Source organism: Hyperoodon ampullatus (genome assembly GCF_949752795.1).
Source record: "Hyperoodon ampullatus genome assembly, chromosome: 3".
NCBI lineage: Eukaryota > Metazoa > Chordata > Mammalia > Artiodactyla > Ziphiidae > Hyperoodon > Hyperoodon ampullatus.
Window position 1 is genome coordinate 62,158,123 of NC_136916.1, and position 72,089 is coordinate 62,230,211.

The window sequence follows — 72,089 nt, forward strand, 5'->3', positions numbered from 1 at the left end:
TCAAAATGGATTAAAGACCTAAATGTAAGACTGGATACTATAAAACTCCTAGAGGAAAACATAAGCAGAACACTCTTCGACATAAATTGCAGCAATATCTTTTTGGATCTGTCTCCTACAGTAATGGAAATAAAAACAAAAATAAACAAATGGGACCTAATTAAACTTAAAAGCTTCCGCACAGCAAAGGATGGGAGAAAGTATTTGCAAATGATGCAACTGATAAGGGGTTAATTTCCAAAATATACAAACATCTCATAACAGCTCAATATCAAAAAAAAAAAACCCCAAACAAACCAATCAGAAAATGGGCAGAAGATCTAAAAAGACATTTTTCCAAACAAGACATACAGATGGCCAAAAGGCATGTGAAAAGATGCTCAACATCGCTAATTAGAGAAATTCAAATCAAATCTACAATGAGGTATCACCTCACAACAGTCAGAATGGCCAACATCAAAAAGTCTACAAATAACAAATGCTGGAGAGGGTGTGCAGAAAAAGGAACCCTCCTACACTGTTGGTGGGAATGTAAATTGGTACAGCCACTATGGAGAACAGTATGGAGGTTCCTTAAAAAACTAAAAGTAGAGCTACCATATGATCCTGCAATTCCACTCCTGGGCATATATCCAGAGAAAACCATAATTTGAAAAGGTACATGCACCTCAGTGTTCACTGCAGCATGATTTACAATAGCCAAGATATGGAAGCAACCTAAATGTCCATCGACAGATGAATGGATAATGAAGATGTGGTACATATACACAATGGAATATTACTCAGCCATTAAAAAGAATGAAATAATGCCATTTGCAGCAACATGGATGGACCTAGAGATTATCATACTAAGTGAAGCAAGCTAGACAAAGACAAATACATGATACTGCTTATATGGGGAATCTAAAAAAATGATACAAATGAACTTATTTACAAAACAGAAAGACTCACAGACATAGAAAACAAACTTATGGCTACCAAAGGGGAAGGGGGGAGATAAATTAGGAGTTTGGGATTAAAATATACACACTACTAAATATAAAATAGATAATCAACAAGGACTTACTGTATAGCACAGGGAACTCTACTCAGTATTCTGTAATAACCTATGATGGAAGAGAATGTATCACTCTGCTGAAATGAACACAACATTGTAAATCAACTATATTTCAATAAGAATTTTTTAAAAAATCAGTGAGGAAACAAAAAAATAAAACTAAAGAGCTTTATACAAAAGGACTAAATACTGTTATGATTCTATTTCTATGAAGTTCCAGAACAGGCAAAGCTAATTTATGGTGAAAAAGATTATAGTGGGTGCTTCAGGGGGCTGGGGTTGAGGGTGAGGCTGAGGATAACTTGGAAGTAGCCTGAGGGACCTATCTTGAGATGATGGAAACATTCTGTATCTGGATAGGCACTTGGGTTAGATAGGTATATACATTTCTCAAAACTTACCAAATGGACTTAAAATTTGTAGTTTTACTGTTTGAAAATCTTTACCTAAAAAAAGACCAAAAAATAAAATGTTAAATTATCACTGTGGTAGCTTTTCAATGATTTTCAGTAGTCCTAAAGAGACCCAGAAAATTGCCTGTTCAGTTTAGTAACAGTAACTGACAATTATTAAACTTTTATATACATGCCACATACTAATACTTTGCTCTGCATTCCTCTTTAATTAGGAACCCTACGAAGGTAAGGACCATTACTAGCCCCGTTTTACAGATGAGGAAAAATGAGGCTCAGGAAAGGTACCTTGTCCAATGACATACAATACTCACCACCTCAAACCCTGCACAGAATTTGGATTTCTTCTGCTGATGAATAATTACCTCTGCCCCACTCAAACTTGGCAGAGTAAGAGAATAAAATGCAAACTGAATCTGCGCAATAAATATTACTGATTTTTGGCTGAATTCTTATCTCCTGACAGTGTTTTGTGTGCTGCAGCTTTTCCCTGGGTGTTAAATCAATTTCAAGGGAATGCAAGAGTGAGTGTTAGAACATTTTTAGGAAGGATCATTTTTCACCGGGCACCCTTTCCAGTCCAGGGGATTTTCAAGCTTTTCTTCTTCATATAAAATCATACATGGAAATCTCCGTAAAATATAGTTCAAAGCAAAGGGGCCTGAAGCTCCACCTCTTGTTTCTCCTGCCTTTCCAACTCACTTCTGGCTCCACCTGTCTGTCCTGGGTGATACAGCCCAGTTAATCTTACTTCCAAAGCTTAGCCTACTTCTCAACAAGGTGGGATGTTCACAGAGGGATGCATGTATATTCATATCTACACACACACATTCAGGAATAAAGTTTTACAAAACATTACTTAAAATAATTATCCCCATAATGTATGATGCATTTTGATACTTTCTATAAACACTAAGTTGATTTAGTAATGATTAATCATTCAAAACCCACCTTTTGAAAAACACTGCTCTGAGGTACATGCTGCCGTCTCCTGAACGCCTTCCTCGACATCACCAGTGAAAACTGGAGAAATGTTGAGAATATGCTAAGGACAGGGGCTGCCTGTAAGAAAAAGGTCACATGGAGAACACTGCTGCTTAGGTTTAGAACGTAAGTGATGAGTTATTCTAACTCTTCTTGGGAAAATAGAAATCTCTTCTCACTTAAGCTTTTCTAAAAATAGACTAGAGAGTGGTTTAATTATTTTTGAGCTTCAAGGCAGACTGATGAGGTAGCAGCCAGATTTTCTTAATAAGCTACTTGCTTTGAATTTCAAGCTGCGTAATTCTCTAGGCTCGTCTTTGAAGGAGTAATCAAGCCTTTCCTTCTCATGCAAGGCAGGGGGGAAGGTCATAAATGGAGAACTTGAGGTAGCTTTGAGATTCCAGAAGCTGCTGCTGTGAGCCCAGCGTGAATGATTACCTGTGACCTAAGCTGGCCTGCCACCAGCTGGCACGTGTCTATACTGCTCTTTGAACATACTGAGAAGGCTCACCACACTCTTTCCAACTGCTGGGTCATACTGGCTCAAGTACTTGATACTAGTATCTTCTGTCACTTTATTTTTTTAATTTTAATTTTTTTGGCTGCACCACACAGCATGTGGGATCTTAGTTCCCAGACCAGGGATCAAACCCCGTGCCCCTGCATTGGAAGCATGGAGTCTTAACCACTGGACTGCCAGGGAAGTCCCTCTTCTGTCACTTTAAACCAGAAGACAGACCTACAGCTCAGACTCAGTGTGAGGGGCTGCCTAACCTAGTGATGGAGAAGACAAGATAATCAAACACCTCAAGAGCAGAGGAACATGTAAGTCACAAGTCAAGATCAAAATGATTTATGGCTCCAGAGTCGTCGTAGAAATGAAATCAATCACAGACTTCGGATTCCTGAAATGTAAATTGTTTTTAATATTTAAAAGCACGCTGAAGTCTCCTTGATTTATAAAAAATAAATACATAACGTGACAAATTTATTCATGATCCTGGGACTCTTATGAGGTCAAACTCTTTAATGGATGTGATGTGTCAATGTAAAACACACATGATCTGTTATACACCTAGAAGCATATTCCAGTTGTAAGATGCCTTCAAGGATCAGAAAGAACACAGATCAGTCTTCTACTGCAGAAAGCACGTCCAGAGCTGGGCGATGAGGTTGGGCCCAGGCACAGGAGCCTCTGACCAGCCAGCCTACAGTTAAGGAGCCAGGGCAGGAAGGCGCAGCCCTTCAGCTCACAGCCCCACCCTGCAAGCCAGCCAGGCTCCTCAACTGCAGAGTGACTGGCTCCCTCAAGGGAACCACGAGGCTCCCAGCCTCTGCTGTGTCTCTGAAGCACAGGAGGGCCTATTTTGTCCTTACTTGTGGCTCTGTCCTAAGTTTGAGAGCAGAAGACTGAGAAGGTGTGCTCATTAAATTTTTTCATTAGAACACTGAATGGAAATCATGATCCTGCCATGGGCGCTGAGCTGAGAGAACGCGAGAACTCACACTGCACTTTACCAGAGACAGGGGAACGGGTGAGGGAGCACGCACTCCCGAGGTGGGCAAGGAGGAGTGCTTTCTCCAAACCGACATGCTCTCGAGGGTAAAGAAGTCAGGCCTAAAATACTTGAAGAGGGGATCTGGGAATCAAGTTTTCACCCCTGTAATACACAACATAAAAAAAACAAACAACAAAAAACAAGAAGAAAAATCCAGTCTCGTTAGTAAATAGCTGAATTTTGATTAAAACCTGAAATGTTTCTGTGTAATCGTCAACTGGCTGGAATGTATCTGGTACAGTTTAATCTGCTGTTGTTTCTTTGGCTGTCTTTCAACTAGATCTAGAAACGGTTTTGACACTCTCAATCTTGTTTCCCAAACCACTTAATTCCTGTCATTCTTAGGTTGGCTAGTTTTCCTCCTTCAGAAAAATGACCCACAACAATCTTCCTACTAGTGAGGGTGTACTTCTGAATAGAAGAGTCCTTCGGCTGAAATGGCATCTCCGAGGCCCACAGTTCGAACAGGATCTTTACACACTAACACTGGTGTGAAGTGGAAGGACACTCCCTCCCTGTGCCATTCGACCACTGGCTCGTTTGGGTTTAACATGACCCTGGAGCCAGCCGCCGAACGGGAGGTCATGAACTCGCGGGGCGCCTTCAGAGACACTCGGCGGGTGTCTATGGTTTCTGTTGCGCAGGCCTGGGTCCCGGCCACGCGAGCTCCTGCAGCCACGGCCGCCAGCTGGTTGGCCCAGTGTCCATCCACAGTTGCCAGGATGTGGTAGGCCAGCGTGTGGAAGTGGATCCTGGTGAGGTCTGAGGCTCTGCTTTCACTCTTCCCATGTTCCTTCAAGATCCAAAAGAGGATGTCGCTGACCACGCCCACATCAGGAACACCGGTCCAGGAAGAGAGGGAAGAGTGAGGTCCAGATGCCGACTGGCTGAGAAACAACAGCTCCTGTTCATTCAGCCCAAGGGAAGTCACGCCAGAAAAGACCTGCTAACAAAAACAGAATGCGGGTCTTTTTCTGATGGACATCTAGCTCCTAAGTATCCTAGGACACAGCCGACGACTAATGTCAGGGAAGGCAGGTAGGGCCAGCATCCTTCTTCTTTACAAGACTCCCTGCTCCTGAAGTCTGCGGGGGGAAGTGACAGATCAAGGTCCCTGTTTTGGCTATTACACCTCTTATCTCCATGCTCATCATCACTTGCGGTCAACTGGAAAGTTGCAGTAACTCTGTATTAGAGCCAGTCTTCTGTTTATATGCTGGAAGACAAAGGCAGAGGGGTACGCTCTGTATTGCTTTCCACGGTGCCCAGTTTTTGCCTCTGCACACACAGCAGAGGCTCTCACCACCGACGAGGCCTGACTGTCAGTTCCCGAATGTCAGCAGGTGTCACACCAGTACAGTGGAGAAGCCCACAGGCAGGGTTGTAAGGGTTCCTCGCACACAACACCAAGAAGCAAGGAGAGTGGCTTCACGTCTGATCTAAGCTTTCTAGGCAGGTGTGGGTTAGGAAGACTGAATTTAGTAATAACACTGTGTGTGAAAGGGCACCAAACAAGAGCCATTGTTTTCTATCTTGAGGGGTACCACTATGTCCACCTTGCTATCCTTCTTACTTAGCACTTCCTTCCTTAGAGCTAGGGACCTGAATAAGGTGAATGTTTGTGCAAGAGAGATGAGCCCTGTGGGTACGCAGGGGTGTGTGCACGTGCATATATTTTTTTAAAAATCAAGGGCCTGGGAATTCCCTGGCGGTCCAGTGTTTAGGACCCCGCACTTTCACTGCTGAGGGTGTGGGTTCAATCCCTGGTTGGGGAACTAAGATCCCGCTAGCTGCGCGGTGTGGCAAAAAAAAAAAAAAAAAAAAAAAATCAAGGGCCTGTCCCTTTGCTAATGTAACACCACTTCCGTTTACTGCATGTTCTGTGTTAGACATTGAGCTACTGGCTCTATTTCATTCACTTCTTACTGTAACGCTCTGAGGGAAGGAGGGATTGCCTCCATCTTACAGATAAGGGGACTGAGGCTTAGAAAGGTTAAGTAGAAAGTTACACAGAAAATGAAATAAAAATGGCTTTTTAAAGAAGTGAAAAAATAACCTCAAAAAGAGAAATATGAGAATAAAAATTATACCGAATGGGACTTCCCTGGCAGTCCAGTGGTTAAGACTCCGCGTTTCCACTGCAGGGGGTGCGGGTTCGATCCCTGGTCAGGGAACTAAGACCCCACATGCCGCAAGTTGCAGCCAAAAAGTAAAAAAGAAAAAAAAAAATGATACTGAAAAACACCAGGAGTGAACCCTAATGTAAACGATGGACTTTGCGTGATGATGACATGTGAATGTAGGCTCACTGACTGTTGCAAACGCCCCACTCTGGGGCAGGGGATGTTGATGGGGGAGGCTCTGGGTGTGGAGGGCAGGGGCTACATGGGGCTCTACATTCTGCTCACCTGTGCTGTGAGCCTAAAACTGCCCTAAAAGTAGTCTATTAAAAAAAGATTATTCTGAAATACCACTTTTTACCTGTCAGATTGGTAAGAAAGCATGTTTTTAATCACATTCCAGTGGCAAGGATATGAGGAAACAAGCACTTGTAGAGAATTCTAGTGGAAGTAAACTGGTATAGTGCTCATGGATGAGAATTCTGCAATATCAAACTTACAAATGCTTTTTGTGCCCCAATCCAGCAATTCTACTTCTGAGAACTTATCATACACATGTACCTACTCATGGGCAAAATAAACTCACATACAAAGTTACTTGCTGAAGCGCTGTATGGGACAGCAAAGGGCAGACCGCCAAATGCCCAGCTTTGGTTGGAGTTAAAGACACTGGATGCACCACACGCTTCTTCTAACCAAGTGATGACAAAGAGGAGATCTCCAAAACGCATCCAGTGAAAAAAAGCAAAGTGTACAACAGTGTATACAGTATGCTATGCTATCTTTGGAGGTAAAAAGGGATGAAAAAATAAGGCTATATTCCCATATTTGCTTATATACGTACACAATAACTCTGGAGGGAGCAGGTGAAACTAGTAAAGAGGTTACTAACAGTGGATACAGGGGGCAGGAGGAAGCGAGACTTCTTTGTATATCTTTTAATATTTTTTGAGTTTTGAACCACATGAAATATACTACCCATTAAAGAGGTTAAATGACAAGAAATGAAAGGTTAACTAACCTAAGTTCACAAAGCTAGCGAGTGGCAAAGCTGGCATTCCAACCCTGGTTTCCAAAGCCTGTGCTCTTAAGCATCACACTCTTGGATTTATCCGGTCATTGCTACTGTCGAAAGGCTGAACACCTCAGGGCCTGATGGTGAGGGAGTGAAGCGCCCCCCAAAACTTTCTTTCTCTGAACTTCTTGAAGTTCAACTGAAAGCACCCAAGTTGGGCTTTCAGTTTTCTCCGTTGAGTTTTGCTGCAAAAGGCATTCACTTCCAACTTCCCCATTCCAGAAAGAGAAACACGCCCCAAGAGCCCATCAGTAACACCGCCATATTCCTAATCTAGTAGGAGATCCTGTTCCAGCACAGTCCTGGCTCTTGGACTTGGATCTCATGGACCCAGGTCTGAGTGAGACAACACCCACACCTCAGTGACCGCCCCCCACCACCGTGCTGCCCGTGGGTTACCTGATGCACAATGCTGCTCATGAGCTCCCTGTTGGTCATGCTGGCCAGCTCCAGGTGAACTGGAATACCCGTGGGGATGTCAGAAATGGAGGTCATGACCTGCAGAGGCAAGAGGAGAGCACTGCCATCAGAAACAGAAGGAAGTCAGGCAAGAGGGAAGGAACAGGTCCCGAGAGGCAGTGCATCCTCATGAAAGCTCCCGGCCACGTGGGCGGCCACAGACACTGTGGACAAGGGAGGCATTTCCCAACAGGGAAAACCAGGCTCTGCAGAGAGGCACTGGGGTTAAGGACTCAGAGCGCACAAGGAACCGCCCCTGCACGTTCACGCAGCCAACCTCTTCCTGGGGACCGAAACCGAGCAGTCAGCTTCAACTGCTGTGTGAGTCTGCAGCACAGCTGATGTGAATGAGATGATACAGAAAACACAAAGAACACAAACTACAAACACTGCAGTCTGCAGCCACGTTCAGTTTAGCACAGGAAGCAGAGGCTCAGGCAAGACGATGTTCTGATCTGTCCTACTCAAGATGCTGCCCGTGCCTGAGAGAACCCCATGAGGAGCCTCGCTGGAGTGGGAGGCAGGCTTCTTGGCTGCCACGACATGTCCCGGGAGGCCAGGACCCAGGGCAAGGCAGCGCAAGCTGCAGAGGCTGGGAGAGGCAGGGATCTGAAGGAAAACACTAGCTGCGATCTGTGAAATTCCGTAACAGTGCTATTACCTCCAAGAGTCTCTTCCTCTGGAACTCCTTGCTTTGTCCCTCCATCATGTGCAATCCAGAGAGGACCACCAGGTCTGGCTGAAACTCCTCCAGGCTAGACACAAACACCTCCAGCATATTCATGGCCCCGTTGGAGAGGTCGTGGGAGAAGATGAATCGGTTGGCATGGGGAGCTTTTAACTGGCCCCACTCCTCCCCTAGAAAAGCCCAGTCAACACAATGGGAAGAAAAGGAAGAGGCTTTAAGTCTCCTAGCTGTGCGGGGGCTGGCGGGGGCCTCACTGGAGCCTTGGCTCTGGGCAGGCTGGCCTCTGGCTGAGTGGACCCCGGCTGCCATGGCCTAAGGGAAGCATGGTGCTGCAGCCAGGAAGATGGTGGTCAGAAAGAAACAAACCCAAAACCCCAACCCCAGCCCCACAAAAACACAGAAACACAGCACGGGTGCTGTGTGCCTTTGTCAAGGAGCTGGCAAGTAGCTCCCCTCGAGTCCCAGGGAAGCTTTTCTGTCCAAACACAGGACGCCCGTGTCCCTCCCAGTCGCAGAGCACAACTTCCAAACACCGGTGCACAGTGGGCACCATGCGGGTCCCCAAACGTAGGACATGCTGCCTTTCCCAAAGCACCTTCCACCTCACAGTAACACCCCAGCACCTTTCATTTAGCTGGGACCTAAGGAGGCTGGAATGACTATACCTCCTCCTCCCTGCCGCCCACTGGTGGTTCCTGGGCACTTGATCTGGAAGCTAAGAGCATCTGGCTGCTCTAGCCTCCCGTGAGCGAGCTGCTTTGGAATAATGAATAATGAATAAAAGACTAAGTTCAAGTGTTACTACCTCCTGAAAGGGATGCCAACTGCTCCAGCCTGAGGTGTACTCTCACTGCTTTGAGGACCCAGAGATTCTCCTTTACATGGTTTGGTGATTCATCACTTTGCTTTGAGTCCTCTCTTATACTATGTTAACTAGTATTCAAACTTGTATCATTACTTTACTTTTCGCAGGTTTGTGCCCCATCCCCCCTCAACACTGTATGTCTCTGATTCCCACAGCCCAGTCACAGTCCCCTGCACAGAGTGCCCACTCAGCGTTCACTAATCTGATTCAAGCAGAGGGAGGCCAGACCCTCCCCAGTGGGGTCTTGGGTGGGGGCAGGAGCTGGGAGTCTGTGTGCAGCTACAGAAGTGCCTCTCGGCACGGGCCAGGAGGCCGCATCGCCAGCGGAACCTAGATTTTAATGTGCAGGTGGCAGGGCCCCACCCCTGGAGACCCGGATGTGCAGTCAGGTGGGGAACTACCAACTGAGAGCCCCCAGCTGCCAAGCACTTGAGGGGAGTGCGCCGGTGCCTGAGTCCTAGGGGAGCGGGGCAGTGGGGGGTGGAGAGGCCTCTCCAAGTTCACTCGGTGCCATACCATGCGCATCCCACATTCCTCTCCTTGAAGTCTTGAAAATCTCAAAACTCAGCCTGAGGCAGTGCCTTGGAGGCCATGTCCCCCGAGCACCAGGAGGAGCAGTCACCCCCAGCCTGGCACGCTGCCCGAGACTGGGGGACAAGGATTTATGACCTAGGGTTACACAGCTCTCCCTCCACGCAAAGGACCGGTCCCATTTACAAAATCAAAGTCCATATGCTGAAGCCTAGTCTTTCATTGGTTTTATCATTTACTGGCTATTCCTTCAGAAAGGTTTTCCCCACGGCAGCCACTCCAGCAGAGGGTCTCCTCGCTGCCGGCTGATGTGGCCCCCGGGTCAGCGCCCTGCTTCCTGCTTCCTCTGCCAACAGCAGCCCCGCCTCCCTGCAGAGTGTGCATGGGGGTAGGGGCGGGGCTTACTCTAGAGCAGGTGTCAAGGCGGGGAAAACCCATCCTTCCTTTGCTCTGCGTTCACCTTTACCGAATCCATTCCTCTGAAAAACATTTCATATGTGGGTCATTTGTATAACAGGAAAGAAAACATCACCTATTTCTTAAAACCTGATGCAATGGTTACACTTGTTAAAACACCACGTTCCTTTCTTAACTCCTGGCCCATGCCTTATTATTTGTCCAAAGAAAATACCCAGTGGTGATCCACACAGCTGACAGCAGCATTCCAACTCTGCTTCATCTCTGAAGACCCAACACAGGGACGGCCTTCCCTAGGAAGCTTTTCTGAACTCTGCCACCTCCAAGCAGACTGGATTACAGTACCTCCTTCCCTGGGCTACCACTGGGCCTTATTATAGGACTTGGCACATAACTGTGCAATCATTTATTCAAGACTCCACCTCCTGTAGGGAATGTGGACTGAGGGTAGGGCCTGTGTCTTCTTCTATCATCATATTTCTACTGCTTCACATCGCACCCAGCATATAGCCACGTGACTGAATCAGCAAAAGAACACACGAGGAAGAGAACAAAACGATGACTCCAATGTCCATGACACAAAAGATGCGGGTATGAATTCTAAACGAATACTTCCCCAACTAACAAGACGCTGTACAATGGGAAAAACACACAACATGAGTGTTCTCCACGAGGAGAGACCTGGAACTGCCACTCAGAGTGAAACTGCGAAGAAGCACTATCTAACTTAACCTAGGAGAGAAGAGCCACATGGCATTCAAAACAAATTAATTTCCTCAGGGAAAAAGCGAGAGAGGCAAAAATAAACAGGCTTCCGCAAGGCAAAGACAAGGAGGGATGTGGAGAGCTGTTCGCTGGCAGTTTCCACAGGACGCAGGACTGACTGATGGAGTGGCCCGAAAAGCAAAATGACTGAAACGCAGACAGGGTGCGCCTGTAATAATATTCAACGCCCCTCTTTTCTCACTAAGCTTTGAATTTATTCCCTTAAGTGATCCCTTCTCTCAATTTATGATCTTGCCCTTCAGTCAGTAAGTCAGCAAAACCTATGCAGTGACTCACTGGATCCCCAGCCCAAAGCCTGAAAATAAGCTTCTCTGGAAAGGTCTGGTAGGAGAGAAGGAAAAAAAAGTTGACAAATCCCCTCTGGGAATTTATTCATTTAGAGAGAAGCAGGGGATGGATTTCTGTTAAGAGAGCTGACCTGAGGGCTGCTAGACTAGGTTTCCTCCAGGGGCCGATGAAAATGTAACTTTACATAAAGTTGAGTGGAAGGCCACCGCTTTGTACTAAGAAATAAGGCATAGAAAAGAAAAACTGAAATGAGAAGCTTGTAAACCCAAGGATGGAGACAATCTCCTTTCAAGATAAGTTGTGCTGTCTTCTGAACCACATACAAGGCACAGCTGTCAAATACAACAGCAAAGTCTTGGTGAAGAAACTAGTCTCTCTACTCTGTAGTCACCAGGGAAAATGACAGGCACAGGGACCAGAAAGGTCCCAAGTTCATGATGTGAGCGCCAACAGAGCAGACGTGAGATGAATCTGGAACTGGCAGCAGCAGCAGCGCCTCAAAGGCATACCCTCAGCTCTTCTAGATCCTTCCAATCAACAGACTTGCTCACGCCTTTCATTTGAGCAGCTCACTCCATACCACTACCTTCAGGCAGTAAGAGCCATCATTCTGATTTCCCACTGAGAGAAACTCAAAAACTGTGCAAATGGGAACTGCCCACTCCAACATCTTGTCTCTAATTTCCTGACCCTGCCCTCCCTAATTCCCTCATTCTAGTAAGCACCCAAAAGAGAACCAGAAACAAGAAACAATTATTTTTTTTTGTACTTGGCGGAAGGCATAATTTTTAAGATACACTATTTTGTATCTTATATTAAATTACTCTAGTAGGTGAGGCTCTCTTAATCATCTGACTTGGAAGAGGTTCACTGATGCATATTAAGCAAGTACTGCTTTAAGGTACCAATTAGTCTGTTTAGATGCTTGAATCTTTAACGTGAATTAATCATGTATTGAATCAGAAATTCAAGAGTCTGAGTTCTGAGCAGGGAAAATACACGGAATCAAATAAACAAAATTAGAATACGTTCAGGTATTTAGGATTCTCTCAGAAATCACATCTGTAGTCTGTATACCACATAAAATCTACTCAGGGCGGGTAGGGTGGGATGGGGTGGATTTGGAGTTATAAACATTGGAACATTATGTAATGGGAAATAATATGTGTTGTTATATACAAAACACTTCCACTTATGCACCCAAGGGAAAATAAAATGCTTCAAAGGAAGTTTGCCAGAGGCCTGGTATTAACCATAAGCAGCTTGGAACAGCTGGCCAGAAAGGCCTAGGGCAGAACCCAGCACAGAGCTCAGCAGATTTTACCTGCCCTTCTCTCTTCTTAGTAATAAAGAAAAAATTTATATATATGTGTTTAACACATTTTAATTTTTATTCAAGATGCTTGCTTTCCTACAGCCTGATATCTCTTAGGTTCAGATCAATTACATTTGCAGACCTGGGAATTTTCTTCAGTGCTGTAATACTCTATATCACTCTCCCTTGAGACAATGGTCAGTACCAACTCAGCAGAACCAGGGGCCAGGAAGCTTTTGGTAAGGCAAGAACAGGATCCTGCCAATTTACAAAGATAAATTTCTAGCACAGTGATACCGCCATCTGACAACACACAGCCCTCTGACCAGGTTTACACCATTACTTACTCATTTCCTCTTACCTGCCTGATACTCTAAAATGAGGTGGAACTCATCGACTTCCTGCAGTGACTCTGGTGGAACAAATACATTGTCATCAAGAAGTTCATGCAGCTTTGGACCAACTGGACCACAAAGAAGAACCTGGAGACAAGCAATACGAAGTCTATCAGGAGATCTGTCCCTTGTCCCATGGAATCTGTTCAGTAAGATACATCCAGCACTTCTATTCATTTCAACAAAACACTGGATTCCAAATCCAATTTTGAAAGCTTTTGGTTTGGAGGTACGGACTAGAGGGGCTACTACCAGGGCCTGGGGGGTATAGACACAACGTACCCAGAAATGAGAGGCTGACAGAAGACCCACGTCACACATGTTACACAGGTACCTAGGCTGCTGCTGAATCCCATGCACCCTGTTAGGGACTGAATGTTTGTGGCCTCCCCACCCCCACCCCAAGTTCCCATGTCGAAGTCTGATTGCCAATGTGATGATATCTGGATAGGGTTTTCAGGAGGTAAATGAGGTCATATGGGTGGGTTCCTAATTCAACAGGATTGGTGGCCTTATAAGAAAAGGAAGAGAGAGAGAGAGAGATCTCTATTCACCACACCTGTTAAAGAAAGGCCATGTGAGGACACACAAGTAGGTGGCTGTCTGCAAGCCAGAAAGAGAGCTCTCATCAGAAACCAAACCCTGCTGGAACTGTGATCTTGGGTTTTCCAGCCTCCAGAACTGTGAGAAAATAAATTTCTGTTGTTTAAGCAACCCGGTCTATGGCATTTTGTCATCAGGGGAGCCTGAGCAGACTAAGACACACTGTACCTCACTTTCTCTCTTTTCTTAACTGACTCACATCCTGTGTAGGCAAACAAATACAGGATGTTGTCTGCTCAAAACTGCCAGATGAAAACAACTGTTTGAATTTACACAGTATAGAAAAGAACCACAATAATCAACCAGGGGACCTAATTTGTGGGATCAGGCTCCCTACTACACTTAGCTGCTTTGTGAACAAGATAGCCTTCCACACAGAAGATTAAAGAGCACCTCGATTCAGACAGTATGGGGGGAGGTGCTCTGCAATGTTTTAAAAACCTTTTCTTCAATTCCAACCTGGGCCTCTTCCTGGCTTTTCCTTCTGGAAGCCATTTCACACCTGCTGCTGTTTCTGCCATGCCTGCTCTGGCCCCACTCATGACCAGGTTAACAGACTCAAAGCCCCTGAACCATGAGGGCCTGGACCAGGATTCGAAGGAAAGTCCTCAAAGATGATTGTCACCATTTCAGATTTGGTATGTCCCATGCAGAAGCTTCCAAAGGCATTTTTACTTGCTAATTAACTGCTTGTTTGTACAGAGGCATTTTCATGCATCTAAGAAATCCCAGCTTGTGGGTGAAAATACACTTCCCTCTTGACACATGCTCGCTATTTGCCAATTCTGAAAAGTCTTGCCCCTATAATTTTATTTCTTTTCTCTAATTCTTGGCTAGAACTTCAGCTTCCAAGATGAGATAACAAGGGCCAGATTTACCCTCCTGCCTGAAACAACAACAAAACAGATAAAATTTATGAAATAATGGTTTTCAAAACATTTGGGCACTGGGCAACAAAGGACAGTGATCCCTAAGAAACAGAAAAAAACTGAGTAAGCCCTACAGATCCTGCTGCAATTTAGCCTAAAAGAGCTTCCAGATATACAAAATCTGAAAGAATTAATCACCAGCAGATCTGCACTACAGGAAATAGGAAATCCTTTAGGCAGAAGGAAAATGATACCAGATGGAAATATTGATCTAAACAAAGGAATGAAGAACGCCAGGAATGGTAACTCTGGATAAGTATATAAGATCTTTTTCTTATTATTTAAATGTCTTTAAAAGATAATTAACTGTTTGAAGAAAAATATTAACAGCATAGTATGAGATTTATAGCCTATCTAGAAGTAAAGTATATGCCAATAATAGTATAAAGACTGGAGGGGAGAAATGGAAGTATACTATTTTAAAGTTCTTACATTCTATCTGGTGGTTTAATAATATCACTTGAAAGCAGACTGTTATAAGCTAAAAATGTACATTATAAACCCTAAAGCAACCACTAAAGAAAACAAGTAGCAAGGTGTCAGATTTAAACCTATCTGATACAGCAATAATCATATTAAATGTAAATGGTCTAAACACCCCAAATAAAAGACAGAGAATGTCAAAGTGTATTAAAAAGCAAGCCCCAACTATATATTGCCTACAAGAAACACATTTTAAATATAAAGACACAAATAGGTTAAAAGCAGAAGGATGGAAAAAGATATATCATAACACGATTCAAAGCTGGAATGGCTATTTTAATCAAAATAGATTACACAGCAAAGAATATTATGAAATTATTTTCTTTATCCCTGGTAATGATAAAAGGGTCAATTCATGGAGGGAGGTAACAATTCTAAAGAGTTATGCATCTAATAACAGCTTAAAAATACATGAAGCAAAACGTTATAGAACTGCAAGGGAAATAGACAAGTCCGTAAGTATAGCTGAAGATGTCAATACCCCTCTCTCAATAGTATTAGGTAAATCAAGTGGACTGAAAATCATTAAGAATATAGAAGACTTGAATAACATTATCAACCAACTTGGCCTAACTGACATTTATATATAGAACACTCCACTCCAAAGCAGAAAAATATGTACTTTTCAAGTGTACATTGAACTTCACCAAGATAGACTATATTCTGGGTCATAAAAGTCTCAATAAATTTAATAGGAATCAGAGAAGCATATTCTCTGATCACAATGGAATTAAAACAGAAATCAAGAACAGAAAGATATCTGGAAACCCTCCCAATATTTAGAAACTAAATAACACACTTCTAAGTAGTACATAGATGGGCCATTAAATACCTCATCTCAAGAAATCAAAGGGAAATCAGAAAGCATTTGAACTGAATGAAAATAAAAACAAAAAGTATCAAAATTTGTGGGATACAGCTAAAATAGTACTTAAGGGGAAGTTTATAGCACTAAACACCCTGTACCAGAAAACAAAGGTCTCAAATCTGTGACCTCAGCTACTACCTTAATAAACCAGAAAGTTAAATTCAAAGCAAACAGAAACCAATGAATAGAAAAGAGAAAAATACAGAAAAAAAAAAATCAGTAGAGCTGAAAGCTCATTGTTTATTGAAAAGATCAAAATTGACACACCTATAGCCAAACTTATCAAGGAAAAGAAAAAAAGAAAAAGACATAAATTACCAGTATCAGGAAAGAGAGAGAGAACATCACTACAGATTCTACAGACCTTAAAGGAATAAGGGAACATTATGACTAACTTTATGCCAATAAATTCAACAACTTAGATGAAATGGACACATTTCTTGAAAAGTAAAACTACCAAAGCTCACTCAAGAAATAAAAAATCGGAATTTCTCTTTATCTATTAAATCGAAATTGTTAAAAACCTTCCCGGGGGCTTCCCTGGTGGCGCAGTGGTTGGGAGTCTGCCTGCTGATGCAGGGGACGCGGGTTCGTGCCCCGGAGCGGCTGGGCCCGTGAGCCATGGCCGCTGGGCCTGTGCGTCCGGAGCCTGTGCTCCGCAGCGGGAGGGGCCATAGCAGCGAGAGGCCCGCGTACCACAAAAAAAAAAAAAACCTTCCCGTATCAAAAACTTCAGGCCTAGAGGGCTTCACTGGTGAACTCTACAAACATGTAAGGAGGATGTGATACCAATTCTACACAAACACTTTTTTAAAAAAATTGAAATACTTCCCGATTCATTCTATAAGGTCAGTATTACTCTGATACTAAAACCAGGCAGATATACAAGAAAAGAAAAATACAGACCAATATCCCTCAGGGAAATTGATATAAAAATTTTAAACAAAATTTCAGTAAATTGAATCCAACGATATATAAAAAGGGTAATACATCAGAAGCAAGTGAGGTTTATTCTGGGGATACATGGCTGGTTTAACATTTGAAAATCAATGTAATAACCATATACCAAAGTTAAAAAACAAAAACCACACAATTGTCTCAATAGATGCAGAAGCAGCATTTGACAAGATCCAACATCTACTTATAATTCTTGGCTAAATTCCAAAATATATTCTGTAAAGACACTGCTCTCTTCTGCAATCTGGCTCCTACTTCACCATTCCACTGAATTTACCTTTACTATATTCACCAGGGTCTATTTCTGAGACAACATAGCTTGGTTGTAAAGAGCATGGATGCTGGAGCTAGACTACTTGGGTTCAAATCCCAGCTCTACTCCTTCCTAGGTATGTGACCTTCAACAGTTTTAACTTCTCCATGCCTCATTTTTTCTATCTACAAAATGGGGATAATAATAGACTTCCCTTATGGGGCACTGTGAGGATCAAATGAGTTAATATAATGTAAAGCACTTAAGACAGTGCCTGGCATACAGTAAGAACTATGAAAGTGTTAACGATTATTATTGCCTTTGGAAAATACCTAATCCTTAATCTGTGGTCGTTCTCAGATGATCACTTGGTCCATGTCGAGAAGCATTTCAGCAAGTTAAACTGAATCTCTCTGAGAGAGCAGTATAAGGTGGTGAGGTCATGGCAGAGCCTAGTGTTTGAATCCTGGCTCCTTCATTTACTAGCTAGGTGACCCTATGCACATCACTTAATCTCTTACATTACTTAACCTCTCTGGATCTCCTGTCTTTAAAACGGTGATAATACCTTAACTTCATCAGATTGTTGTGAGGACTGAGTAACAGATATCCCTTTTCTTTCCTCAATCTTTTACCAAGGCCAGACTTTTTTTCTTTTTTTAAAAATCAGAATGCTACCCTGAGAAAACCATAATTCAAAAAGAGACATGTACCAAAATGTTCATAGCAGCCCTATTTACAATAGCCCAGAGATGGAAACAACCTAAGTGTCCATCATTGGATGAATGGGTAAAGAAGATGTGGCACATATATACAATGGAATATTACTCAGCCATAAAAAGAAATGAAATTGAGCTATTTGTAATGAGGTGGATGGACCTAGAGTCTGTCATACAGAGTGAAGTAAGTCAGAAAGAGAAAGACAAATACTGTATGCTGACACATATATATGGAATTTAAGAAAAAAAAAATGTCATGAAGAACATAGGGGTAAGACAGGAATAAAGACACAGACCTACTAGAGAATGGACTTGAGGATATGGGGAGGGGGAAGGGTAAGCTGTGACAAAGTGAAAGAGCGGCATGGACATATATACACTACCAAACGTAAGGTAGATAGCTAGTGGGAAGCAGCTGCATAGCACAGGGAGATCAGCTCGGTACTTTGTGACCGCCTGGAGGGGTGGGATAGGGAGGGTGGGAGGGAGACGCAAAAGGGAGGGGATATGGGAACATATGTATATGTATAACTGATTAAATTTGTAAAAAAAAAAAAAAAAAAATCAGAATGCTTTCCAGTCGGACTGGTCTCGGGCCCAGCTTCTCCAGAGACCAACAGCAAATACTGGTCCCAGACGAGGGCAATACTGAAAGGTCAATCTAACCCAGGACTTCCAGGGCCAGAATTACTTCTCAGGGTCAAGAGAGTGGCCTCTTATGGACCCATACAAATGCCCAGGATTCTGATGGGAAGGGCCTGGGTTCTCTCTAATTAGTTTATGACTGATCTTTCCTTCTCTTCCATCCATTAGCTGGTAATACTTCTGAAGGTCAGCCCTGTAATTTCTAATATTCTCTGTTTGGGAGTTAATTACTATCTATAAAGATAATGACTATTTAAAAAAAAATTTCCCACGCCCTAATATTTTATGAAAACTTTAACTCTTATTAAATGTGAATGTTCACACTTTAATATGCTCTCCACATCTAAGCACATCCATCCCTCGGTGTACAGTGTGGCTCCATGTGAATTTTTTCCCCTCAAACTGTTGAACATTTATCTGAATTTTTGGGTCCATCTCTGGGCTTCTGATTCTGTGCCCCTGAGAACTGTTTATGGTTTCCTTTCTCTGTTGTCAGTAGCCACATCTATTCTGCACTTCTCAAGTTCACTTACTCTAGAATCATCTTTGTTAAACCTATCTTCTTTGGCCCCATGTATGGTCTAGCACCAAGTGATTCCATTTTAGTAGGCTTTAGATAGGCTTCTCCTCTTCTGGCTACCCTATCCAAACCTCAAGCATTTTATAGCAAGACAGCAGCAATAACCTCCTTGCTGTCTTTCCCCCTCAGATCTATTCCACTTGTAGCAAAAGAGTTTCTTACTCAGATGTTATTTTGAACATAGCAGTAATTTTTAATTCTACTTAAACCAAATGGCTTAAGACTTGAAAGACATGTCCTTATCTACTGGCGTTCATTTTTCAACACTCTGGATCCAGGCTCACAGAACAGCCAGTTAAGTCTTCTCTCATCACTGTACAATTCCCAGCCTCAGGCACTGACTCCAGAGCCCACGTGCTCTTAACCATTACATAAGGTACTCAAGAACATGGACTCTGGGGTCGTAGGTTAGAACTGTTCTATTTCTTTTCTTTCTTTCTTTCCTTTTTTTTTTTTTTTTTTTTTTGCGGTATGCGGGCCTCTCACTGTTGTGGCCTCTCCTGTTGCGGAGCACAGGCTCCAGACGTGCAGGCCCAGTGGCCATGGCTCACGGGCCCAGCCGCTCCGCAGCATGTGGGATCCTCCTGGACCGGGGCACGAACCCGTGTCCCCTGCATCGGCAGGCGGACTCTCAACCACTGCGCCACCAGGGAAGCCCTCTTTCTTTTTTAAAAAATTAATTAATTTATTTATTTTTGGCTGCGTTGGGTCTTTGTTGCTGCACATGGGCTTTCTCTAGTTGTGGCGAGCGGGAGCTACTCTTCGTTGCGGTGCGCGGGTTTCTCATCGTGTTGGCTTCTCTTGTTGCAGAGCACAGGCTCTAGGAGTGTGGGCTTCACTAGTTGTGGTACGTGGGCTCAGTAGTTGTGGTGCACGGGTTTAACTGCTCCGTGGCATGTGGGATCTTCCCGGACCAGGGATTGAGCCCATGTCCCCTGCACTGGCAGGTGGATTCTTAACCACTGTGCCATCAGGGAAGTCCTTGTTCTATTTCTTATTAGCTATGAACTTCCCTATGCCTCAAGCTTCATGTGGAAAGCAAGAGAATAGCAGTACCAGCACGAGTACCAACTAGCCTTACAGGCTGTTGCAGGGATTAAATGAGGAAATCCACATCAAACACTAGAAACAACGTCAGGCACACAGTAAGCACTCAGAAAGCATTAGCTACCACTCCTCTCCTTCCACTACTATATTCCTAACAAGAGCCCCAGCGTCTGGCACAAGTTGAATCAAGGAACAGACAGATACTCATTCTTACTCCTAAAATTACTTAAACACTAGTGAAGGACATAGGTTTTAATCTGGGAATTTGACTTACCTTTAAATCTGAGTTGGCTGCAAATTTCTGTCCAATTAAAGCTGCATTTCCTCCAACATAGTGCTATAAGACAGTTCAAGGTTATTAGACAGTATTTTAGCATAACTATGTTACCCAAGCTTAATAATGTTTTGATTTTTTGAATTAATTTACAGTCCATTTTTTTCCAAAAAAAATTTGCTGTGACTTTATAAGTACATACAGATGAGGTTAATAAAAACATTAACCCTATAGGTTAACAGACAATGAATTATAAGGAAAGGTGGAAAAAATAAATTGCTACCCTTGGAAATTAGTATAATTGCCTTAACTGTAGATCAAATTTGGCCTTGAGCTTCCAGGCAACCGGAACAGATAAGGAAACAAAAGGAAATATGACAAGCATGGATAGACCTTATCTTCAGCACTGTAACCTTTCTAAAATGAGTATATGACTATGACAGTCTCCTCCTGAAAATCAATCAATAAATACTACAGTGAACTAAAATCTAACTCAATTTTTTTAATCAAAGCATAGTTGATACATAATATTATTTAAATTACAAGTGTACAATAGAGTGGTTCACAATTTTTGGAAGTTATACCCCATTTATAGTCATTATAAAATATTTTCTATATTCCCCATGCTGTACAATATATCCTTGCAGCTTATTTTATACCTAATAGTTTGTACCTATTAATCCCTTACCCCTTTATTGCCCCTTCCCCATTTCCCTCTCCCCACTGGTAACCACTAGTTTGTTATCTTTATCTGTGAGTCTGTTTCTTTTTTTGTTATATTCACTAGTTTGTTGTATTTTTTGATTCCACATATAAGTGATATCATACAGTATTTGTCTTTCTCTGTCTGCCTTTATTTCATTTAGCATAATACCCTCCAAGTCCATTCATGTTTCTGCAAATGGCAAAATTGCATTCTTTTTTATGGCTGAGTAATATTCCATCTCTCTCTCTCACACTCACACACACACTACATCTTCATCTGTTCATCTACTGATGGACACTAAGGTTGCTTCCTTATCTTGGCCATTGTAAATAATGCTGCTATAAACATTGGGGTGCATGTATCTTTCCGAATCAGTTTTAAAATCCAACTCTTAAGTGAGGCACACAGGCCTTTCTTTATCTGTCCCCTGCTTTCCTTTCTATTTCCATCTCCTGCCCTCCCTTCCGTACCATGCCTGCAGCTCTCCAAGTCTGCCTTCCTCCCTGTCTCTGTGCCTTTGGCACATGCTGCTTTCTTTGACTAGGATGCCTCCCCATTCTCATTCATTGGTAAGTCCCTGATCACTTTTCAAGTATCAGCTGCAGCATCACCTCTTCTGCAATGCCTTCTGTCTCCCTTTTCCCATGGCCACCTCCACCTCCACAACCCCCCTTCCAGACAGGATTACAGATCCCTTGCTACTCACCACCCCTATACTCAGAACAAACATCCATTACAGCCCTTGTCCACTTGGGCTAATGTCATCTGGGGACATGTCTAGCTCTTTCAGGGCAAGGACTGTCTTCTTACAATAAGTGCTCAGTAAATGTTTGTTGCTAGATTTTAAGAAAGGAAGAACACACTGATCCATCAGGAAACATAACAGCTTTCCTGGGAGTAAATTCTAAAGGTAACAGACTCCAATAGAGGACAATGTTTTCTCCTAAACACCACATCTCTCAGCTGAGGACCTAGAGGAGAAGAGCAAGTAATTCAAGGCTAGTATTCCATTGTGCTAAGGACGGATTCACGTGTTTTGGAAACCTGACAAGTACGAAATATGGCGGATGCTCTATTATGAAAGTTGAGAAACCTCATCAACAGCCTTGCCTGGGAGGAATGCTACCACCTCACCTTCCTAGTCCCCAGTCCCATGCAGAGGCACAGAATAAGTAACTCAACTCTGGATGCTAGACCTCACTTTCAGCCCAACCAAGGTTTGTGTTGACCGATCACTGGATTCAGGTGGGACAGTAACGGCTTACTATAGATAAATTTAAAACTTTGTGATATACAGGCTGAAATTTGGCCTTTTAACATGTTAACCTTAATTTTTTATTTACTATGGTGGCTAGAAGAATTTACTAAAAATCTTGGGTGAAACATTAAGATTCCATGAAGTGGATTTTAGAGTTTTCGTATAATAGTTATTATTAACTGCTGTTTACCAGTCAATCTGCCTTATAGTTTAAGGGAGTTTGACAAGGCACCAAATGAAGTGTCACACTAGTGGAAGATAAATAACACATTTTAGGTTTTACAATGTTAAGAAATAATTTAGATGATGTAAAAGCTAGATAAAATTTCTGTAGAAAAAAATGTTTGCATTATGAAACAAAAGGCAGAAGAAACTAAAATAGAAAGCAAACTGGTGGTTTAAATACCACAATCTTAAAAGACTTTTAAGCAGTAGACTTGCCATCTTTTTAGAACTATCAAGGTTCTTTCATAAAAGATAAGAATCTCGGGAGTTCCCTGGTGGTCTAGTGGTTAGGATTTGGTTGGGGAACACTGAGATCCCCCAAGCTGCGCTGCGCAGACAAAAAGGGGAAAAAAAAAAAAGATCAGACTCTCACTACCAAACTCAGCTGTCAAAATGATTTTAACTGAAGTTTTAATAGCTTGCTGTTTCCTTTAGAAACTCAGCTGGGTAATGCTCATGCCCGTTTCTAATGTTCAAATGGGTGGCTTCAAAGGGAAAAAAAACTTTAAAACCTTAATAGTTATCAAAATAAGTGGTCACAGGGCTTCCCTGGTGGCGCAGTGGTTGAGAGTCCGCCTGCCGATGCAGGGGACACGGGTTCGTGCCCCGGTCTGGGAAGATCCCACATGCCGCGGAGCGGTTGGGCCCGTGAGCCATGGCCGTTGAGCCTGCGCGTCCGGAGCCTGTGCTCCGCAATGGGAGAGGCCACAACAGTGAGAGGCCCACGTACAGCAAAAAAAAAAAAAAAAAAAATAAGTGGTCACAAAGAATGGTCTATGAAAGGTACCAATCAAAAATGGCATTAAGGGCTTCCCTGGTGGCGCAGTGGTTGAGAGTCCGCCTGCCGATGCAGGGGACACGGGTTCGTGCCCCGGTCTGGGAAGATCCCACATGCCGCGGAGCGGCTGGGCCCGTGAGCCATGGCCGCTGAGCCTGCGCGTCCGGAGCCTGTGCTCCGCAACGGGAGAGGTCACAACAGTGAGAGGCCTGCGTAACGCAAAAAAAAAAAAATGGCATTAAGAGCTCCCCCTGTCAGAAGTTAACACCCAGACTGGGGTGATGGGCCAAAGGAAGATTTCAGGTAAGAAAATTTGGGGGTGAGACGTGGTGGGGTGGAGAGATGCTTAAACAACCAAAACTTGCCGGTAAGAGGTGTGAGGGCAAGTGTAGCAGCAGGTGTGTGAGCCTTGAGGAAGTGTCTGGACCATGCAGGCCCCAGGGCTTTGTTTATGATCACCAGGTGGGCTTGGGGAGCTCTAAGTTCTATCTCTGAGAGGCTCTACCCTATAGAACAATGGTTCTCAGAACAAGGTGTTCAGAACAACAGCATCAACATAACTAGGAAAGCAGCTGGAAGGGTAAATTCTTAGGTCCACCCCACAGGCACTGAATCAGAACTCTGGAAGTGCAGCCCAGGAATCTGTGTTTCAATATCCTTCCAAGTGATTCTGATGCACACTCAGGTCGGAGAGCCACCGAACTAGACCAGTGGTTCTCAACCAGGGTGATTTTGCATCCCTCCTCTCCCTGACCCTGGAAACATATGACCATGTCAAGAGACATTTTTAACTGTCACAACTGGGGAAGAGGAGGAGTGAAACTGTCATCTACCAGGTGGAGGCCAGAAATGCTGCTAAACATCTTACAATGTGCAGGACAACCCCCACAAGGAAAAATTCTCTAGCCCTAAATGTCAATAATGCTGAGGATGAGAAAACTTGCTCTGGACCAGCAGAGCAGAGGTAAGGACCCAGCTCCCTCGTTCCCAGGCAAAGGCTAGAACTCTTTCTCTGTGGGTTTGGCCTTGTTTTGCTTAGGAAAGACTCAGCCATATTGAGATTACTGCAAGTTATCAGCCAAGCAATACCCAAACAAGTTTGGAGTATATATCTTTCCTACCTTAAACTTGAATAACACGAAAAAAGAGCAATTTAATGGATAACCCAGAACCACAATTTTAGTAAATACGCTTCATAAACGTTGGCTGAATTGAACTGACTAGAAATAGCAGAGTTAAAGGAAGGTCAGATACGGTTTTCAAAAAAGAGAAAAACATTGTAGAATTGGATTCCTAACAATTACCCTCTTAGGGCAAACTGGAGAAAAAAGTTGCTTGGTTGCTTTTAGAAACCATACAAACAAGGTGTCTTTCCCCACCCTATCTTAATTTACCACTGGCAAACAGACCTGGGCTCCTGGGAACTCTGATGCAATCTGGGCGATGTTATGGAAAGTTTCCTTATCACTGAAGAAGCGTTCAGCAGCTGCTCCCTTCCCCATGAAGTGAATGAAGGCTTCTTCTAGATCATTCCTCGAGCGCAGCTCAGCGTGATCTTTCCCATTCCCAGGATTCAGGCCAAGCGCCTGCAAGAGCTTCACCCCTGACAGCACTACATCCACACATGCATTGACTCTGGAAGGAAGGAAGGAAGAAAGAGACAGTGTGAAAGAAACAGAAGCACTGGGGCAACTACTTTGCATTTAACAACAGGGAAATGTTTCAGAGGCCTGTATTCAAACAGAAAAACAGATGAAGTGGATTTGAAACCTGAATTGGAAAGAAAGTAAATAGCATATGGCAGAAAGAGGATTACTTTATCTGGATGTATGTCTTAGGATCAGAACACAGGACTCTTGGCAACAGTTTGGCAAACTTTTAGACTAGTTACAAAGAGAGAAGACAGGTGCTCAGCGTTTCAGAATAAAGTATCATGATAACACAAATTTAGCATTTCTGAGAAAATGGTGGCAGAACCAAACTGTCTGGATTCACCCTGGCTGTGTGACGTGGGCAAGTCACTTTAATTTCTCTTTGTCTCAGTTTCCTCATCTATAAAATGGTGTACTATGAGTATTTAACTCAGAGCTGTTGTGAAGATTAAGTTAATAAATGCTTAGGAACACTGCTTGCTGCAGAGTAAGCAAAATAAAAGTTTTGGTCAAAATCCATCTTCCCCTGAAAGATATATTAGGATGGTGGTAAAATACACTAAATACCTAAATGTCTAAATACTCCCAGCTGAAATTCTTAGAGCTGAGTGGTGCCTTAAAGACTTAAGTGCACCTGTAGCCTGTAACAACTCATCACTTGGCAGGTGTTCACCAGACCTATCCGTGAACTTTAAAGGCTGGTAAGAAGCCAGTGCAACATCACTTGGTTGGTGCTACAGAAATTCTAAAGTACATATAAGGCTGCCTGGCATGGCCCCTCCTATGTGTGCATGGAAAAGTTCTGGCTTACATTTTCAGTGTTTCTTTGCTAAAAGTCATCCCTTAAACGAGAAGTTCCAAACACTTTGGTAGCTAAGTGAGGTCTTCCTGCCCCACCACAGGCACCTTTATTCCTGCCTCTGCCATCCCTGCCAGTGGGGCTGGAAGACCAACCAAAACAGCTTCTGGTGACAAGGCTGTGCTTCCAGGTTAATTCCGAGTAGCTTTGAAACCAGAAGGTAAACTCATCAATAAAGAAGGTCCAATGGATTGGATTTTAGTGTATAATATATAACTACAGTGTTTCCCTTCCAGTCTCCTTTAAAAATCTCTTGATCAAATCATTAATGGTGGCCAACTCTAAGATGAGGAATGAGATGGTGGTAAGGGAGAGGAATTTTCTTTTTCATCAGATATATTTCTAATTTTTACAAGCATACATTACTTTTAGAACTTAATAACAATTTTTAAAAGGTTCTCATGTGGGCTAGATATTATTTACATCACTCAAGGAAGGTTTACAGGGCAAGGAAGAAACACATCCCTCCTCATGACGCAAAACTGACTGCATACTCATCATAAAGATTCTTTTATTAATTCTTCCCCTATGAATCCCAAGTTTTTTGCCTACTGCACAGCATTTAAATACTCAAATGTTCTTATTCCTTTAAAGTCAAACATACATATAATTACTCTCGTCAACTGGAAAAACATAATCTAAAAGTGAGTATAGTTTTCAGCACATAAACACATTGACATGCATATGGAAGGTTCTTAATGATACATTTAAAACAGAATCCTTTCACAGCCTTACATAATAATGAACCAACACACCTTGTAAACTGGTCTCAATCCCACCTCACACGAAGTGTCCTTTATTTCTACTGGATGCAACGTTAGATGTCTGAAGGGTAGAATCTTAACAGGAATACAGGCATCCCTGGCTCTCAGACTCTAGTAGGCTACCAATGTTCAGACAGTGAGAGTTTGGATAGCATGAGACACCCATTCCCACCAAGCAGCCCTACCTAGAAAATGTATCCCAGTGGATTTGGGTCCTGAGTCTGGACAGCAAAAGTTCAGATACTGAGGGATATACCCATATTTGGAAATAACGACTTCAAAATCGACTTCAATAAACACCACCTCCATATCTAGTTGTGCTGAGACTTTAAAGAGTTTGATTCTTTAAAGACGAGAATGGAGGAAGCTGCACTTACAGAAAAACAAAACTGAAAGGAACAATGTTCACATTTTGCAGCACAAGACAAAACCCAAATGAACAAATTGAGTTAAAACAAGGTAACCATCATAGGAACGTTTTCTATCCCCTACCTAATCATGTCATGAATACTAAAGGAAAAAATCTTAGAGAGGAAAAAATTTACTTTGTAGCTTTTTAAAACAAAAAAATCATTGAACACTACTATGTGCCAGATAGTAAACAAAGTACTTTTAGGTGTGCTTTCTAGTTACATTTTATAATACTTCAACCAGAACAAGAATCTTTCTCTGCACTTCAACAGCATACTAAAACGTAAACAAGCACATTACCTAAGGTGCTTTCTTATCGGGGAAAATTAAAGGGCGGGGGGGAGGTAAAAAAACCAGAAGACAAAATTATGCTCATTTGACACTTAGGCAGAATTTCACAGCTCAATAAGAAATGTATAAAAGATTACAATGTGAGTTCTGAGGAAACACAGACACAGATGAAACACCTGGAAGATAAAGTGAGGCAACAGATGCTGAATGCCTGAACAAGTGGCTGTGCTAGCAGAGAGGTTGCTGGGAGCCAGGGCTGCCAGCCATATTATTAGAGACTTGGGGGTGGGGTGGGAATGAGGGACAGTTTCTTCTGGATCGTAAATTCCTTAAAGACAAGGATGGTGGTCCTTATCACCTCTCTTCTGTTTTACTGTCTGTAAATCGTTTCCTAAGGTTCTTTCTAGCTTTCACACTCTACCAGAGATATTATGAGAGCTAATTATAATCGCTGTAAGATACAGAACGGTAGAGAAGACAAATTCAAGAGGCAGGAATAGCGGTCCTTGGGCCACACCCTGGATGGTGCTCTGGACAGAGAAAGAAAGCAGGCATTTTCAGACAGACCACACCAATCCGCAAAATGTTCTAAGATAGGGAAGTAGTCATCACTGCTTGCAGCTGAGGAAAGTGAGGCTGGGGGTCAACTAATACTCCAAAGGCCATGACTGGAGAAGCCTAAATTCAAATCCAGATTTATCTGATACTGAAACCCACAGGGAGCATACACAAGCAAAGATGTAGACAAAGGGATTAACCTTGTGTCTGGACACAATAGGAATGCTGATCCAGTTAGGAGAGTTTCAACAGGGGAGAAGAGCTAGACAGGTTTCAAAGGTCAGGGTGAAGCCAGGTAAGGGAGAATGAAGGCTACGATGAGGGGTTCATCATTCACCCAATGAACCTTAGGACCAGGGCCCGATTCTGAAGCAGGGGAGGGAGCACATGCTTTAGAAAGATGTGGCAGTGGGCTCGCCATTGACCATATTCTTGAAACCTCTCCTATCCTTTATTTCCCTGGTCCCTTCCCACCTGCCCCTTACATAGATGGCAGTGCCTCCCCGAATCCCACCCTTGCCATTTACCTTCCCTTCTTTCTCTTCCTGGGTGATGTTGTCCAGTCTCTGGCCTCAGCCTAAGTGCTGGAGTCTCCAAGGTCTGCAACCCTGCTTCTCAACTACAGCCTCTGGCTGTCGGCAGCTGAGGGCCCAGTTTCCTCTAAAATTCCACAGGAATGTACATTTCCCCTCCTCTGAAATCAAAATGGTTACCTTCCACCACAAACTTGTTCCTTTTTCTTAATCTCTTCGTGGCAACAACGTGGCACAAATGTGGAGCCAGGAATGGGTTTGGGCTGCACCTCGGGCATTCAACAGTTGTGTGATCTTCGGCAAATCAGTATTTCCAAGCCCCAGTTTACTCCCTGTGAAAGCTGGATGACAATCTCTGTATCTGCCTGCATAAGGTTGTTGTAAGATCCCCAGTATTAAGATCCTGTCATTTTTGATGCCTCTATTTACCGTACAACACCCAACCTCTTCTCAAATCTCACCTGTTGAAAACCATTGCCAAACAAGAAAAAGCTCTATGGACTCTTAACTAGCGTCAGAGTCTCAAGACTTTCCTTTTTATGCGTCATATCAAATTGTGTGTTTTGACTGAGTATGTGAAAGAGAGTGAATATATGTGTGTTTGTGTGTGTGTATTCTCCTGAAAGATCAAACTACAACACACACGCACCTGCCAAATGAGATTCTGGTACCAGTACTGCACCCACCTACTCCTTGTACATTCCCATCTTTTGGCTGAAAATCTGGGTAACGAGAAATGTTGGTAACAATGGATGTCTGTTACCCACAAAAATAGCGTGAAGCAGTCAAATAGGTTACAGCCACAGCTCAAATTTCACATTCCACTGGTTAGTCTCTGCAAAGAACTTAGCATCATTTACCTGCTTATAAACCTTTATGGCTTTCCCATCACCTACCCTGATACAAAAGGCTCCTTTCAGCATCATCACTTGACATCCCTCTACCATAAGGTCCTTGCCCTAAATACAGGGCCAACTTGCTATTCACAAACGAGCCAAATACCTTTTCACATTTGGTCCTCTCTGCCTAGGTGGGCTTACTCCCCCATCTTCTTGTGGAGAAATTCCATTTCTTCTCCAGGGCCTGGCCCTTGCAAGTCACTGTAGCAGAATATGTTTTCCAAGATGGCCACAAGATGTCCCATCCCACATGTTCTTTTTACAATGTGACGCTCACATTCCCCCCATCCAGGTGTGCTCTATGTCCCCTCCCCTTAAAACCATTTGGACCTGAGACTATGACAGAAGCAACAATATGTGCTTCTAAGATTAGGTCACAAAAGGTATTAATGCTTCTGCCTGGTCCTCTTGGGGAATTCCCTCCCCTAACCCAGTCACCCTGCTGTGAAAAAGCTAAATAGGGAAACCACCTGTAGGTGTTCAGGTGAAACCACAGCTGAGGTTGTAGCCGACAACAACAATCAACCCTTGAGATGATCCCAGTCCCAGCCATCATCTGCCTGAAACTGCACAAAACCCCAAGTGAGAATTGCCTAGCTGAACCCAATCAAACCTCAGAATAATGAGAATAAAATGACCATTGTTTTAAGCTACTAAGTTTTGGGGTGATTTGTGATGTAGCAATAGTAAATGGATTGTCACTTTCTCAGATGGAGCTTTTCCTGAAACCTCATCCAGCGAAGAATCAGTAATTCTTCTTTGGGACACAAGGCTACCTTGTTTCCACCACTAGTTCAGCAAAGCACTTTTCCTAATCATTACAAACAGCATTGTGTCACCTCACTGCCCCCCGCCCCCCATTCATATTGAAGCCCTAACCACAGATCGGACTGTATTTGGAGGTAGGAGCTATTTAAGGAGGTAATTGAGGTTAAATGAGGCCATTATCCAATAGGACTAGTGTCTGTTTAAAAAGAGGAAGAGGGCTTCCCTGGTGGCACAGTGGTTGAGAGTCCGCCTGCCGATGCAGGGGACACGGGTTCGTGCCCCGGTCTGGGAAGATCCCACATGCCGCGGAGCGGCTGGGCCCGTGAGCCATGGCTGCTGAGCCTGCGCGTCCGGAGCCTGTGCTCCGCAACGGGAGAGGCCACAACAGTGAGAGGCCCGCGTACCGCAAAAAAAAAAAAAAAAAAGAGGAAGAGACACCAGAAGTGCTCATGCATGGAGGAAAGGTCTAATGAGTACACAGCGAGAAGGCAGCCATCTGCAAGGCGAAGTGCTCATGAATGGAGGAAAGGTCTAATGAGTACACAGCAAGAAGGCAGCCATCTGCAAGGCCTTAAGAGAGGACTCGCTCTTGGGCTATCAGCCTCTAGCACTGTGAGAAAATAAATGTCTGCTGTTTAAGCTACCCAGTCTGTGGTATCCTGTTATGGTAGCCCAAGCAGACTAACACAATAACGAATATATTTGTTTCCAACAAACGAGGCTGGGACCTTGCCTCATTCATCCCTGTATCCTCAGAACCTAGCACAGACGTGACACATACCATGTAGTTGACAAATATTTGTTGAATGAATGCTCACAAAACCAGGGAGGACAATTAAGAAGCTGATAAGGATGCAGGTGAAAGGGCCTGAACTTGAAAGAAGAGGTAAAAGAGGATACATCTGAAGAAACAATAAATATGCTGATATAAAAAAATAGTAGCTAACGTTAGGTGTCTGCTCGTTAAAGCAGACACTATGCTAAATAACATGGATTATTTAATTGAATCTTCAGGATAACTCTGCTTTACCTTAACCTTTCTGGTCCCAATACTCACAGGAACTAGTAGAGCAGTAGAAGGCCTGTTTTTGTGGTGAGGGCAAGATATTAAAGTCGAACTGAGACAAGAACTAAAATTCGTGTAAAGGGAATAATTACTTACACGCGGGAGGGCAATACAAAGAAAGGAGGCACTGAGATTTGGGAGAACCCTAAATATGCAATGTCACTGAAATCAGGGGAAGAAAGGAGTTTCAAGGAGAAGTGTGTGCTTAACGCGTGGAAGGCTGCAAACAGTCGACAGAGAAGGTTAAAAGAAGCAGTTGAATGTGAAAATCAACACGGTTCCGGTGAGCTTTGAGAGAGAAGTTTCAGTAGAATGGTGGTCTCCAGACTACGGCATTAATGAAGCGGAAACAAGGCGTAAAGAAATAAACTCAGTAGCTAATGGCAGCGACCACTCCTTCAAGTAGTTCAGAAGCAAGAGGGTGCCGCCAAAGTGCTAAGACCAACCATCTCTGACTGCCCAAGAGCAGCCGCCAGAGAAGGAGGGCTTGGAATGAAGGAGGCTCGAACTGTAAGGAGTCAGGCTGAGCGGGATTTGCAAGAGGCTATTAGGCTGGTTCTATGGAGATGAGAGAAGGGGGCTGGTCCTACCGAGACGAGAAGGGCGCAGGGGCCAGCCGACAGGAAAAAGCAGTCTGGTGAGTCCCTGCAGCAGTGACGAACGGGGCTCGTCCCAGACGTCCGACGCTTCTCGCCAAGGAGGCAGCGTGGACACCAGCGCCGAAGGGGCTCCCGGGGACCTCTGGGAACCCGTTTCCGCGCCGGCTCTACCTCCCAGCTCCCAAGCCGCCTGACCTCCGCCAAGGCAGCCCTCGGAGGCCCGGAGCGCCCGCACCTCCTGGAGAGGTCCAGAGAGGCAGGCTCCGCAGGCACTCACCCCACGGCCACGCGGCGCCAACGCCGGGCCGGCCGCACGATGAGCGCGTCCCAGGCAGCAGCCAACCGGCCCTCAGGGGAGCCGGGTCCTGGGGGCGCGGGCGCAGGCCCCAGCTGCAGCGAGCTCCACAGCGAGCGCAGCGCCGACCCCGGCAGCTGCGGCTCCAGCAGGAAGATGCAGCCCACCGCTAGAGCCAGGAAGCCGGCGTACGCGGAGCCGCGCCACAGCGCCATAGACACAGAGGTGTGTGAGCTGCAGAGAACGGCTCCTTTCCCGGTCCGCGCCTCTTCCGGGCTTAGTTCGTGCCGACGTCGACACGCGCGCTACGTCACGCCGGCGCGCCGCACTCCCCCGGAGGGGCGGGGCGAGGGGCGGGGGAGAGGGGCGGAGAGCCCTCTTGCTTTGTCCAAGTCCTGGCTCTTGGGGGCGCTCGCGGTTCGGAGGCCCTGAGGGAGGTTGGACAAAGGCCATAGTGCCTGTCCGGGCGCTGTACCCCTTACGGGAACTCCATCTGTACCCCGAAATAGAGCGGCACAGATACGTTTGTTTTCCCAGTAAGATGAACCAGACGGATTTTGAAGAAGCGGGCAAACCCCATGTCAATCTTTGAGCCAGTCGGTGTCCCCATTTGAGCTGCGCCTGCAATTCCTCAGAGGGGCACAAATCACACTCCCCCTGTTTTAATCTGTCCCTCTGCCCGTTTGTCCATCCTCCACTGTTTTTTGTGTTTTTTTTTAAAAGTAGAGGGAAGGATTTTCAATTAATTATTTAGTTTTGGCTGTGTTGGGTCTTCGTTTCGTGCGAGGGCTTTCTCTAGTTGTGGCAAGTGGGGGCCACTCTTCATTGCGGTGCGCAGGCCTTTCACTATCGCGGCCTCTCTTGTTGCGGGGCAAAGGCTCCAGACGCGCAGGCTCAGTAGTTGTGGCTCACGGGCCTAGTTGCTCCGCGGCGTGGGATCTTCCCAGACCAGGGCTCGAACCCGTGTCCCCTGCATTGGCAGGCAGATTCTCAACCACTGCGCCACCAGCGACACCCCCACCCCCCGTTAACTAAGCTCATCCTCTTTCAGGCCCGGGGCTAGGCGCTCCCCCGAGGAATCAGATGGCAGCAGCGCTGCTGTGAGCCCTTGGGGCACGCGTGGCAAGAGGGATTCTATCCCTTTGGAGCGTGGCGGAGACCCGCAGCTGCTCGGGGCATTTGCCGAGACTGGGAGAGCCCTCAGTGATCGTCCTTGCTGGATGATCAGATTCAAACCTTAAAATAACCCTTTTGGGGGCGCTGTTCCCTTAAACAACTTCAGAAAATGCACAAATGCACACATTCTTGTGTACCACATAGGGGGGTTTTGGACCTGGGTTAAGAAACCCTCGTTTCTCCTCTTCTCCCTTAGTAATATGACTTGAACCCAGCAGGCCTTGTCTTCATTGTGACTCTTTTGTGTGTGAGCCTAGGTCGAGAGCCAGTGAAACTAGGCTTGCTGCCCACTCATTCTCAGCAGCCATCATGCCGGGTCTGGTCTTGTTCCTGGCCAGTTTCCGTTTTTCCAGATCTGCTGGCTCCTGACTTTGGCTCTGTGTCTGATTTTCCACAATGCCCCTGACCTTTGGACTTGGCAGTGGATCTTATTTCTCTAGCTTTGATCTTGGGTATTAGGCTTCATTTCCCCCAGCCCCGTATCTCCAGCACTTCCCTATCCTGGTCATCTATCCTCTGCGGCTCACCCCACCCAGCCCACCCGACCATAGCATCGCTTTCAAAGGAGATGTTCACACAGGAAGAGATTTGGGCTACCACGGAAAAGAAAGAAGCCAAGGAGCCAGTGAGATCTGTGTGAAGCTGTCTTCACTAGAGTTGCCCATCCCTTCTCTCTCCTCAGGGAGACGTGTCATTTAGTTCCCAGAGAAACTGCTCCCCCAGGTGACCCCCAGTGAGCAGGTTTTCCTACCACCCCAGAAGTGACTGAACCAGTACTTATCTCAAAAGCAATGAATTCACTGGCTGGCCAGAGACCATTTCTCTCTACTGAGAATTTGAACCAAGAGTCTGTAGATAGTTGGTTTTGGTTGTGGACCTGCAAGATCACATAAGGTTGAAGGTCAGATAGGGCCAGTTCAATATATTTCCAAGGTGAAGATTTGGGGGAGCAGAGGAAGCTGAATTGTGGGAAGACCATGGAGCAGACAGGCTTAGAGGAGCAGGGAAGTGCTCCACGCCAAGTGATGTGGAGAGAAAGCCACTTGGGGCCTTCCCTTCTGGCTCCCAGGACACCTGCTGAACTGCCAGCACTATGTACTGAATTCTTCTGCTTCTTTCTAGCCTTGCCAGAACTTTTATCCCCCTCCAGTTTTATTGAGATATAATTGACATATAACATTGTATAAGTTTAAGGTGTACAACATAATGATTTTCTATACATATACATTTTGTGCAATAAAATGGGGATTACCACAATAAATTTAGTGAACATTCGTCACCTATATAGTTACTATTTTTTTTCTTGTGATGAGAACTTTTAAGATCTACTCTATTAGCAACTTTCAAATATATAATACTAGAATTTGGGGTTTACCCACAGAGGCAAAACAGAGGCAGGCTGGAACCTGGGACCTGGCACCCTTTACTGCAGTGCTTGCACCTGGACAAACATCTCCTCCTCTCCTCCTGGAGCAAGAGTACAAAGAAACTATGAGGGACTAAAAATAACTGCATGCATGGGCAGTCACAGCAAATTATGAACAACAAGATACAAAAAGGCCAAAAGCCAACTGCCGCTTCTTTGTTTCTTTTATTTTTAAAATTATTTATTTATTTATTTTGCGGTACGCGGGCCTCTCACTGTTGTGGCCTCTCCTGTTGCGGAGCACAGGCTCCGAAAGCGCCGGCTCAGCGGCCATGGCTCACGGGCCCAGCCGCTCCGCGGCATGTGGGATCCTCCCAGACTGGGGCACGAACCCGTGTCCCCTGCATCAGCAAGCAGACTCTCAACCACTGCGCCACCAGGGAAGCCCTAAAATTTATTTTTATTGAAGTATAGTTGAATTACAATGTTGTGTTAATTACTGCTGTACAGCAAACTGACTCATTCATACATATATATACATTCTTTTTCATATGCTTTTCCGTTATGGCTTATCTCAGGATATTGACTATAGTTCCCTGTGCTATACAGTAGGATCTTGCTGTTTATCCATTCTGTATATACCAGTTCGCATCTGCTAATCCCAAACTCCCACTCCAACCCTCTCCCACCCTTCTGCTCCCTTGCCAACCGCCACTTCTGGGGTGCCGGAAGCAAAAGCAGGGTACTGTGCGTGCCCCCTGCACACAGCACCAGCAAGGGGGTGGGCACACCACCTAAGCCACCCCTCCAGCCCGACCCACCGATCGCCCCCTACCCTCACCCCACTTAAGGGACCAGCTTGCTCCCCTCCCCCCCGACCTCGGGGAGCCAGAAAGAGCACCTGTTACTTGTTTTCACTCCCTTGTGCTGCATCATGAGTCCCAATAAAGCCTTGCCTGAATTTCTCATCTGGCCTCTTATTAATTTCTATTGATTTAAGAGTCCAAGAACCCAGGTTGGTAACAAACAACAGCAGCTTGAACAAAATGGAAGTTCATTTCTCATGTAAAAGTCTAAACAGGCTGCTGGTACTCTGTGGGTGGCAGCAGCAAGCGTGCCCCATCTGGTCTTTATGGAGGTACTCTAGGGCTCCTGTTTGTTGTTCAGTCAGCATCTGTTTGCATTGTGGGTGGTGGCGAGGCTGGACAATGTGCTCCGCACCAACTTCAATTTCAACAGACAATTAAAGGCAGGAGCTGCAGGAATTGAAGAACATGAGTGACAGTTGCCAGTCATGGTGGAGCCTGATGTGGGTTCTGGTCTTATACACAATCACAGGGACCTTGATTCCTTCCACTCCTCACTAGAGGCTCAGGGGCAGGCATTCAGCTCTCTTGGTAGTATGGTCCCTCTTGAAAGATTTCCTTAGTGAACAATAGTCATTTCAGATTCTGATCATCTATCTATTTAATGAGTTTGGAATGCTTCGCAAGCCAATTGTCTTTCTAGAAGTTAGATTTCTGGGGGCAATTATACAGAACAGCCCTGACTGGGCAGCTGTGGCTCCGCTGCCTAGTCTGAACAAAGAGAAAAGGACTGGACAAGCCTCAAGTCACCCCTCCCCCAACCCATATTGCTTCCAGACATGGCCTTTGTTATTGGTTCTCTCTCCCAGGACCTTGAAATGAGAGAAAAAAGCAACTTTATTCCAGAAAATTCAGAGGCAAACGAAGGCTACAGGTGTCCCACCCAAGATCCTGACCTGGAAGGTCAAGGAGCAGATCCCATATTTATATAAGGGATTAGCAGAGTCCTGTCAGTCCCAAATTAGCTTAAGGCTTTGACTTTGACATAAATGCCAGTCAACACAACCCATGTGATCTCAAGGGTTTTAAGGAGCACGTTTGTTCCCACATTTGGAACAGAAACTAAAGTAGGACCAAACATCCTCATGAAACCTGGGCTAACCCACTCTTCCCGTAGCTCCAAGCCTCTGGGGTTTTATCCAAGCTGCTCGCTGAAGTCTGCTCTGTGTCAAGGCCTTTGCTGATGCCAGGGACACCACAGAGCACAGCTTTGAAGGTTATAGAAAACTCCCAGGAGACAGAAAAGAAGGAATAAAGGATCCCAGGATCTGAAAAGAGAAGGCTTTGTGTCTGCAGCCACAGCTCTGGGCAATTAGACATCCTCCTCCCTCACCTGCCATCAGGAGGGCACTAGCAAAGTGCAGAGGATGGGCTGCTGAATGGGGAGAGGCAGGCCGTTGAAGGCACAGGAGCTGGGTGACAAGAATGTTAGCAGCAAAGCAGTGAGGAGGGGATGATAGCTCCTTGACAGTCACAGAACTTCCTACACAGGTTGGGAGCAGGGACCTTCTTAGTTTGTGGGGATGTAACAGTGTGGTGGCTCTGGATTTCCACTTTGGGACGAACTGCTTGGACTCAGAGGGAGTGTTGAGCAGGGGAAAGCGGAAGGTGCAGAGCTGTTTGAGCTTCCGTGTGGCAGGGACCCAAGAGCTTCACAGGGCAAATGAGTCAGGGGGCAGGGGGGTGGTGCAGGTGGTGGGGAAGCACAGACTGACCCCACAGTGCTCTCCTGGAATGGCTCAGGCTCCCTGGAATGCTGCTATCACACTGCCTATTGCAGCCCTTTTGCACATACAGGCCCTTCTGCTTGGCATTCCTCTGCAGGCTGTGTCAACCAGCCCTGTTGGAGGCCATGCAGCATATGTTATAGTTCTGATTTGGGGTCTGTAACACTTGCTATGTACGTTTGGAAGGCAATGGAAAGTGTGCCTTCCAACTGCCTTTCCTTCTTCATTCAAGAACCTTAACGGTTCTCGAACCACTTAGCCTAAGAGTTGTTTTCCAAACTACAATAAAGGAAAAAGTAAATGAAAGGAAGCAAAAACGTTCAACTGGTCTGGCAGGACGTCACTGCTCTCCAGTCGTCAGGGGCCCAGGCTTGTTCTGTCTTTGGCTCTGCCATCCCTAGGGTGACAGCACAGAGGAGGGGGTACATCATGACAAAATCAGGGTTCTGGAAGAAAGGAGAGGTGGTGAATGGTTGTTGCCAGGCAATCACCACTTTCGACTTAAATGGAGAGGATGTGGGATTTGATGCCTGGTTTTAAAACTCCACTTCAGCCATCCACTGTCTGTGTGACCTCAGGCAAGTCAGTTAACCTTTTCTGTCTCTCAGTTTCTTTACGTGCAGAATAATTCCTACTTCACTGAATGGTTGTGGGAGCTAGAGTTATCTTAAAAGAGCCTAGCACATGTCTGCTACATGTTGACACATGTCAAAACACTCCCTGCCATTGCTATGATTGGTTCCTGAGAACTATATTTAATTTTCTTCTCAGGCCTCCTGGGCTGCCACTCTCTCACTATAAGGAGGACAGGCATCTCTTCACAGATCACTGTACAGTGAACTTTTCTAATTTTTAGCTACTCAGAACCTAAACAATATTCCATTGAATGAAAATACTACAATTTATTTATCCACATTACTGTGTATAGAACATTTGGAGTTTTCCCAGTGCCTTACTATTATATATAATATTGCTCTGCACACACTACTGATACACAGGTATAGAAGTTCCTTTAGGGTATAAACTAAGCGTGAAATTTCTGAGTCATATGATAGCGCTTGTCCTCCTCAACTTTGTTAGATAATATCAGACATCTTTCCAAGTGGTACATCAGTTTACCCTCTCACTGGCAGCATATGAGGGTTTCTGTTGCTCCACATACACACCAACAGATTCTTAAAATTTTGCCATTCTATAGGATGTTAGCAGCAAAGAATGGTGTCTCACTGTGGTTTTGACAAGGTTTTTATCTGTGTCTCACTGTGGTTTTGACAAGGTTTTTATCTGTTAGTTAGTTGCGAATATCTTGTCTTCCACCCCTGTTGCTTGTCTTTTCATTCTCTTTATACTATCTTTAGTGAATAAAGTTCTTAATTTTAATGTAGTTAATAGTTTCTTCCTTTTTATTGCTGCCTTTTCCTTTATCATTGGTACTTTTTGTTACTTGTTTAAAAGCATATTTCCCTACTTGGGGTCACGAAGATATTCTCCTATACTACCTTTTCAGAGCTGTATGGTTTTACGTTTCATGTTTATGTGTTTAATCCACATTGAAATTGATTTTTGTGTACTGTGGGAGGAAGTTTTATAGATACCCAATTGACGCAGTGCCTTTTATTGGTCATTTCTCAATGACTCTGCTTTCCACCTCTGTCCAATATCAATTGTCTACATATGTGTGGATCTGTTTTGGGGCTCTTTATTCTGTTCCATTGGTCTGTCCTCACACCAGCACCTCACTATTCTGATGTGATAATGTAAATTTTTTACCTTATTTTTCAAGAGTGTCTTGGCTGTCCTTGGCCTTTTTTCATTCCCATATACATTTTCACATTGACTTGTCAAAAAAAAAAATCCAGTTAGGATTTTCATCAGTTTCAGTTTGCGGAGGACTGACATCTTTTCAATGTTGAGTTGTACCATCAAGACTACAATACATCCATTTATTTATTTAGATCTATCTAAATATCTTGCAATAACATATTAGACTTTTATGTGTAGAAGCTTTGCACATCTTTAGCATTATTTATTTCTAGGTACTTAATACTTTTTAGTACCTTTATTAAGATCAAATTAACATACAATAAACTTCACAATAGAGTATACAATTTAATAAGTTTACCTTATATACACACCCTGAAACCATCACTACAATCGAGATAATAAGCATATCCATTACCACAAAAGCTTCCTCATGTCTCTTTGTAATCCCTCTCTCCCACCATTTCCTTTCCAGACATCGCTGCTTCCTACTCTGTACCCAGGCAATTGATGAAATACTTTCTGTTGCTATGGATCAGTTTACACTTTCCAGAAGTTTATATAAATAAAATCATACAGTATGTGCTCTTTTTGGTCTTTTTTCACTCAGCATAATTGTTTTGAGATCATCTAGGCTGTAGTGTGTATCAATAGTTAATTGCGTTTTAAAACGCTTTTTACTTTGAAATAGTTATAGATTCACAGGAAGCTGCAAAAATAGTACAGAGAAGTCCTCTGGACCCTTTATCCAGTTTCTCCCCTGGATCTCTGCATGCCTGCCATTCATATCTCTGCTCAAATACAATCTGCTCACACAGAGTTTCCCTGACCAGCCAATATAACAGCATGAGCCTGTAGGGCTCTATCATCTCTCCCTCCTTTACTTTCTCTCTAGAACTTATTCATATCTGATTTTCTCATTTGTTTATCGTGATCTCATCCAATTAGAATATGAATTCTATGAAAACAGGGAGCTTGTCTGTCCTAGTCAGTGACTAGAATAGTGCCTGGCATTCAATAAATACTTGTTGAATAATATTAAATCTTCCAGCTACTGCACAATATGAATATTGTTCTTTCCATGTCACGGATGAGAAACTGGGAAGGATTAAGCAACTTGTCCAAAAGCACACAGTTAGTGATAGTGGTAGTTGGGACATTGGGTGCTGAGATTTGAATCTCTGATTTCTAAAGACATGCTACACTCTCTTTTAAAAAAATTCTGAGACAGAAAGAAAAAAACTCTTTTGAGAACGAAGCTGGTTGCATCTATCTCCTTCTACGGCAGTAGCCCTTCTTTATACCACAGACTTAGACCATAGTACTCAGCCCAGGGGCAGCAAATATCCCAAGTGGTCAGCTCTTGGGGTCACTGGCCTCAGCAGCAGTGGCAGGGCCTGCAGGTTCCAGTGTGGATGTTACTTCCCTACCTCCCAGAAAGAGAACGCAATTCATTTCCCACCATCCTCATTCATGTTTATGTTTTTCTTTCTTTTTTTTAGTTGTTAATGACTTAATACTTCTAGCAATTTATTTCTAAATCTTTCTTTAAAGGGTCATCTAAATCTTTCCTTAGAGGTTCATTACAGTTCATTACAATTTATTGCAAACAGATTCCTTTAAAAAAGTCATTCCTGATGTTAAAACTATCATACATGTTTTTCTTAGTTTTTGGCACTATGTACTGTTTAGAACAATAGAGAATAACTTTCAAAACAAAAAGTGGATACTACTTCACTGGAAAAATATGGTAACAATTAGATTTTATTTTCACACATAAAAATTCTACATATCTTTATTTAAGGTTTACGAAAAAGTTAACTTCCAAAAAAGATACAAGCTTAGTAAGTCATGATGAAAGTTAGCTGGCTTTCTTGAGAAATGAAATTAAAAACAGACTGTACTGCTTACTTTTCAGCAAATTCCACTTTGCCAAGTTTCAAAAGGAAAAAGCCTAAAGTAGTTTTCAGTGTTGTCTCCTTGCCTGGGAGAATATGGACGACTTGCTCCTTTCTGACAGCCTACTTTGTCACCACCGTTCCCAATCACAACTGAATCCATCAACAGGATGGCTTCACATGCTCACCATGCACAGCCTAGAGCTGCAAGCCCAGGTTGGTGCAGATAAATCCCCTCCTTCTTCAATGGATTTCAAATGTTGCTCTATGTGCTCCAGTCAATTTGCATGGAGCTAGTACTTGAAAGGAACCGCATTACTTACTGCATATTTGTCAACTTTCTGGAATCTGGCACATTGGTCAGTTACTTTATCCATTACAACTTGAGTGGGTATCCAGTAGCGATTTTTCTTGCAGAGCTCCTGATTTGTGGCCAAATGCATGATCCACCAATTGAGTCATGTTGCAAACTTTGTTATAATCAACACTCTGGAAAATGTATCATCACTGCCACATTCTTCAGAAGGAGCAGCTCTTGGTGACCATGATTCCTGTGGCTGTCCTGGGATGGGGGAAGGAAATGTCCCAATAATCCTCTTTCTTACTTCCTTGATGCAACTCTTTTTTTTTTTTTTTTTGCGGTACGCAGGCCTCTCACCGCTGCGGCCCCTCCTGCCGCGGAGCACAGGCTCCGGATGCACAGGCCCAGTGGTCATGGCTCACGGGCCCAGCCGCTCCGCGGCATGTGGGACCCTCGCGGACCGGGGCACGAACCCGTGTCCCCTGCATCGGCAGGCGGACTCTCAACCACTGCGCCACCAGGGAAGCCCGATGCAACTCTTTAGGCTGCTCTTCTTGGGGTAAGTGAATACTGGGCTTTTTCTGCTTAAAAAAATAAATCATAAAACAACACATATCCAGTATATATCATTTAGAAAATACAGAAAGGTATAAGTACTTTAAAAGTCACCCTTGGGCTTCCCTGGTGGCGCAGTGGTTGAGAGTCCGCCTGCCGATTCAGGGGACACGGGTTCGTGCCCCGGTCAGGGAGGATCCCACGTGCCGCGGAGCGGCTGGGCCCATGGGCCGTGGCCGCTGAGCCTGCGCGTCCGGAGCCTGTGCTCCGCAACGGGAGAGGCCACAACAGTGAGAGGCCCGCGTACCACAAAAAAAAAAAAAAAAAAAAAAAATTAACCCTTAATCCCATTGATCAATGTTAATTTTTTGCTGTATATCTTTGCAGACTTTTTTATTTAATGAGTGTACACGGATACATCCATCTTCACAAAAGTGGAATTTTATTATTGTATACGTTGTTTTGTAATGATTTTTTCTCAACAATATAATGAACATTTTGATATATCACCAAAATTTTTTATCCAATATGATTTTTCATGGCTGCATAGACTAGTAGTTATTTAACCTACTGGTAGAGAGTTAGACTTCTCACAGGTTTTTGCTATTACAAACAATGAGGGATGAACATTCTCACAGCAAAATCTGCTGAGTTTCTTAAACGCCTCTTAAGGATAGAGTCACACCTATGTCCAAGGGCACAACCGATGATGTTCTCAGATTTGCCTCCAGTAAAGTTACTCTACCTCCCTTCTGTAGTAGATAAGAATAACCCCTCTCCACATGCACTGCTGTCCACACCGCAGCCTGGCCAGCCCGTTCCATGAAGGATGCTCCAGGCGACCTCTCGGGCTCCAAGAAATCCTACAGAGAGGGAACGTGGAGTGCACTTCAAACCATAGAGTCTGTGGCTACACTAGGCTCTCTAGGGCAAAGGAAGTGGTCCCTAGGCGGAGAAAGACGAACGCGAGTGAGGATGGGCCTTGGGGTCCCACAGACTCCACCTGGTGCCCGTGGATGCATCAGGCTCTGACTTTGAACCTCGGCTTCCTCATCTGCGGAATGGGGATGGAATTCCCTCGGTGATGGAGATGCGTGGATGCGGAACCTTCGGGGATGCATCAGAACCAAGCCCCGCCTACAGGAGCGCCCCCGGCTCCTCGAAGGGACCGAGGACCCGACAGCCTGGCCGGCATCCTGGGGGCGCCCCTCAGGCTCCGGCCGACACCTCCCCCGGCTGGCCCGCGCCAGGAGGGAGAGCCATTCGGAGCCCGCAGGGGGCGCCGAGAGCCCACGGCAAGAGCGTCAGACTCGCGGGGCGGGGACCGCGCGGGCCAAGGGGAGGGGTGTCTCGAGCCGAGCCGCTCCTGGCTCAGGGGCCCGGCCAAGCGCCGGGTCTTCTTCTCGTGGGATTTCTTTTCCCGCACAACAAAAACACCATCAGCTCAACCGGTCCGCGCTTGGAGACTCGGCTTTTTTCATCCCCTGCTCAGTCCAGCAGCCGCCGTGCTCCTGGGCTTGAAGTCTCGACTCCAGGGTTTTCAAACCTCAGTGCGGAGGCCACCGGCTCCGGGCAGCCTTACTGGACTCCCCCAGGACTCCGGGGCGTGGCGCCCGGGGCGGTGCCTGGTTCTCCAGGGGGGCGGCCCACTTCCCAGGTTGTGCTGTCTCTGAGGATGGGGCTTGGCCTGCCTCCCCGGACTCGAGACCCTATCGCAGCACCCGAGCACCACTCCGCCTCTGGCCCACGGTTATAAGTGAGGGAGCCACCTCTTCTCCCTGCGTGGCACAATCGAGGGTCTGCGGGAAGGGACCACGCTCCACCCCCAGCCCTTCAGCCGCTTTGTAGAAGAGAACAGTGTTCCAGTGGGGCGCGCGCGCGCGCGCGTGGGGGGCAGGGGGAGGGGAGGGGTCCTGCATCTGTGTGGGAGTTCGTACATGTCAGCAGGGTGTTTGTGCGTGTGTGACTGTGTGTATACATATTTGTGAGAAAGCATCTTATAAATTAACGATATTCTATACGGAGTAAGTATTCAAGTCAAATTGGGAAGGATTTCAATCCTTGTTACTTGATGATGTAGGTAAAATAGACAAATTTGAGAGCACCTAAACTTGGGCAAACCTTTTCGTCAACTGGTCCTCACTGTCTCCACTTTCTTAAAAGATCATTGTTTAAACGGAAAAATCGTAACTCATAAAAATATAAAATGAACACGTGTCAGATTTTATTAAATTAACGAGGGAACCAGTGATGTGTTAAACATCAGTTCACAGGATAATACAACGACCAGATACACAGGACTTCCCTAGTGGCGTGGTGGTTGAGAATCCGCCTGCCAATACAGGGGACACGGGCCCTGGTCTGGGAAGATCCCACGTGCCACGGAGCAACTAAGGCCATGTGCCACAACTACTGAGCCTGCACTCTAGAGCCCTCGTGCTGCAACTACTGAACCCACGGTTACCACAACTAGAGAAAGCCTGTGCGCAACAACCAAGACCCCACACAGCCAATAAATAAATAAAATAAGATAATAGACCAGGTACACATACTGGCAATGAAGAATAATGAAATGAATTTGTTAATTGATCCAAAATTGGCTTCTTCCACAGTGGGGGGAAATCAATTGTACCTTCACCTGACAAAATGCATTTACTGCTATGGACAAGACTCATTTGTATTATTTTCATTTTTCTACAATTTACAGACTCAGAGACAATGGCAGGTGGAGACTACTATAGAGTCAGATAGCCTGGAAGGTTACACTAGCCCAGTACTCTATACAGTACGTTTCCTCCTCATTTCCAAAGGCTTTCACAATTTCACCTGGCAATTTGTACAGTAGGGTTGGGTGGCATAAAGGTTCTTCAAAATTTTTGTGGTAGAGCTCTGTTTCTAAGTGAAATCTTACAGGAAACCTTAATATATTTTTTTAAATCTCAGTTAAAATAATTTATTATACAGTTAACGCATGCTCATTGTGAAAATGTCAAATAGTACAGAAGGTTATTAAGTAAAAAAATCAGCCTCCTTTCTCTTCCCCTCACTCCTTCTCCCCTTTCAACTCCAGAGCTACCTACTATAACAGTTTCTTGTACACCTTGTAGATACCTTCTATGCATATACAAACATGTTTTTAAAAACACAAATGGGATTTAAAAAATGTGCTCTTCTGTACTTTACTTTTTCTTCAAGTAAAAAACATATTGTGGGAAAGCAGTATGGAAGTTCCTCAAAAAACTGAAAATAGAGACTTCCCTGGTGGTCCAGTGGTTAAGACTCCATTCTCCCAATGCAGGAGGCCTGGGTTTGATCCCTGGTCAGGGAACTGAGATCCCACAGACTGCAACTAAGCCCGCATGCCACAACTACTGAGCCTGCATGCTGCAGCAAAGACCCAGCACAGCCTAAATAAATAAATAAAATTTTAAAAACCCTGAAAACGGAAGTACAATGATCCAGCAATTCCACTCCTGGGTATATAGCCAACGAAAACAAAAACACTAATTCAAAAAGATACATGCACCCCAATGTTCATAGCAGCACTGTTTACAATAGCCAAGACATGGAAACAACCTAAGTGTCCATGAACAGATGAACAGATAAAGAAGATGTGGTATATACAATGTAATATATATAATGGAATACTACTCAGCCATAAAAAGAGTGAAATTTTGCCATTTGCAACAATGTGGATGAACGTGGAGGGTATTATGCTTAGTGAAATGAGTCAGACACAGACAAAATTGTATGTTATTACCTCTATGTGGAATCTAAAAAAATACAACAAACTAGTGAATATAACAAAAAAAAAAAAAAACAGACTCAGATAAAGAGAACAAACTAGTGGTTACCAGTAGGATGAGGGAAGCGGGGAGGGGCAAGGTACGGGTAGGAGATTAAGAGGCACAAGCTACTATGTATCGAATAAATAAGCTACAAGGATAAATTGTACAGCACAGGGAATACAGCCAATATTTTATGATAACTGTAAATGGAGTATAACCTTTAAAAATTGTGAATCACTATGTGGTACACCTGAAACTTATATAATATTCTAAACAACTATCCCTCAATAAAACATATATTGTGGACATATTTCCATGTTAGAACCATAGAGGTCCACCTCAGCATTTTAATGGCTAAGTAGTATTCCATGATATGTATACTTAACTTTTTAAAAATTAATTTTTATTGGAGTATAGTTGATTTACAATGTTGTGTTAGTTTCTGCTGTACAGCACAGTGAATCAGTTACACACACACACACACACACACACACACACACATCTCCACGCTTTTTTAGATTCTTTTCCCATATAGGTCATTACAGAGTAATGAGTAGAGTTCCCTGTGCTATACAGTAGGTTCTTATTAGTTATTTATTTTATATATAGAGGTTGTATACCATTAACTTATTTGGCCAGTTTTTTATTAATGGATTTTTTTAGATGTTTCCAATGTTCTGGTTTGTAAACAAATACTGCAGTGAACTTCCTTAATCAGTATGCTTGTGTGGTGATATCTATCTCTACATATGTAAAATTTTATGAGTGGAACCACTGGGATTAAGGGCAGCTGCATTTAACGTTTTGACATTTATTGCCAAGTTACCTACCCCAGAAGTTGTAATTCTTTATTTTTTTTCTGCCAAATGGCCTATCTTTACACACCCACCAACACCGGATATTATCAAGCTTTTAAATCTTTGCCAATCTGATAGAGGGAAATGGCACCTCATAATTTCAGTGTACTTTTCTACAATTATCTCTAGCAGTTATAGTCTTCCCTTTGGTGGGAAATTGCTTCATTATTTGTGTGACTTCCTTCTGCAGGATAATTCACATGGCATGATTTGAAAATGCTTGAGCTAGATTGATTCTCTGGGATTTCACATTCCAGGAGGCAGTTTCTCTGTAAGTGGGAATTGGGCTCTGCTGTGCCAGCGTGGAGCTTGTGTGTCACCTGCGTGTGTCTGGGTGTCTGATGTGTGTCTGAATGCCAGTGTGTTCTTGTCAATGAGTGTCCATGTCTCCCTGGCAGTAGGGGAACAGAGATAGTGCAGGTTACAGGGGGTGGGGGACAGTTATTGTAGGGCACAGAGATCTCTCCCAGGTGGGAAAAGAACAGCTGGGTCTTCTGTGACTTAGAACTGCAAATGGGAAGGGGGCAGAGGACAGAGGCAACCTTGCGCTCTCTGTCTCTCTCACCACGTTCTGCTTCTCCTGGAGTGCGCTCGCTTCTCTCCGTGGACTCATAAACTTGCACGTATGAGCCCAGAACAGCCACCTCAGTATGACTCTGCTTGCTTTTCAGCTGAAGAGGCCATTGCAGTCTGGAACAGCAACTCAGTTTCCCAAGAAATCAACCACTCATTGTGACTGGGGAAGAGAAAGCAGCCACCAACAAGGTCTGTACGCAGGGGCTTGAAGGAATGATTATAAATCCCTGCTTCATTACATGCTCCATTGTTTGGAAAGTGGCTGGAAGCTCAAGTCACTGTCCACTGGCAGTGCCAACAGTGTGTCTGGAAGAAAGAGTAGGAACTCAGGTGGGAGACAGACCTGGGCTGCTCTAATCTCAGCTCTTACTAGCTGTGTGACTGAGGGCAGGCTGCTTGATTTCTCTGAGCCTCCAGCCTTCATCTGTAAGTCGAGGTTAATAGTGTCCCCGTCAGGAAGTCATTGTGAGGATTAAATGAAATAACAAATGTCATGGATCATAATAAGTACCTCAGTTAGCACTCCCCTAAAAGTGACATAATCACACTTTTCAAAATGAGAATCTCAAAGAAGGTCCCCAGACATCAGAAATGGAGGAGATCCTTCCTTCTTTGGTGCACCCATTCAACAGCAGCCTTGTGCCTGTGGACTCTTGCGAGAAAGACAAGAGCTGGCTCTGCCTCCCATCCTGTGCCTCTTGCTGCTCACACTTTTAATTTTACCCACATCATGCCACTTCATGCCTCTGTGCCTTTGCTCCTGCAGCCCCGTCAGCCTGGAGTGCTGTCCCCGACCTCACTCCACCTGGCATATGCCTACTTATACTCAAGACAAAGCTGGGCAAAAATATATATTATTTAATCTGGCACATCTGGCTATTTGTCTGAAATAGAGTCAGGGTGGACTCCTATCTTATCATAAACAAACATAAAATTCCGGCTGAATTAAGGGCTTAAAATGTAAAAAAGAAAATATGAAAAATCTGGCAGGACAAACCACAGTGCAACACTAGCATATATCCACCTAATGAAAAAGTCAGATGATAATCAAGTTCTGGGGTGGATATAGAGCAACTAAGCCATCTCTTACATTACTGGTGAGGGTGTAATTAGAATCACCACTTTGGAAAACTGGCAATACCTACAAAAGCTGAATGTACATCTCTCCTGTGATCCAGAAATTACACTCTTGGGTAAATATACAACAGAAATGCAAACATAAATTCACCAAAATTATGTACAAGAATGTTCATAGCAGCACTATTTGTAAAAGACCCAAATTGGAAGCAACCCAACAATAAGACAGATAAACAAAGTGTGGTATATTTATGTAAGGAATACTACACAGCAATGAGAATGAGTGGACTACATGAATGAATCTCACAAACACATTGCTGAGTTAAAGAAGCTAGACACAGAAGAGTACATATGGATGATTCATTTAAATAAACTTTCAACACTAACTTATGATGTTCGAAGTCAAGGTAGAGGTTAATCTTTGGGGAGGGTAATGACTGGAAGGAGACACGAGAGAGCTTCTAGGGTGCTGGGAATGTTCTGTTTCTTGAGCTGGGTCCCAGTTACATGAGTGTTTTCACTTGTGAAAATTTATAGATCCACAAAAATATGTGCAGTATTTCATATGTATGTTATACTTCAATAAAAATTTGGCAAGGAGGCCTTATATAAACTAGGGGTTAGAAGACCTTCCCAGCCAAAGTTGGAAGTCTAGGAGATAAAAAAGATAGACATTTTTGCATAAAGACATTTTAAAAGCACGTTTATGGCAAAAGATACTGTAAGCAATGTCAAGAACAAACATTAGATTTGGAAAAAATATGTGCAATACAGCTGATAGTCAAAGCTGTAATATGTAAAGAACTTTTACCCATTGATAAGATAACCCAATGGAGAAATAAATAAAATGATAGTAATGCAAGCCAGAGAAGAAAATTATCCAACTATATGGAAAGATGCTTAAATTCATTAGAATTCTGGGTAATGTAAATTAAAGTACTAATAAGATACCACTTTGCACCTTTCAGGCTGGCAAAATTAAAAAGGGCTTCTATACCTATTGCATATGGGGGGAAAGTGCGCACTTAATCATTGCTAGTGGAGGGGGGCAGTGGTGGTGGTGGGATGAATTGGGAGATTGGGATTGACATATATACACTAATATGTATAAAATAGATAACTAATAAGAACCTGCTGTATAAAAAAATAAATGAAATTAAATTTAAAAAATCATTGCTGGTGAAGATATAAATTATTACGGCCTTCTTGGAAATCAATCTGGAAAAATCCATTAAAATTAAAAATACATATGCCCTTTGACCTAGTAATCCCACTCCAGGGAATCTATTCCAGAGAAATGAAAGCCTCCATCTAAGGACCCATGTACAGGGGTGCTTTATTGCAGCTTTGATCATAGAGGTGCATGCACGATGCCTGTGTGTGTGGAGACACACACACACACACACACACACACACACACACACACACACCCTGGGAACAAAGCAAATGCCTCTCAGCAGAGAAATGGTGTAAATGACAGTGCTTTCCCTCAGGGCTCACGGTCCAGAGGCACCGGGGTAAACTGTGATCTTTTCTGTCCATAGGAGATCTCCACCTCTAGTGTGGGGCAGGGTGGACAGTTGTGGATGTTTGGAAGCTCACTTCCTCCTGTTCTTAACCAGCAGCATTGATTCCAGAGCAGGGCTTGGAGGAGTGACTATCTAGGACAGAGGCATCCTCTCTCAGCAGGACTCAGATCCTGTCCCTCCAGGATCAAAGAAGGGACACCACAAAGGAGGATCACGGAGGTGGCTCTTACAGACATCCACTGTCAGTCACACCTACAGTGACTTTCTTAAGCCAAATTCAGACAAAAATCTCTACTAACTGAAGAATAAATGAGACATGAGATCAGTTGCAAATAATTATTATCTAAATCTCTACTAACTGAAGAATAAATGAGACATGAGATCAGTTGCAAATAATTATTATCTAAAAGCCATGTTTCCCTTTGGATATTTGTGTTCAAGTCATGTCTCCATCCACCTGATGCTCCCTCTCCTAAGTGAATTAAAGTGTGCAGTGAACTCATTACCCTCCAGTCAACTGCTGGGCAGCCCTAGCCTAGCTCAGGAAGACAACTCTAAGCAGGTCTATATACTAAATGGAGGCCCATGTAGTACATGGGTAAATATTTAAAATTATAAACAAAGCTAATAAACTATTAGATAAAAAATTCTATCCCCCATCTTGAAAAATATACCTTCATAAGATCAAAAAATTATTTACAGTGTAACACAGTGTAACACTGTGGTTTTTATAGGAATGAAAGTTGGCAAGCCAGTTAAGATAACAGAATTTAATTATTTTTGCACATATTTGGACATTCTGTGGACTGGGTGGTGATGTTTAGATAAGTAATACGATCAACATCTACATAAATCATAAATTGTTGTATATCTTTTCATTAACTTTATTTTTCTTGCTTTCCTTATTGCAATATTACTTAATTACCTTGATCACTTAATTACCAAAAATCAAGATTTTTGCACAATTTATGTTCTATTGAAAATGATGATAAATTAGACTATCTTTTTTGAATCAATGTAATTCTTAGATAATTTTAAAAATTCCTTCTGATTTGGAGAAACTTTCAATAATAAGTGAGATTGTCATCAAAATTTTAAAAACCATATTTAAATTTGCAAGTGAACCATGAATTGTACACATTCTATTCAAATATTTTAATGGAGTTAAGATAAGTTATCATTATTACAGAAAATACTACAAAATATTTTAATTTCACAATATAAATTTCTACCTCTTACATTATAAATTTCACCATTTCTTAAAGTAATATCTAGATTCATGCAGTGATGGGAAGAATTAGTGTCATGTATCTATACTTAACATATATATGGTTTTAGAGGTAAAATAAAGTGTGAACATTGCAAAATATTCCTCAGCCACCATGTGAAACTGTCAGTACCACACCATTTCATGAGTGTCCCCTGGACCATGAACTGGAGCACAAAGAAAAGCATGAAAATGGATGTATGGCCTTCCTGGGAAATGGCGCTTCACCCTGCAAGAAACTACTGCATTCATGCTATCTGAGAAAAAGGATTTGACAAGTTAATTAATTTGCCTTTTTTTTTTTCTTACCTAAGTGCTTCTGCCACTCAAATCTTCCTCTTACTCTGAAGCAGTGTCTGTCTCCGATGTGGGTAGACGCACAGCCAAGAAACCTTTGGGACATTCAGACACAGTTGTTTTTTGTGTCTAGGGCATAGGGCAGTGGTGTTTCCTGGGGCCTGAACTGTGTTACCTGCATACCTGCTCTATGCCTGTGCTGAGCACCAGATCCCAAGTGCTCCTTAATCAATTTATTTTTTGTGTATTTGTGATGTGTGGGATCTTCTAAAGCAGGGCTCTGCAAATTTTCTGTGGTGCAGGATCTGTTTTTAACTTTCCAATCCAATCCAAACCAATTATTTTGTAAAAATCCAATAAAAATAAATCACTAGAAAAATGAAATTTAAAAAATCCATACAAAATACAAGGCTAAAGTTTTACAGATTCAACAGACATGAAATTAGTCTCGGTTTTTGTGTGAACTCATCAAGAACCAGTAACAGACCGTTTGTGGACTGGCCCTGGTCCACGGACCACACTACTCAGAAAGTCAAGAGACCCTGGGTAGGGGTTACTCTTGCCTCTGTCTAAGGGTGGCACCAGAAACCAGCAGGATGAGTCCTACCCCTCAGTCTTTTTCAGTCTCTGTTTGAGCTTTACCCTATGTCATGCGGCTTTCATTTCAGGCCACCAAGACCTCTGTTCTCTCATTGTCCTGACATAGGTGCAGACCCCTAAGTTCCCATCATTTCCACAAGCCTCTGCAGCTCCTGCTTCTCCCTGAGTCACCCCACATCTGTGTACAATGAGGGGGCATTGAGTGTCATGCTTGGAGAGGAGGCTTCTGAGCCAAGGACCACACCAAGAGTGTGATGTTGCCTTCAACACAGCCAGGAACTCTCCTGGGCCTGACGGTCAGCTCCACACATTGTTGGGTTAGGGGGTCAGGCTCAAGAGGGCTTCTTTGTCCCTTGAACTCAGGGAATGTGGCTACTTCTGTGGCAGGGCCAGAGGGCAGGTGCATTTCTAGAGCTGAGAGTAAACTATTTACCTGTCTTTACTCTTAGGGACTGATGCTAAAACCTGAGACTGAATTGCTTCAGTTTTTGTGTCTGCTGGAGCACTTGGGACCCTACATCCAGGGCAAATGGTCACGCCTGCCGTAGGAAGCAGGAGATGTTTGCATCTGAGGTGTTTACGAAGATGAGACTAGAAAGCCTATGGTCAGTCCCCAGACAGGCAGCTGGTGAAAGAAGGCCACGAGAGCTGGTCAGAGCTGATGCCCCCCTATGTTGGGGAGAGCAAACGGGAGAGAAAGAAGATTCCCAGAATGCTTTCCGTTTTCTTAGTGGAGGTAGGAACTTCCATTTCACCTGGGGTCGGCAGTAATTCCAGAGCTCACAACCTGCTTCCAAAAATCCCACATGGGACAGATACGTGCCTCTAAAATCATCCACATATTATTTTATCTCCACATATTTTTTATGACCCAATTCAAATTTTCTATGCTTGTCACTTCTCCTTCTCATAGGTATTTTTGCAGTTTTATTCATTACCAGCTACTGGCAATTCATTTAAGCTTTCTCCTTTAATGTTTTAAAATTACAGAAGGAATTTAGAAGCATACAAAGTGGGAGTCTATCTTCATCATTCCCACAGTCCTGTGCCCTTCAATCCCACTCCCAAGAGTTAAGGATTTTTACCAACTGTTAACAGTATGTCCCTCCCAGTTCCTGCCTACACATGTGCAAATACGTCTCTTTCAACACTCTCTATGGGGGAAGCAATGTCATGAACAACCCTGTGGAGAAGCCCAAGTGGAGAGGAATTGAAGCCTCCGGCCAGCAGCCATGTGAGTGAGTTTAGGAGCAGATCCTCCAGCTGTCACCAAGCCTTCAGATGGGACTGCAGCCCTGGCTGACATCTTGACTGCAACCTTGTGAGAGACTCTGAACCAGGACCACCTTGAGGAATTCCTGACCCTCAGAAACTGTGTGAGATAATAAATGTTTGTTGTTTCAAGTTGCTAAGTTTTGAAGTTATGGGTTATACAGCAATGTAATTAACACAACTTTCATTTCTCTCCAATTCCTGCATCATCATTTAGTTCCCCTCGATAGCAAAGCCCTTCAAAAGAGTTGTCTCTGCTCATCGCCTTCTTTCCCCCTGCCCCAGGCCTTTTATCCTCCCAATGCTATCTGTTCTAATATGTTAGCCAATAACTACTACCTGTGGGCCTAGGATGGGATAGGGCAGTGTCTCATTCTGATTAGTTGAAATGTTCTCATGTGAGGTACCTGTTGCAGATCCTGAGATGAGGGGTCACCTAAAAGGGATTTATTAGGGAAGAGCTCGTCAGAAAAGTTGGAAAGGGAGTGGGGAAAGCAGGACAGGGGAGAGGAGGAGGTGAAGCAAGAGTGAAATCTCAGGCAAAGTCCGAGTCTTAGACTGATCCTGATGGCTCTGGAGAAAATTACCGCTTAGTTTGTTCCACCTCGAGGCAAGAGAGCTAGGCTTTCATACTGTCATACTGGTTGGTCATTGTGTGGGCTACCCCAGGGGACATAAACTCCCAGACACTTCTGGCTGTCTGCATGTACAGACAGAACAGCTCCAGTAAGGATTCGAGGGGAGCTGGGCAGAGTATAGTCAATATTTTCTTCTGCAGTGCTTCTTAAACTTTAATGTGCACTCAACTCATCAGGGGTTCTTGTGCAAATGCAAACTCTGGCTCAGTAAATTTGAGATGGGGCTGAAATTCTGCATCTGTAACAAGTTTCCAGGTGGTCCTCAAGCTTTGAGTAGCAAGGAGCTACAGTACCATTCGTGGGAATTTAACGTTATGGGAACTGATCCTTCGGTGAAAGAACATCATGCATGCTCTGGGTATCTACTGCTGTGTATCAAACCACCCCCAAACAGAGTGGTTTACAGCACAATGTATTATTCTGCGAGTTGATTGGGCTTAGCTCAGGGGAGCTCACTGAGCATCTCTCAAGCAGTTGCAGTCAGAAGTTGGTTAGAGCCGTGTGGTTTTCTGTGCTGAATGTCCAGGAGGGCTCACTCATGTGGTTGGCAGCTGACACAAGGCGTTGTCAGGGAGCTCAGGTGGGGCTACTGACTGTCACGCCTCCCTGTGGCCTCTCCATGTGGCTTGGGCTTCTCATAGCATGGTGGCTGTTCTAAAGTGTACCCAGGATTTGTTTTAATCAGGTATGGTAAGACATGCAGACATGGAAATGATGGACACGGAGGAAGACGTTTACACTCACAGATCCCTAGAAACAGGAGGCATTGCCTGCCATGCAGGGCCACACAAGGAAGCACTGGGGTCATCAGGAGGCAGAAATCAGGGAGAGGAGAGCATGTTCCAGAGGCTTTATCAGGGTTTTTGCAGGAAGGCATGGGTGAGGCAGGGTAGGCACAGTGAGTAAGTTTAGGATTGGATAGTTTGAATAATCTTGGTAGGCCCTGGCTATGGGGGTGGTCCTTGGTTGTCTGGCATGTGGCCCTGGAGTGAGATAAGGCACAGGGGATATTGGCTTAGTGTGTAAGAATATGATAAAGGAGATGGTGGAAGTGTGGGCTCTAGATTTGTTGGTTTGTATATCAAGGGCACACTTGTAAGGGAGGGTCTAGGAATGAACTAACCCTGGGAGGGGCATTCTCTCCAGATCAAGGCCTCAAATGCCAGAGTATTAAGAATACAGAAAAGAAGAAAATATAGTCAATAGCGCAGTTCTGAAAGGGACCCAAGAGAGAACATTCCCAGAGGCAGGAGGAAGAAGCTACTAGGCCAGTTAAAAGCTATGCCCAGAACTGATGCAATATCCCTTTTGCTGTATTCTATTGGTTGAAGCAAATGTTGGATAACTTAGATACAAGGGGGAAATAAACTCAACCTCCTGATAGGGGTGTGGTAGGTTTACATCATAGAAGGACATGTGGGATGGGTGATATTGCTGTGGCCATCTTTGGGAAGTACAGTCTGTCAGATGCCTATCTTAATCAATGTAAAAATCTGTATAAATATCTGACAACAGCCAACTTGGTGGATTCTGCAGGTAAAATGCTCCCAAACAAAATATCTCAATGTATGAAGGCTCTGCATCCCCACCAATCTGAATAACAGGAAGTCCAATCCTTCCAAGTGTTTCCCTCCTCAGTATTTCCAAAGTTTCCAGTAATGCAGAAGTCAGCCTACAAACTACTTCTGGTTCTTGCTCACTGCTGCCCCCTGCTGGTGAATCAGAAATTCAGACACCCCCCCACCAGCCAGGACTCCAAACCACTGCTCCCATCCTCATCCCAGCCTACAGGTAACTCTAAGTCACAGGCTTAAATTCAAGTGGCATTAAGTTGAGCCCTTCCTAGGGGTTCAGCAATGAGACATCTATCTGGGGCTGCCCCAGTCCATTAGATATGTTTTTCTATCCTCCTCTATTGAGTAAGAGTTATAATTCCCCCCCCCCCCGCAGGGCAACATATGGGTACAAACAGATACTAAAGACTCAGCTGAATTCTCCTGCCAGCAGCTTTCAGGCCCACCCCTGTGGAAACAGCTGTATTCGGTTACCTGAGTCGGATCGGCATGGCAACCCCAGCTTTCCCAGGTGGAAATAGGTGGGCAAGGCTTGAAGAAGAGAGGAAGGATTTGGTTGTCTCCTTTTCTCAAGGCATGTGGGAACCCAGCAACCACCCAATCGGAATGTCCTGTGACTTGAGATTTTATAGTTTATAGAAGCTGCCCTCAGGCAACTGAAGCATGGGCATCTTTTCCTGTAAAGATCCATTCTTCCACTTTCTTGCTTTAGTTTGGGTCTCTTTTTCCTGTGGTCTGGTGAGGCCTTTGCAGCCCACTTCCAAGTGGAACAGCCCCTGCTAGGCTCTTCAGAAGGATCTCAGGGCAGCCTGGACAGGAAGGCCCAGGTGGTTCTGGGGAGGTCCCGCAACCAGAGTGACCACTAAAGCTGCTCACTCATCTTCAGCCAGGCCTCAAACCATGGAGTTCTGGCACTTATTCACAAGCAAAAAAGGTCTGACGTGGAAAAATATTGTTTGTTATTTACAACTTCCCACTGCCTCCTAAAGAAGATGGAACTCAAAGACTGTTGAGTGAGGTCATGGGAGGAAGACTCTAAAATTGGAAGCAAGACAAGGAAAAGTTAAACTTCTCTTCAGGAAGAGAGAGAAATATATGGGGGTGGGTGGCAGGAGTAGAGGCTGAAGCTTTCTGGAAGGGTCAAGAGGGAGGGGAATTGTGTGGCTGACGAGAAACTTTGCAGGGAGAGTGACATGTCTAATTGGAATTCCTGTTGAGTTTGCTGTGTGCTCTGCGATGTGACACTCTACTGTGTCTTCCCTGTTGAAACTTCAGAACAAAATCAATTTCTGGGCTTCCCTGGTGGCGCAGTGGTTGAGAGTCCGCCTGCCGATGCAGGGGACACGTGTTCGTGCCCCGGTCCGGGAAGATCCCATGTGCCGCGGAGTGGCTGGGCCCGTGAGCCATGGCTGCTGAGCCTGTGCGTCTGGAGCCTGTGCTCTGCAACGGGAGAGGCCACAGCAATGAGAGGCCCGCGTACCTCAAAAAAACAAACAAACAAACAAACAAACAAATAAATAAATAAATAAATTTCTTACTCTAATGTATTGTGTGGTGGATTTCCTTTGGAGGAACAAGGAGGAATGCTTGAGGGTTGGTGAGGGTGGATCAGAGGCTTGCACTGCAAGAGCACCAGGCCCGGGTTCAGGGCTACTTGGAGCACTGGGTACCTCTACACTGTGTTCTCCAGTCTGACAACTCCCTTCCTTAAGGAAAAGAACATTTAAAATAGAGGGCACAACTGGGGCAAAAGGTGAGTTTGGAGAAAGATGAAGAGACTCGTGTGGTTGGGGAATGTGAGCGGGTCAGGAACACAGAGGCAATAGGTGAGTTAGGGATCTGGGTAGGACCTTGCTTACCTTACACATCAAGGATTCTCCCAGATGTCCCACTCGTCAAAATCTAAGGGTACTCTAAATTAATCTCAGCACTCCATGTGTTACCGACTCGGGGACTTGGACTCTTCTAATCAGTAGAAATTGATAAGAGACCAGCCGAGGAATTCAGGCAAGGCTTTATTAGGACTCATGCTGCAGCATGAGGGAGTAAAAACAAGTAACCCTTGCTCACTCCCTGAGAAGAGCGGCTGGTTCCTTTAATGGGATGAGGATGTGGGCAGATCCGTGGGTCGGGCTGGAGGGCGGCTTAGATGGTCTGCCCCTGCCCTTGGTGGTGCTGTGTGCAGAGATCGTACGCAGTACTCTGCTTTTGCTCCCGGCTCCTTAGAAATGGTAGTTGGTAGTTAGATACCTTTTTGTATCTTATTGTTCATAATTGCCCCAACTGTGCGTGCGTGCAGTTGTGTTTAGTCCCTTATAGGTTCTTTGTATTCTGTTGCTCAAGGAGATGAAATGTTTGTCCAGGTGCCAGCACTTTGGTGAAGGGTCGCAGGTCCCAGCCTATCTCACGTGTGGCCCAGGCTTGATTCAGTATCACAATCAAAGTACCACAGTCCGTCTCCGTTGTGTGAGCTCTATCAGCTCTAATCATCCATTAGCTTCCTCCAAATGAAACCTTCGGTTCTACAGTGAGGGAGGCTCCCATGCTTGCTCTGTCCCTCCAGCTGGGGCAACCACCATGTTAGGACTTGGCCAAGGCATTGCACAACCCTAGGCTGCTTGAGAAAGTTTGTAAGGCATGTCCCAGTGGGAGATGAACTAGCACTGAGAGGCAGGGTCCTGTCGGCTGTAGGGAGGTGTTTCAGATACCTTTCTCCTCTCTGTATGTTACCAAAAAGGTCCCCAAAGAGCTTCCTGGCAAAGACATTTCACACTTTTTAATTACTTGGAGAGTGGCTTACAAATCCTTCTAAATGCCAGCAGATTAGTCTGTGGAAATCCAAAACTTTAGAAAAAATTAATTGAAAGAGCTATTGAATTGAGGAGGTTTTGCCTGAGTAAATATTTTCTCTATGGAATTCTGATCTATTCATTTAGTAATCCTAATTATGGTTTCGCTAATTCGGGGGTAGTTTCAGAGAAAGTGCTTTATTCCATCAGGAGCCCGTCACTAGGCTAAGAGGATTTTGTTTTTCATTTGTGGTATTTCAAAGGAAATTCTTTCTTGGAACGGCTTTAGCTATTCTTTGCTTACGTCTGCTGCTTTGCTGCTCAAGTTTGACAAGAAGATACCTCTGGCTTTTGTTAGTTGCCGTGGCTGGTCCCTTGTGTGCTGGCCACGTTCTCTCCCTACCAGCCCTCCTGGGGGCTCACAGGAGATACAGGCAGAGGTGGATGTGCTGCATTTACCAGGAATCTCCATTTTCTTTATTATTTTCAAAATAAAGGCCAGACTGTCAGAGCAGAGGCCAACTTCTCTCAGGCCTTGGGGGTCTTCATGTACGCAGTGCCTTCTACCTGAAGCTCTCCCCCTTTCTCTTCACCTAGCTCTCTCTAAGTCATTCTTGGGTTCTCAGCTCAGCTATCACTTCTTCTGGGAAGTCTTCTCTCACCCTATGTCTATATCCATAGCTATGGACCTGTCTTCTGAACTCCAGACCTGTGGACGCATTATTGGACATTTCAGTAGATGTCTCATAGGCACCTAAAACTCAACATGTCTCAGACTGAACACATCACTACCCTTTCCTTCTCACCTCCATCTCTTCCCTCTCCTCTGCTATAAACCTGTGTCTTCTGCAGTGTTCTCTGTCTCCAGGTAGGGCACTGTGGCCCATAAAATTACCAGTACCAGGAACCCAAGAGTTATTCCAGAATCTTCCCTTTCCCTTATCCCCATGTCTCTCTCAATTCTACTCCATTCCTGAATCCAGTGGATCCCACCTCTTTAGTTTCTCTTAAGTCCATTCTTTCCTTTCCTTCTGTTACAGATTTAATGTTTGTATCCCTTCAAAGTTCATATGTTAAAATCCTAATCCCCAATGTGGTTATATTTGGTGATGGGGCCTCTGGGACTTCCTTATAAGAAAGGAAACAAGACGGCTTGCTTCTCTCTCTGCTCTCCACCATGTGAGGGTACAATGAGAAGATGGCCATCTGTAAACCAGGAAGGTGGCCTTTACCAAGAACCCAACCATGCTGGTATCCTGATCTTGGACTTCCAGACTTCAGAACTATGAGAAATAAATGTTGGTTAAGCCAGCCAGTCTATGGTAATTTGTTATAACATACTAAGCTAAGACTCCTTCCTCTTCCTAGCTAGGGACGCTATCTTTGTTTGCTTGGATTACCGCATTAGGCTCCTAACTTGCTTCTCTGCCGCTGGTCTCATCTTCCACCCTGGCCACCATACTAATCTCTGGTGTGAATCATGCAAATCATGTAATTTTACACCTCGCTCTGGATTCTTCAGTTTCTACAATGCTTATCCCATTGGATAGAAACTAAATTCCCATCTGGCCCTTGCCTACTTGTCTAATTTCATGTTTTGTCACTTTGGACCAGTCAAGACTCTTTGAATTGCAAGGAACAGAAAATCCAATTCAAATGGAATTAAGCAAAAAGGGAATTTATTTGTTCACATAACTGAATGTCCAGGGGTAGATCTGGCTCAGCTTCAGGTGTGGCTGTGTCCAAAGGCTCAAGCAGTGTCACCAGATTGTTTATCTCTCAGCTCTGCTTTTTCCCTTCTTGGTTCCTTTCTCCTATAGGCTTGTCTTCACATTGTGGCAAGATAACTGCCACGGCTCCAGACGACTACATCCTCACAGGAACAAATCCAGCAGAAAGAGTGTCCCTCTCACATGGATACTCAAACCAAGTACTGGATTAGCTCTGGTTGCATCTGATTGGCTTGCCTAGCGTCAGGTGCCCACTTATTAACCAATCACAGTGGTGAGAGGAAGGTGATGCTCTGATGGTCCAGGTCTTGAGCCCATCCCTGGAGCAGGGGCTGGAATCAGCTTTTCCAGGGTGGGACAGCTTTTCAGAGGAAAAATGGAGAACTGACTCTGGGAGAAGCTGGAATGGAGATTGGGCAGGCCAACACAGACATGCATGCTCACTCCCTTCCTTGAAGGACCATTCCTCCTGCTACTCTCCAGCTCTCCCTCCCAGCTGACTCCTTTCCTGTCAAGTTGCATCCTAAATTCTTCCCCCTCTGGGGCATTCTCTAATCCCCAGAGAGACCTGGTTGCCCTTCCTCCCTCTGTTTCCATGTCCCTTGCTTTGCAGCAAGGATGTTGCTACTTTGTAACCTTGGGTTCTCATGTCTCTCTCCCTTCTAGACTGTGAGCTCCTTGAGGACAGGGACTCATTCTTTATTTTTTGACTGCGTTGGGTCTTCATTGCTGCGCACGGCATTTCTCTAGTTGCGGTGAGTGGGGGCTACTCTTCGTTGCAGTGTGCGGGCTTTTCATTGCGGTGTGCAGGCTTCTTTTTGTGGTGGCTTTTCTTGTTGCGGAGCATGGGCTCTAGGTGCGCGGGCTTCAGTAGTTGTGGCATGTGGGCTCAGTAGTTGTGGCTCGCGGGCTCTAGAGCGCAGGCTCAATAGTTGTGGTGCACGGGCTTAGTTTCTCCTTGTCATGTGGGATCTTCCCGGACCAGGGCCCAAACCTGTGTCCCTGGCATTAGCAGGCGGATTCTTAACCACTGTGCCACCAGGGAAGCCCTCATTCTTTACATTTTGGTATTACCAGTACCTGGTACAGGGTCTGACCTACAATGGATGCCTACTAAGAGTTAAATGGGAGAGGATTTAAAGAGACTGCATACTACTCAGCCATAAAAAAGAATGAAATAATGCCATTTTCAGCAACAAGGATGCAGCTAGAGATTATCATACTAAGTGAAGTAAGTCAGAAAGAGATAGACAAATAACATATGATATCACTTATATGTGGAATCTAAAACGTGACACAAATGAACCTATCTATGAAACAGAAACAGAATCAGGGACATAGAGAACAGACTGGTGGTTACCAAGGGGCAGGGGATGGGAGAGGGTTGGATTGGGAGTTTGGGATTAGCAGATACAAACTGGTATATATAGAATAGAAAAACAACAAGGTCCTACTGTATAGCACCAGGAACTATAGTCAGTATTATATATATATATATATATATATATATATATATATATATATATATATTAACTGAGTCACTTTTCTGTACAGCAGTAATTAACACAACATTGTGATTAACTATACTTCAATTTATTTATTTATTTATTTATTTATTTATTTTTGCGGTATGCGGGCCTCTCACTGTTGTGGCCTCTCCCTTTGCGGAGCACAGGCTCCGGACGCGCAGGCTCAGCGTCCATGGCTCAGGGGCCTAGCCGCTCTGTGGCATGTGGGATCTTCCCAGACCGGGGCACGAACCCGTGTCCCCTGCATTGACAGGCGGACTCTCAACCACTGCGCCACCAGGGAAGCCCTATACTTCAATTTAAAAAAATTAAAAAAAATAAAGAGACTGAAGAGGTCATGTAGACTTTAATCCTGAATGCCACGAAGATAGGAAGAGTAACAGCATCATGGATAACAGAATCAGGATCCATACAGAGCTCAATAACCTGGAAAAATGGACCAAATCTGCCAAGATAAGCTGAAATAGGACTAAGTGAGTAGTTCTGTATTTAGGTCTAAAAAAGCATTTATTTAAATGGGGGTGGTAGGAATATCTGGCATAGAAACCTGGTAGTCTTTGTGTAGCTACTTAAAAATGCTAATATGATCTTAGGCCACATTAATGGAAATATGCTATTTATTCAACCTCTGGTTCTTGGCATATCACTATCTTCAGTCCACACAAGCCCATTTCCTTGTTTCATTTGTTTTTTAATTTGTTTTTTTTCTCTCCATTCCTTGTCTGCCTAGAATACACTCTTCTTATTTGTGTATCTTCTTGTAAAGCGTGTATTGCTGTCATTCAAAATTTATATAAATGTATCATATCATAGAGCTCATTCTGTGTTTTATTTTTCCCAAACAGCGCTTTGTTGTAAATTCCATCCATGTTGCCACAAGTGCATCAAGTTCATTGCTTCTAAATGCTTCTAAAATGCTGAATCCTCCCATATTTACCTACTCCCCTGGTGATGGATGCTCAGATTGCTTTCAACTTCCTGCAATTACAAACAACTGTATGAACATCCTTGGACATGTCCTTATGGACCTGTATGAAAATGCCTCTGGGCATTTATATACCCAGGCAAGGATCTACTGAGTCAGAGGGTAGTGCCTTCTTATTTTACCTGGGCAGTCCAGGCTGCTGTCCCAAGCTGTTGCATCATTTGACACTCTCACCAGTGGTGAGAGTTCCACCACCCACATCTCTGCCAATAGTTGGTCTTACTTCTCTTTTTGTCAGTCTAACACATGTAAAATAATCTTTCATTGTTGTTTTAACTTGCATTTCTTTGATTGCTATACAATTTGAGCATCTTTTCAGATACTCCTCAGCCTTTTGAGTTTCCTACTCCATAAATTGTCTGGTTGCTATCCTTTGCCAATTTTCATGGTGCCTGTCTTTTTTACATTGATTTGTAAGAGATCTCAGAATTTTCTAGATATCAGTCCCTATCCCTACCTTGTTTTGGATATGGCAAATACTTTTCAACTGTCCTGCCTACTCTGACCTGACTGAGTCTGGAGAATCATGTTGAGTCCTGGGGGTCATATTTCAAGAGACCATGACAAAGCTGGCACAGGGAAGAGACACTTGGTTTGGGAAAACTGTCAGATAGAACCTGTGTCAGCAAGTGGAATCTGCAGGGATACTGATTTCAGGTAATTTTAGGAAGGTATTTCCAGTGATCAGAGCTACGTGATAAAGAGATGTACTCCCTGGAGTGGCAGTGAACACCCTAGGCCCCGTCACGAGTGTTTAAACGGAAGAAGACAGCTACTTGTTGGGGGTGCTGCCAAAGGGTTTCAAGCATTAGATGATTCCATCCAACTCTAAGATTTTTTCAGAACATTTCTGAGTCACCATGTGCTGAAAGTCAGAGAAGGTATACAGAAGAGGAGGAGAAGGGAGAAACACAATTTTACTTCCTTTAGTTCCTGTCTTAGCTTGGGCTGCTGTAACAAAATACCATACACTGAATGGCTTAACCAACATTTATCTCTTACAGTTCTAGAGGCTGGGAAGCCCAGGATGAAGGCACTGGCAGATTTGGTGTCTGTTGAGAACACTATTCCAGGTTTATAGACGACCATCTTTTTGCTGTGTCCTCACATAGTGGAAAGGGAGCGAGGGCTCTCTGGGGTCTCTTTTATAAGGGCACTAATCCCATTCATGAGGGGTCCACTCTCATTACCTAATCACCCCCAAAGACCCCATCTCCTAATAGTATCACATTGGGGGATTAGGATTTCAACGTGTGGATTTTGGGGGGAGACACAAACTTTCAGTCAATAACAATTTCTTTTTCTACTTTCCTTATGAGCTTTTCATATTCTTCATTTATCATAGTATGGCACCCCTCACTTCCTTGTCCTTTGTAAGAGTTGTGCACATACATGCACATACCACTTGTGCTCAGTCATGTTCATACAAACACTTGCACATAAGCAGACCCACATACACACATGTCCCACCCAAAAGCACACAGGCACACACACATGTTGCAACGAATATTCCATGCCGCCCAAACCCACATGACTGGACACACGTATCTCTGCCCTCACACAATGCCTCACACATATTATGTGTGTTCCCAACGTGTGGGGGAATGGTTTGGGGTTCAGTGTGAAAGGTCACAGTGCCACAATGTCTTTGGTGTGGAAGCTCCATCTATGAAGGTTCAATGTCCTCAGCACATATGAAGGAGGTGTGGCCCGTGTTCTACAGGGAGGTTAATATTCTTCCATAACTCATCTCACTCCATAGGCCAGAAGCCTGAGCAGGAACAAGGAGCCCTTGGTAATCAGGGCTTCGCTCCAGCCCTCTCCACACCCAACTTGGTGTCTGCCGGAACAATTGTTTAGCCTTTCCCGACAGGGGCTAAAAAAAAACCTCTGGAATTTGGCCTTTTTCCTCCCAGGAAGCCCGCCCACCAGATAAACTGCTCCCCAGTGTAGCATCTTGGTCACTGAGCTTCTGGGTCTTGCACATTCTTCACCCTGGTTTAGGACTGCTCATTTATTTAAGCACATATGGGTGAGGGAGTTCAGGAGACAGCGTGTCCAGGGAGGGCTGCAGCTCCAAACCGTGGAAGCTGTTTCTGCGGGTGGAGATAACTCTGAGTCCAGACTGATTCTTTCCCTCCCAAGAGCCTCTGGGCAGAGCCAAGCAGCTGAGAAGCACGCAAACCATGGGCAAAGGGTAACGACCAATTTTTGGAGGAGGGAGCTCAAAATGCTAAGGAGTATTTAAGAAGATGCTCAAACCACATTAGTAATCAAAGAAATGCCAATTACAACAACAAAGAAAGACTGTTATGTGATAGACTGGCAAAAAGAGAAGTTGAGTACTACCAAGTGCTGGCAGGGATGTGCAGATGGTGGAGTGTCGCATGGTGCAAACACCTGGCTCCGTGCTCACTCTCTGCCTGCACACACACAGAGGCGCTGGCCACGAGTTCCTTCCCAGTGACCTTGGGGCACAGGGGCCTGAACACCTGAGAGCTGTGAAGGCCCAGTGCAGTGCTGCAGAAATGTCCTTGCTGATTGTGGGGGAGAGAGAAGGGAACAGATGTGGCTGCACATTTTGACTGGGAGAAGCCTTCTTAAAAGACATGATGGGAAACCTAGGATAGATGTGCCACCGGGAGCCCTGCCCTAAGTGGTCGCCCACTGAGCCTCCATCTGACCTGGGGAAGGGAGAGAGGTTCATAGGTGGCTCTGTGTAATTTCAGGTCCCCTTGAGCTCCAGCTCTGGCTGATTCACAGCCTCTTCAAGGCCCGCAGGAGGAAGTCACGTGCTTAACAGGCTACCTGGACAGATTGCATGCAGGTCCAGATGACACTTTGAGAAGCACTGGTGTGGAGAGGGAAGAGGACCAAGGGCAGAGCATGGAGGAAGAGCTTCATCTGGGCGTGGTCAGAGAGGAAGGAGATCCTGGGAGGAGGCGTGGGTGCAGGAGCCTGGGGAGGTGGAGACCTTATGTAGGATAAGGGGTGAGAAAGGGCCATGGCACTTCAGGACAAGGTAAAAGGCTACAAGATACCATGAAAAAGCTTTTTCCCTCATGATGTATAATCAAGACTAAACGGTATTTAAGCATGATTGAGGAGATAAAAAATTCTGATGTTGGGAACTGAACATTAGATGAAAATACATGTGCCTCTAAGTCTGATGCTTATTCAGAAAAAACCCAAGAAGTTTGCCCAAGGACATGAAGTGTCCATAAAACTTTCATTTGTTGCCTGTAAAGGCTGGTTTCATTGATTCAAAGATTGTGCTGGCCTTCCTGATGCTACAGAGAATAGTAACGCTGCACACGGTAATGCAGAAGCAGCAAAAAGCTTTATGAAAGGGAGAGCCACTCTCCTCACAAGGGTCCCTGCATTTCTGACCTCAGTAAGATTCATGTGAGGCGCAGGACCGTCAGTGTGGCTTTATGTCTGACTCTGGGATTTCAAGAACCAGTAAGAAAGGTTTTTTTTTTTTTAAAAGGGAGGTAAACTTTAAATGGAGTATAACCTATAAAAATATTGAATCACTATGTGTACACCTGAAAATAAGGTAGTCAATCAACTATACTTAAAAAATAAAAAGGGAGGCAATACTAAGTTGAAATTTTTATTTTGTCAAGTAAGTATGTGAAAAAAAATATCTCATCATGTCATAAAAAATAGGAAGGACAGAACCTGAGAATTAAGGACAGCGCTTTGAATGGAACATGTTCAGTTCAGGTGGAGCCCAGGTGTGACCAAGTGTCTGCTATCACCCGTGCCCATGCTGGGGCAGGACTTAGCATGATCACATCCTTCCAAGGTCAGATAGGACTCCACAAATCACTAGCAAGTGATGCAGATTTTAGTGATGATTTGATGAAGCAATGGGACAGAGGGTGACCTCGCAAAGCACAAAACAGAACTAAAGTCAGATACCCCTGGGTGATCTCTGTTCAATCCCTGAATCTCTCTTTGGTGGCCAGTTGCCTCATCTCCAACTCACTGTTCCCCATGCTGCTTCCACCCTCCCCCGACTCCCAGAAAAGCAGATGTAGACACCAAAAAGCCGATTTATTGCTTTATAATGAAAATCTGCAACCCAGGGAGCGAAATAGTTGAAATCTGTAATCCAGACACCTCAGCATTCCAGCGTTCTAGGCCACCCTTTTCATTAACATCTAGGTAAAGTGACTCCAGTGTGGTGGGGAGGAAACCAATGCTGTCCCCTAGGGTGTCAGTGCTGGAAGGGCTGTCGGCACAGGCAGCTCCTTGTGGCAGCTGCCTTTTTCCTTAGGCCCCTGACTTTTCCCTTCTTGCCAGGGACACCTTTTCTAAGACGACCTCCTGGAATGGTTCCAAAATTCCTGTGAGTTTTTACGTAGTGCAATTTAGCTTCCTCTTCGTCTCATCCTCACGTCCAGAGGGGCTCTGGAGCCTCTCTTTGCATAATTAAGAGATCCATTAAGGTGTTTTCCCAAGAAAAAGAGCAGCTCTCTCCCTCTGAGGAATTTTATCGTCCTCTTAGGACCACGTCTCCGACTGCAGTCAGATTTAAAAATAATAATAATAGTATTCACACACACACACACACACACACAAACACACACACACACAATGTATGTAGAGAGAGGTATTAGGGCTTCTTTTCCCTATGGTCAACGTACACATAAAACAGATCATACCAGAAGCCTGGAGTGAATTTCCCAGAACTGACCAGGAAGGCACCTGTGGCCAGCACCATGTCTCTGTGTCCCAGACAGAGAGGGCACGTGGAGTCAGGGGAGCGGAAGGCTGGGTGCGTGCACTTCAGGATTAGAGATGTCTCACCTCCAGGACGGGAAGGGCTCCTTATCTGCTTCTCCCAGCCGCTGTGTTCATCTTCACAGATATCCCCAAGGCCGTGGGCGGTATGCCTTTCTCCTAACACAGTTTGCATCACCTCCCTCTACACCGTCCTTCTTGGTTCCTGTATTCTCTTTTGGAACCCTTTCCTAGTTCCCTTGTGGGACTAACCCAAAGGCAGGCTGGTGCCTGGGCACTGGTTATAGTGGGTTACAGTGCAGGGCCCTGTCCTGGGTGTCATCTCTCACAACTAGGGGACTCTCCACATGCCTCGTGCAGCTGGTGTCAAGAGATGAACTAAGTCGTTGTTGGTGTCTCACCATAGCACCCAAGTGCCAACAACCTGATACCCCGCATTACAGCAAGAGGCATCAGAATTGGCCTAAGGAATGACAGAAATGTTGGAGTTTTTGAACTCTGAAGCATTTATTAAAGTTTGGGGGCAACTAAATGATCAGCACACCTTGCACATCTCCTCAGACTGCTGGGTTCTAAGATGCTCCTGTAGAGGAGGAAAAGCTTCCTTCTGCCCTCTTAGGTTCTGTGGCTGGCCTAAGAATTAAGCAGGTTAACAGTATAATCTATCTGTTAGATTTGTATATTGCAAAGTATACAAATGTAGTTAATATTTTTATGTGCACATGGGAGTCTTCAGAAGGAAAATGAAGACCTGAAGAAGCCATTAGGCCCAGAAGCTTCTATCCCCTTTTTTTACAAAGAATGATAAATTGTGAGGATGTGTCAAGACAAAGGGGACCGGGCAGTACACTGTGGGACAGCGCCTACAGAATATATGGGGGAAACGAATGGAAGATAAGGGTTATTTTAGTAGGTTTGCTTGTACAGGCTCATTTAGGCATCGGCTCCCAGGCTCTGCTGATGAGAATGTTCTCTTCCGGGTGCAGGGAGAGCACCTTTCTCAGGGAAGATTTTATGACCTAATTTTAGGTAGAAAGGGGGAGGGCAGAGAGCCCTTCCTGCACCTGCTGTTTCTCAAGTGCCTTCAGCTCAAGATAATCAACATGCCAAAGCAGTATATTTGGGGGTGGCATGTTCTGAACCACTTCACATCCTTTGCTGCCCCCCAAGGGGGATCACAGCCCCAAACAGTTCCCCTAGTCCTCAGAGCCAACTGTGAGACCTTCCTCTCACTTTGTGCCAGCTGAGACACAGATCTGCTCTTCTAGAGGTCTCTTCTCTGCCAAGAATCCTCTTCGGGCTGCTTGAGCCCAAGAAGAACACACTTGGGGATGTTGTTAGCATCGTCTTTGAGAAGACTGTGGATATTTGGGTGATGTCCAGCCAGAGAGTGATACTACACTCAGACTTCCCTGTAAATACAGAAGCCAAAGGTAACAGGCTACAGCTTTGCAGGATAGAGTCACTCAGGGTCAGACTGAAGGTGAAATGAAGTTGGGATGTGAGCAGGGTCTCTGGTGAGGCTGGTTATCAAGACTGCAGTGTCATGGGTCCTCAGGGCCTGTCTCAGAGCAGCAGGGTAGAGGCTGCAAAACTGAGCAAGGGTACTAAGGCCAGAACTGGAGGAGTGAGGTGGGGTGAGCTCTTGGAAGAACATTGGGTTTTAGCTTGGGTCAGTAATCCCTCCTTTCTTCAACACCAGCAGTCTTTATTTTATATGGAACAGAAGCAAGTAGAGCAAGGAGTGTGGGAGTCTAGATCCTCTGCCTTTGCCCACTATACTAGGGGGCAGGTGGTGGTCAGGTCTCAGAGCAGGGCACAAGGATCCACCCCTGGGAGACAATGTTCTTGTCTGTTGGGCAGATTCAGGTGGAGTTACTGGTGGGTGGCTCCAAGCCGGGGCCTTGCTTCTGACATTACTAGGGTGCTGTCATTACTTCTGTAGGCTCAAAAGGTGTCTGTATGTAATGGGACTCCTTGCTTGAGCCAAACCAACGTCCATCTCCAGAATTCAGATGAGGCTAGATATTTCTGGCAACCAGTGAGACAGCATCCTCTTTCATGTAGACCATCAGTCCTTTGGGAAGAGGTGACCAGGCCATTGAGTTTTTCCAATGGAGGCATTAGGGGTGAAGTAGTTCTGGGTCCAGCCTTGCCTCTGTCTCCGTTACCAGTGCCCACGGGCTCATGTCTGGATGCTAAAGGCACAGGAGGGGAGAATGGCTGGGATGGTCAGAATGGCAAAACTCATTTCCCTAAAATTCTGTAAGGCAGTGGGGCCCAAGCAGCCCTGCTCTGGATGCCTCTGACTGAGCATGGCAAGGGAGGAGAGAGGTTTTGCCCCACTTTGCCTGGCTGGGGAACAGGCTCTGGCCCCACAGAGGTGTCAGGGGTACCCAGAACTACCCAGCAGAAGTGGCAGTGTCAGGCAGACATAGTCCCTAGCAGAAGAGGAATAAATCTGCAGTTGTTGTATAGCAACTGACCAGCTTCATCCATGAGCACATGTGGGTCACCTTCTGGGACCCCTAGAAACACTTGGGGGGATTTAGCAGGTGGTTGGGGTCCTGCATGAGCCAGGGATCTCGTGTGCCTACTGGTTTCTTCCTTTCTAGAGTTTGTCAGCAGACTTGGAGTTATGTGAGATGAGAAAGAAACCAGATTTTCTGTTTAAGAAAACAAAACCCCATTTTTGTCCACAGACAGATCCTTCCAAGCAGCTGCTTTCTTAAGAGGATGGGCCCCCAGGTTCCAGTCTCACGTGTGCCCAGGGCTGAGAGGCTGCCTGGCAGAAATGTCGGTGGCTGTGGCTTGGGCTGTTGGGGTCTTGGGGCCTGGATGCTGTGTGATCTGACCCTGGGCTGCACAGACAGCCCTGCCAGGGCTCCCTGCAGCCAGAAGCTGCCAGCAGTCCCTCAGCGTGGAAGCACTCACTAGTTTGGTCATTCTGGCCACGTCTGAGTGGTTTTCTGTTCGCGGAACCATTTATTTCTGATGTCAGAGGCCCAGGGCAGCTTTTCCCACTGGCTGTAAATGCTCTGAGCCTCATCGATTCCTTTGCTCCCGCCCCTGCAAATCTGCTGCAGCAGCAGGTCTGTGTCGGGATTCCTAGTGAGGGTGGGGGGAGGGCAAGGGCTGGGAGGTTTTGCTTCCCTCCCTCTCAGCAGAAGCCTCCTCAGGCCCGGATAGCAGCCCCTCATTTTGGACACTGGGTTGGCGTTTCCTGGCCTGCAGCATGGGGAGCGTGGCTAGCTGTACACCCCCAGACTTGCAATTGCCTGACACTTCTTTTGGAGCCTCCCCTGTCCCAGGGCCACTGGATGCGTCCCTCAGCCTGGCTAAGGACTTCCTCAGAATGCATCTTCCTCCCTTCTCTGTTTCCCCTCTTCCCGTCAGAGGCTTCAGACCACCCAGGTAGGGGCTGTGCTATACCCCAGGCTGTAGGGAGCACCTCCCAGCCCCGAGGTGGAGCCACTGTGATGCACGTGCCCACTGTGATTATGAGATTCGGGCAACCTCATGCGAACTAGTCTATGTGCAAGTGTCTGTGTGCCATGGCTGCAGCATGTGTGTATCTCCATATTATTTATGTGTTTGCCCATGACCCTGCGTGATGATGTGAGTACCCTATGTCAGTAGGTACATTTATGTGTGCATTTACCTGGGTGTGACTGTGTGCAGGCATTTGTGTGTCTAAGTATGTGTGTGTGTAGGTATGCTTGTGTGTATGTGTGCACGTGCATGTGCGAGCATGCGCCTGGTATTTGTGTCTCTGTGTGCATGTACCTTGTGGCATGTGTGTGCCCCTCTCTGAGCGGGATGTGCAGGCCTGAGTCTGTGTGTGCATGAGGATGCCTGTGAGCATGCACCTCTCTCCAGTCCTCCCTCGCTCTTCTTAGTCCTTTTCTCCCTGTCACCCAAGGATTTATGGAAAATCCCAGGGAGGAGGTGGTGGTTGGGGAGAGGGACCTCAGCTCCGGGTCTCTTTGCTCTCAGAGCTGCTCTGGATGCAGAGGGGGCAACATTTCCCAGGCTCTAAGAGCCTCTCCTGAGAGGAAAGCATCAATCTGCTTGTCAGAGGGAAATGGCTATTTGTCCACGTCTGGAAGGACCTGAGGGCAGGGCTGGCTCTGCATCATTGCTGTCTCCCGGGCCCAGCACAGAGCAGGGGCAGGGAAGGTGACTGACTGATGAGCTCAGGGCTGTGCACTCTGGGGGCTGACACAGGTGGGCGTCCTGGAGGGGGTGGGAGGGTCAGGGGAGGTGGGGGCTGAGGGAATGGGGCTGGTGAAGGCTGTGTCAGGGCTGTCCCAGTTGGCAGCTGGGGCAAGAGGCTGTGGATACTGGGTGAGCACTGAGGGTTGGTCGGGGGAGGCAACATTCCCCTCTGATGGATAAGGAAGAACACAGCAAGTTCTGGACCAAGAGATACTCCCAAGACCTGGCCCTGCTTCATGGGGTTCCTGCTGACGGGAGGCCTCAGGTGGAGAGAGGGTTGTTTTGGGGGGATCCCTGGGGAAGGGACAGCCTCCTCTCTCTTTGCTCACTCTATTTCCCCTGCACCCTCTCCTGAGTGCCAGAGGCAAGTCCTGGCAAGCCTTCAGATCCAGGTCAGTGTCTGCTGAGTGGCCTTCTAAGAGAATAAATGGACTACTAAAGGTCAGACCCCCAGGCCTGAGGCATGGCTCTGCCACTGACCACTGACCAGAAGCTCCTCTCCGGGTCTCCATTTCCACTTGTGCAGTGGCTCAGGCCCTCCATGGTCTATGGTTCTGTGGCTGGTGAGGTCATGCTGTGGTGGGGACATTCCTGTTCATCCTCTTGTCCACCCCCTCCTTTCTGTTCTTTGCATCATTCTGGGTCTCTGGTTCCAAGCTGCTGTGCTGCTGGACTTCAGGAGAGAGCCCATTGCCATGATGGTAACCCAGGCATGATGACTCCAAGCGGGGAGCGGGCGGGAACCTGTGGCTATGAGGGTTATCCTTCCGGTCTTGGCTCCACGTCTGCGGGTGAGAGTGGAGAGGAGGGGGCCAAAGCCAGAGCTTACAGTGAGGGGATGGCGATGCAGCAAAGGGCAGGACTGGGGGATTTCTCTCTCCTGGGGCAAGTTACTCTCTCAGTCAGTGAGGAGAGCAGGTTGCACATGTTCATTTGCTCATTTGTCAGCACTGACTGAGTACTTACTCTGGATCAGAGCCTCTCCTTTG

General features: G+C 45.0%; 1 protein-coding gene across 4 annotated transcripts; it reads right to left on the reverse strand.

Moving 5' to 3' along the window:
* Positions 1-4,407: 4,407 nt before the first annotated feature.
* On the reverse strand, positions 4,408-32,187 carry ADPGK (ADP dependent glucokinase; the record flags this gene model as incomplete). 4 transcript variants are annotated; one of them, XM_079699690.1, is made up of 7 exons in its annotated part: positions 4,408-4,956; positions 7,608-7,706; positions 8,329-8,525; positions 12,919-13,039; positions 20,311-20,373; positions 24,687-24,912; positions 31,955-32,187. In XM_079699690.1, 7 exons carry the CDS (start codon positions 32,185-32,187, stop codon positions 4,408-4,410), a joined length of 1,488 nt encoding a protein of 495 aa, XP_079555816.1. The 4 variants fall into 4 exon arrangements, with proteins under 4 accessions (XP_079555816.1, XP_079555815.1, XP_079555818.1 ...); XM_079699689.1 differs by having other exon boundaries at positions 4,408-4,959; XM_079699692.1 differs by lacking the exons at positions 7,608-7,706; positions 8,329-8,525; positions 12,919-13,039.
* Positions 32,188-72,089: the final 39,902 nt, after the last annotated feature.